Source organism: Cucurbita pepo, chromosome 1 (assembly GCF_057944985.1).
Source record: "Cucurbita pepo subsp. pepo isolate OVF chromosome 1, ASM5794498v1, whole genome shotgun sequence".
Taxonomy (NCBI): domain Eukaryota; kingdom Viridiplantae; phylum Streptophyta; class Magnoliopsida; order Cucurbitales; family Cucurbitaceae; genus Cucurbita; species Cucurbita pepo.
The window spans coordinates 13,251,573-13,323,661 of NC_141798.1; the positions used below are offsets into that span (position 1 = coordinate 13,251,573).

A 72,089-nucleotide genomic window follows, 5' to 3' on the forward strand; every position below is an offset into this window, starting at 1 on the left:
TTTCTCAGTCCAATACTCGACTCTTCCGTGTTGATGTTGTACAGAACGCCTTCGTATCTAATTTCACTCTTGGAAGTCAAAGTTATGAAGCTTCCAAGGTAGGAATCGGCAGCAGAAGTCGCCTTCGAACCAGCATCTGAAGCCATATCTATGAAACTCGAACATAAACTAACACAATGAGGAGCGAGACAGTAGAGTTCTAGGTTTTTAGAGGCGAGACCTTTGGCCTCAGATTCTCAATTCTTTTTTTGGAAGAGGGAAAGAACCCAATCTGTCGAGACTACTTTGTTTGGGTAATCGGTCAAAAATGCCCTAAAATTAGTTTTTAAAAATGTTTAGATTCACATTAACAGCCCAACTTAATTCGATTTGAACGGACTACTTGCTTATTGTTAGTAAACAAATCATAAGATAATGATATTGCACTAATCAAAAGGTATAATACGCGCGGATTTGTTCATTCCACCAACCACCCATGCCAATTAAACATGAAGTAGTTGCATGCGACTCAGGCGCAGGGTGGGTGTTGGTTGCATGCCATTTAAACGTTATTCTCATTTCTCCTATGTAACTTCTAATTGTTGTCAACCAACTCAATTGTGTTGAGAGCATCCTAATTAAGTCTTAATCTACCATACTTTAACATCTTCTTTACTTCTTCTTCGATCCTCGACTATTTTATTAGGTTCATCGGCTTTACTTGCACCCCTACAATAATAACCTACTTTTTTTCAAGAGATTTGTGCTATGAACTACCATGTACAAGCGTAAAGTGTTTAAAAGACTCGATAAAATATTTTTCATTTTTAAAGTAGAAAGAAAAGCAAGGATTTCATAATCCCAATTTTGCCTATGGTTGCTATGACATTCTCTACTTCCTCACGACACGATTTGGGTTCTAACATCCTACAAGGATATTTAGACCGACCATTCCATCAAAGTGAAGAAAATATATGATCACAATGTATCACATATCAAGAGGCAAAAATTGACTTAGGGCATAAGGAAGTCTGAATAGAGTGGTATCTAGTAGTCTGGGTGTCCTAATAGACAACTTAGGGCTTGGATGGTGCATTTATGGAAACCAACCTACTCAGCTTGGCTCTTTAACCTAGAGCATAGATCATGGTTCATAAGCTTATAGTTCTAGCTCTAAGGGTCCATTATAAAAATTTTAAAAGGCACACCCTCATCTCATCGACCCTTTATAAATTCATGCTAAAATCATACATAATGCCATTATTAATGGGTGTCATGCAAAGTTTCATGTCATTTGGATTTCATTAGAACCATAAATTCTCGTAAAATGTTCATTGAGGACATTTTTGTCATTTTCTACTTTAACGTTGATTTATGACTTAAACATGGTTTTATGATTGCACAATCATTTATATACTTAAAAATAGGTTTCATAAAATTTCAAGTCATTTAGGATCCATTTAAACCATGAAACATCGTAAAGACATAGTATAGATATTTGGGTCATTTTACCCCGATCATTGGTTTATGTCTTAAAGGTGCTATTATACTCTTTCAATTCATCACGTAACATTATTCCATGATATTAGGTGATAATTTAAAATTTCATGTAATGGGATGTCATTAAGAGGGTTATTTCTTAAATTACTCCGTATTGGGTCTTAATAGGTAAATCACAATTAAAACATCCATTTTAGGTTCTTTAAGTATGGTTCTTAGTCTAATCTCTTCCTATTCCCTTAACTATGAGAAATATTAACTCTCTAGGTAAATTTTAAGGGATTCCTTCCAGTAATTCTTATGAAAAGACCAAAGTGATTACTTACTTGTTCGGGTGTGCTAGGAGATCGGCTCAAGTCCTTCCCAAAGTTACTTTCCCTCAAATTCTCTTTGGGAGGTCCCTTAGTGAATCAACCCATTAAGAGGGTTAAATTTGAGAAGAATTAATTAAGATCGTGTCATATAAACCATGGTGTGGCTAGTTCAGTTGAAATCGCCCTCGTCATCATCTTCTTCATTTAACTAGAAGAAGTTGTTGTCGACGCTTACCTCTGCCACAACTTACAATCATCAACCTTCTATAGTGGTTCTTTAGGGTTGATTTCTTCATGAAACTTGTAGTCTTATCAATCATCGAGCATAGGAAATTGGTTCCACATAAAATGATGCATGATAGCTTGAGATATCGAGTGGGGAAGAAGGTTACCTACCTCGGTTCATTTTTCAAAATTTTCTTTCTTTGTCGATTTTCAATGTCGTGATGACTTTGTAAAAATTTAAACATAAAAGACAAATAATAAAGAACGATAAAAAATTTCGTGTTTAAAACAAAACAGAAACACATTTCATTTGCAAAGCCAAATTAAAGTTTGAGTACATTGGACCTCCGATTAACAAAGCAACTTAAAACATTAAAATAGTTGAAGCACAGTGTGGCTCTACATAACACCTACTCCAGATTTTCGTCCATTCTCGACCAACTTTTTCTTATCACCTAAAAATCATGAGAGAATAGAAATGAGCACAAAGATTCAGTAAATAGTCTACTTGTAGGCTATTAATCGTGTCCTTAAAGTGTGCTAGGGTGCTACACTTTTTCTTATCATGTGCTTGTTTTTATCTTGAAAATTTAAGGCCCTTAAATTCTTTTATTGAGTTCTATGTTCTTGTCATGATCTAGCCCAAGGACCTTGATCTTGGATTTTGAGTTCTTAAACTTGGTTTTGATCCAAGAACCTTAGTTTTGAGGTTATGGATTCTTAGTCTTGAGAACTTAGGTCTTGATCCATTTTCTTGATCTAACCAAGCTCTTGATTCTTAGCCTTAATTTTTGTTTTTGTTCTTCTTTTATTCCTTAAGACACTCACACGTGTGGGTCCATACTCACACATGTAGATCATATGTAGAACCGTAAATACAGATCCAATTAGCCCATTTAGGATAGCCGCCTAAGTAAAATAGACTATTATTACATGTTCCATTCATGAAATTGCATGCGTTTGCATTTAACCCAATAATTGGGTCAGTTACTAACTATCTCTTAAAATACTCAAGTCACGTACTACTTTTATTTCAAGTAAAGGCAAGACATTTTCACAATCTACTAAGCAAGTCTTGTAAAGGAACTCTATCGAAATTTCGACTCCAAAGGACGGTTTCGAGTAGATTTCAACTTTCTCCCTCTACAAAACTGAAAACCCCTCTCTTATTTTCTCTATTTTCCTTTTTCCTTTTTCTTTTTTCCTCTTTCTTTTCATTTCTTCCTCTCCAATGACTAGGGTTCTTTGAGACCCCTAATTAGGAAAGGTGAGTCAAAAAGACCAATTTACCTTTGACTGATTTTCCCCATTTTTCATTATTTTCTTTTATATTTTTCACTCCCGTTATTTTGAAATTCTCTTCAAAAGACGGGCTAATCATGAACTAAAATATAATTTTTAATCGTTGTTAAATTATAAAAACAAAACTGAGACAAAATTAAATCAACAAATGAATCAAATGAAATAAAGTTGATGTAAAAGGAAGATTTTAGAAAGAAAAGTGTAAAACATAGATCTATATTAATGAATAAATGAAAATTTAAAATTGGAGTTCCCACATGAGTATAAGGTTTGATTGCAATGAAAATTAAGTATCAGCCCTATGTCTCAGGGCTAAGATTTGAGTATTCTTTTCCCATTTTGTGCTGTTTCGCTGCAATTGAAGTAGAACGAACATACATCAAAGCCCAGACACCGCAAGCCATATGCTGCATCATACTTTTCAGATAAACTTTGAATTTAATAGAATACAACAGCTTTTGTACACAATTTGATGAACCAAAATGAAAGAAATCCACTTTAATTAAACAAGTGTTGGCTTATGATGATGATATGAAACAGATGGAAGAAGGTAGATCTGGATAATGATATCACACCCTTTGAATTAGGGTTATTTATTTAAGATTAGGGCAATTAGGGCAAGCAAGTGTTGAAGAAGAATCAGGGTTTTGCGATGGGGAATTATGATTACCTCACAAAATACCTTGGATTGATGCAAAATCCGAGATATCATCAGAAATGGCAACAACTGAGCTCACATCTTGGAGATTGGAAATGGGTTGTTCTGTTTTTTTCAACATTGTTCTTTGCCTTGCCCTAGCTCTTGCCCTATCCCTCGACTCTCTGCCCACCCTACGTAATGCCCTGCTCTGTTTGTGTTTAGGAGTGGCCATAAAAGCAGCTTCTTTTGCAGCTCCGCCACCACCATTATTACCCCTAATCATCTCTGACACGCCCTCGGTCGACCCACAACACACACTGTCACCATACCTATGCCCGCTGTTGTTGTTGCTGTTGTTGGCTAAGCTGTGTTGGAGATCCTTAATTGCGGAGGTTGAGTTAGAGAGAAGCCATTCGATGGTGTTGCTAGCTTTGTCAAAGCCTAGCATGTCTTGAAGGTCGAAGAATTTCCTCGCAATTTGAAGGGACAGCCTCATTCTACGGTCTCTTGGGCCCTGTGCTGTGTAGATCTTACTATGCCTGTCCTTCTTCCCTGTTTTCTTTCTGGAGCTTCCATTTTTTCTATTACCACTACATTTCTTCTTCTTCTGCTTCACTATTTCAATCCTTGGCTTCTCCGAATTTTGCTTGGTCTGATCATGGTCTTGGTCTTGGTCTTGGTCTTGGTCTTGTTCTTGTTCTTGTTCTCGTTCTCCCCAACAATCCGCACCAATGAAGAACGGTTGGGACGACAAAATGTGGGTTAAAAACAGGTCATCGTGGTCGAGAAAAGGATGTGGGAAATGTAGATACAAATTCTGCTCATTTTGTTCCTGATGTTGTAAAGCAATGTGATTAGTTTGGGTGGTGTTGTTAGAACCAAACATGTTTGGGTTCATGATGGGAGATGAGCCCTGAGAGGGTATTGGGAGATGGGGCAGGGGAGAGGGAGAGGAGACTGTGGGAGTGAGTGGATAGGAATGATAGGAAGGCATAGGGCGTGTGGGTGCAGCATTTGCAGTGACTGCGAGAGAGAAAGAAAGGGAAGTAAATTGGTGAGTGAATAGGGAAACAAAAGTAAGCATAAAAGTGCAGCAGCAGCAGCAGCAGCATCTGAGTGGTGACACTTCACGTGGGTTCAGGTCCGACAGGTTTCTCCCATTTTTTAACCTTTTTTAACCTATCACTACTACTACTACTACTGTTCTTTCTTTTTCAACACAATCATAGAGATAGGGATAGAGATAGAGATAGAGATAGAGACAGCGCTTTCTTTGACTGTAAGACCAACTCTCCCTACTGTTAATTCACTCTCTCTTATTTACACTTCCCTTCATTCTATATACTTCTTCTACAATTCATTCTCTACTTGTTGTACCCCAAATGTGACAACTTAGTGTTTTGATACCCAATTGTTGTAGCGGAAGTGGAAGTAACATCGATCGCACTCATACACCCACAAACAGAAAGTAAACAGAGAGATACAAAAATTTACGTGGTTTTGGAGAGAAGAAACTCATCTACATCCACGGGTGGTAGCCAATCACTGTAACTAAAGTGTTTACAAGTGTATCTCTTACAAAGTTTCTCTCAATTGAGTTTAGTCAAATACAAAATGAAAATGACTCTACACCTCAAACAATACTAGATAAGCCTTTGTACACGTACAACAGGAGAGTTAATAACCAAAATAAATGAGAACATGAAAAAAATGGTTATGAACTAGATGATGAGAGTTAGTAATCAAAATAAATGAAAATTTGAAGCACTATGAACTAAAGGAAAGTTATGACAATACATACTAACCCTCTAATCATAAATTTACTTATCATCAAATCCCATGCTTACAAGTTTGGTTTATTCAAAATTTTCCGAGAAGCCTATCAAGTTGCACATCCCCATGAAACCTGACGAAATAGGGAGAAAACTATAAATAATCAATAATCAATCAAGGGAATCAAGGGAAATCTGGACAGAAAAGGAAGTGAAGGCATTAATTTAGGAGAGAATGAAAAAGGAAGAGGCGTAGCTGACACTAATCTAAAGCAAAGAGTTAGGTTTGTTAATGGCGGAGGCCTTGAGCTGTGGAGGCCTTGTTTCTGAGCAATCAAAGAAGAATGGCACTGCAAACACAACCAAATTGAAGCCTCAGCTTTGCCTTTGCCTTTGTGGGGCACTTCAATCTACTGGAAAATCTTGGCCTCCCACCAACCTCCCTACTTATTTTCTACACTAAGTTTTGTTCAATTTTGTTTATAATTATTGGCTAACCTCCAAATAAAAAACCTAAATAAAATAATATCTGTATAATTTAGTAATAGTTTAGTTGTTGATATTTATTGGAGGGGTTTGCAAATGAGAGAGGAACACAAAAATGCAGTTGATAAGCACTCCAGAAAATGCATGTGCGGACCCCTCCCATGAAAACCATCTGATCAGAACGAGTGTGACAACTGATTAGCCAACAGTGGAAAGTTGGTTCTCTCTTTCTTCCTAGATTACTTTTTTTTTTTTTTTTCATATGATTTTTTAATGTCTAATGTCTAAATAATCAAATTGAGGTGGAAACATTAGAAAAAAAGCACGTTAATCTTTTAACTTAAATCGAATTTGGATTGTCTCATTCTATATTCTTCTATGCAATTATGAACTTAGCAAATTTGAACTTAAGAAGCTTCTTAGTTTGACTCATCGGAATGATTTTGGTTCTCCTAAGTTAAACAATTATGTAGGTGAGATTTGAATCGTGAATAGTAGGGATGTCCTTCTTCTCCCTGTGGAAGACATTTTGAAAGACAAATAACAACAATAAAAATCTTACCTTTCGGATTCTTATGGCCAACACTATTCAAGGATGCTACTAAATGAACAACTCTACCATCCACTAAATGAACAAAAATAATAATTAAAAAAAAAAAAAAAAAAAAAAAAAAAAAAAAAAAAAAAAAGTCTAAATTGGGGAAGAAAAAAGACGAGAAACGACATCTGGGTCTGGGTCGGACTCAAACCCACAACCCACTGCAATTCAGTGATTTGGCCCAACACCCACTCTCGGCCCAATCCTCTCGAACCCAGCCCCTCAGCTTCACGGCTCGGCTCCGCGCAGTCCTTCGCTGAAAAATGGCTTAGACAACTCAGTTTACCAATTTGGACACTGAACCCTACATTTCTTACCTTTTAATAAGGGTAATAGGGTCATTACCATGGCTTATTTCATAATTTTAAGTTAGAATTTTGTTACAATTGTGAAATACTAACGAAAGCGATCAACTACCTAACCGGAAGCGAACTTCAACGACAGCTAGAACAACTTTCGAGGAACGAAAGCTAACGTATATTAATTTAGAGGTGGTGATCATGGAGACCCTTACCCTCTTCTTATTTAGTTAAGTATGTTGCGGGTAAGTGATGCGGATGACATTTTTATTTATACAAATAATTGGCAATAACTCCTCTCATACTTTTATATATTCAATGTGTTTTCCTGCTTAAAATTACCTAATTTAATTTTCCACACCCTAATTTTTAATTAACCAAACTAAAGCCCTAAAGAATTTTAAGCACCAACCTCTAATTTTATTATTTCTCTAGTCGACCTCTCGTGAGCGTGTCCCTTGTCCATGTCATCCTTATCCAATTTAATCTCCTCATCTTTTGATCCGAATCAAAATAAAAGTAATGGAATCCCCCAAAAAAGTCATGTAAATACTTTATTCAAGTAGAAAGTGAGAATATTTGTTGAAACCACCCCATCTAAATGGTCGATAAAAGTTCTCTATTTGCTGCTGAGAAGTTGAAGAGCGATTTTGGAGAAGTTGAGAAATACTTTCATCATGTAAATACTTCATAACTGCAGAGAAGTTAAATAGCGATTTAAGAGAGAAAGGATCAGTAGAGTACGAGAGACAAGTCTATGGAACCATTTTTGGAGGAGAATAGCTCAGAAGCCTCGACCAAGAATCACGAATCCGCAAGTAAAAATGCAACTTTTGAGCTTGAATTTACTCCTTGGGATGAATCTAAACTTGTTGTTTTTGTTGCATCAGCTTTGTAGGAGTCAAAGATAGGTAAGATAGGTACGATTTCGTGTGTTCATCAAATCGATCCAAACTGTCCATTTCACGCATTTTGTCCATCTTGTAAGACCTATTTGAGCAGTTTGGCAAATTTTGAAATTTTTTAAGGAACCGAACTTGAACAAAAAGTATCATGCTTACCAAGTAAGTGGCACATCGAAACATCAGATTTGGCAATGTTTGTAGTATGTATGAAAGTATGATATATGAAGAATGTTATAGAAATTTGAGCCTGAACTAAGTTGATTGGATCTATGAAAAATATGTTGAATTTATATGATGCATGTTTCCCGAAAAATAAATTGTTGAGCTCTAATTTGAATGTGATTGAAAATACCTTTAGTATGATCAAAAGCATGTTATAGGAAGCTTATTATCAATATTTGAGCATGGGATGAGCGGAGTTGATGTATGTAAGAGCATGTTGAGCATTATTTGTGCACGTTTCCCAAGTAATGAACGAACTGAACTCTGAATTGAACTATGATTGTGTATCCATGTGTAGGTCGCTATGCTATGTCTCCATTGTATATGCATGCGATTTTATGTAGTCATACGATGGTGATTAAGGGCTCGCCAAATAGTTCTTAATTGTAAACTCGGCTCAAGTATCAGGGTTTGAATAACTATAACACTAGCATATGATGTATGGGTGTACTCTCTGGTAATTGTTCGGGAGATTTCCAATTAGTTTCCTTTTAGTCTAACTATCACAAGTAGTATGTGTCTACAGTTGTACCTTTCGAGTTGGTTGAATTTGAGACTTATGATGGTTTGTTTATGCATGTGACTTTATGCGGTTATACAGGGACGACTAAGAGTTTGTCAACTAGCCCCTATTTGTAAACCTAACTCGATCATCAGGGGTCCGAATAATTATAGAATTGGCTATGATTTATGACAGTGTTTTGTGAATTAGGGAGTTGGACACTTAGTGAACCTGTTAGGAGCAATAGGGGTCCAGAGTAGTACCTTGAGAGTTGGTTGAACCTTATAAGGCATGAAACTTATGACTTATAAGTATGATGATGATGAGAGACTAGCAAAAATGACAACTTAGGAAACCTAGAGAACTCAAGAGAATTTATGAGGTCTCGAGGTCCAGATATGACAAGGAATTAAGAATTTGAACTAGTTTCCGCTTAACTACTTTAAGTTGAATTACTAGGAAATTGCTTATGGATCATATTTTATATACTCACCCATAATAATTAAATCTTCTTTTAAATGAGGCATGACAATGTAATCAAAGTAAAGGTGTAGTCGATATAGTGTTATGAAGTTTTGGACTAGATCGGTATCTTTGTACCCTTATTGATATATTTTACATACCCTCACTTTTTGTATACTTTAGATTCTATGAATCCTGTGGGTTTAGATTTTCGGGTGGGAGTCATTTTGGTATGTCAGTTTGTATCTAAGCATTTTAAACGTGGTTCTTTTTTGTTCTTATTTATTATATTTTATTGTTAAATGACAATTGATTCCCATTGGGCATAATTCATAAGTCTGTTCATGTTGTAGAGTTTGGGCCCAGAAAGCGAGCCCAACAAATTGAAAGCACAACCACCTATTTCACCCTTTTACAGACAACAAAGCCTTAACCCTTCGCAGTTAGCTCATCTGTACCAAAATTAGAATGCCGTGTGTTCCCCAATTCCTCCATCTCACCTTCCTCCTCCTCCTCCTCCTCCTCCTCCTCCTCCTCCTCTCATCCCTCACGGATCCCTCCAATGCCATTCCCTCTCAATACCTGAAGTTCCCATTACTCCACAATAACCCCTTCTCCTCCCCTTCTCAAGCCCTCTCCTCCGACACCCACCGCCTCTCCCTCCTCTTCTCCGCCCACCGCCACAGCCCCACCCTCAAGTCCCCCCTCATCTCCGGCGCCTCCACCGGCTCTGGTCAGTACTTCGTCAATCTCCACCTCGGCACCCCTCCTCAAAGCCTCCTCCTCGTCGCCGATACCGGCAGCGACCTCGTCTGGGTCAAATGCTCCCCCTGCCGCAACTGCTCCCACCACCCTCCCTCCTCTGCCTTCTTCCCCCGCCACTCATCCTCCTTCTCCCCTTTCCACTGCTTCGACCCCCACTGCCGCCTCCTTCCCCACCCCCCTTCTCACCGCTGCAACCACACCCACCTCCACTCCCCCTGCCCCTTCCTCTACTCCTACGCCGACTCCTCCCTATCCTCCGGCTTCTTCTCCAAAGATGTCACCACCTTCAACACCTTCTCCGGGACCCACACCCAGACCCGTCTCAACGACCTTTCCTTTGGATGTGGCTTTCGGATCTCGGGTCCTAGCGTTTCGGGCGCCCGATTCAATGGAGCACGTGGAGTCATGGGATTGGGCAGAGGCCCGATCTCCTTCTCCTCCCAACTCGGCCGCCGATTTGGCAACACTTTTTCTTATTGTCTTATGGATTATACACTCTCTCCGCCTCCCACCAGCTACCTCATGATCGGCGGCGGCCTCCGTAGCCTACCGGTGACGAACGCCTCAAAAATCAGCTACACCCCGTTGCAGATTAACCCTCTGTCCCCGACATTCTACTACATTGTCGTGAAGAGCATCACCGTGGACGGCGTGAAATTGCCCATCAATCCCAGCGTGTGGGCCATCGACGAGCAAGGCAACGGCGGCACGGTGGTGGATTCCGGCACGACATTGACGTATCTAGCTGAGGCAGCATACGAGGAAGTGTTGAAGGCCATGAGACGGCGAGTGAAGCTGCCGAGAGCGCTCCAGTTGAGTCCAGGGTTCGATCTGTGCGTGAACGCATCGGGCGAGTCGCGGATGCGGAGTCTGCCGCAACTAAGATTCCGGGTAGGCGGCGGAGGTGTATTTGCGCCGCCGGCAAGGAACTATTTTGTGGAGACAGAGGAGGGGGTGATGTGCTTGGCGATCCGACCCGTGGATTCGGGAAATGGGTTTTCGGTGATTGGGAATCTGATGCAACAAGGATTCTTGTTGGAGTTCGATAGAGACAAGTCGAGGATGGGGTTCTCAAGGCGTGGCTGTGGGCTTCCTTGATGCATCTCAACTCCACTGCCCTTGGATCATTGATTTTTTGGAGATTGCGTTGATTTGTGTAGTTGTTGCCTCCCCTTCCCATTCCACTTTCTTTTTCCTTTTAATATTCATATTCTACCATTTTTCAATTAAATGTAAACCAAAATTAGCTCCATTAAAATAATGAATAATGAATGATTTTAAATATTTGTGAACCAATACTAATCATTCATTATTCAAAATACCCTTAGACCCTCTGACCACCATTCACCATTCTAAGATGCTTAGTCTACGAGAAGCGTCTTGACCTAGGTCATCGTATAGCCAACCTTGTTGAGTTATGGAGTCTGCTCCATGTATTTATAGCTTGGTCAATGTCTATATCCGGTAAAACTATATTTGGTAAAGCCATATATGGTACATAGCTATATATATAGTAGATGGTTAAATCTGGTAAAGCTATATTTAGTAGACTGAACCATATATATATCCCATCTAGTAAAGCTTTGAAATGTACTTTTCTATTCTCTGTACTCTCTTGTTTCTCTTGTTGTACATGACTGAAGTCATCAATAAAAAATCCTTTTAGCCAGAGTTCTCCTTGCAATTCTCTCTATCCTTCTCTTTGTGATCATCTAGATCGAGCGTGTGCGTTGTTGTGCGATCCTAACAACTGGTATCAGAGCAAGGCAAAATTCACCACGATCTGTGAAGATGGAAAGTTCAAAGATTGGAATTGAGAAGTTCGATGGATCCGATTTCGGTTTCTGGAAGATGCAGATTGAAGATTATCTGTACCAGAAAGATCTTCACGAACCTCTGTTGGGGGTGAAGCCGGATACCATGACCACAGAACAGTGGAAGCTCAAGGATCGACAAGCCTTAGGGATGATCCGGTTGACGCTATCCAGAAACGTGGCGTTTAACATCATCAAGGAGAAGACAACGTCAGATCTGATGAAGGCGCTGTCAAATATGTATGAAAAACCGTCGGCTATGAACAAGGTGTATTTGATGCGTAGATTGTTCAATCTACAGATGTCTGAAGGTCGACGTGTTGCGGATCATATAAATGAATTCAATATGATCATAAGTCAACTGGGTTCGGTGGAAATTAATTTCGAAGATGAAATTAAAGCGTTGATTTTGATGTCATCCTTACCCGAGTCATGGGATACTGTTGTTGCCGCAATCAGCAGTTCCCGAGGATCTGATAAACTGAAGTTTGATGAAATTCGAGATGTAGTTCTCAGCGAAAGTATTCGCAAACGGGAAACTGGAGATTCATCAGGCAATGCTCTCAGTGTTGATCGAAGGGGAAGAAGCAAATCAAAGAGCTCAAACAAACATGGGCGTTCAAAATCAAAGAACCGGGGAAAATCTCCAAACAAACCCAACGTAACGTGTTGGAGCTGTGGAGGAAAAGAACACTTTCGGACAGATTGTACAAAGCTAAAGAAGAAGCAGAATCATAAATCTAAAGATGATGATGATTCTATATACACAACAGAAGATGCTGAGGACGTTTTAATCCTTAGTGTGGATAGCCTAGCTGAATCCTGGATTTTGGATTCAGGTGCATCGTTCCATTCGTCTCCAAGTAAGGAATTATTTCGAAATTTCAAATCAGGAAATTTCGGGAAGGTGTATCTTGCCGACAATAAAACCTTGGAGATTGAAGGAAAGGGAGATGTCTCCATACAAACTCCAGCAGGAAATCAATGGACATTACAAGATGTCAGATACATTCCTGATCTCAAGAAGAACCTGATCTCTATTGGTCAGTTGGATAGCACAGGCTATGCAGCAGAGTTTGGAAAGAGTTCCTGGAAGATTGTGAAGGGCGCCATGGTTGTTGCGCGTGACACAAAATCCGGAACCTTATACACTACTGCAGAGTGTATAAACATGACTGCTGCTGCTGAGAGTGCTTCCAATTCAAGTCTATGGCACAATAGACTTGGACATATGAGCGTCAAAGGAATGAAGATGCTGACTGCGAAAGGAGCTTTAGAAGGCTTAAAATCTGTTGATATGGGTCTTTGTGAGAGCTGCGTTATGGAGAAACAGAAACGAGTTAGTTTCACAAAGGCTGCCAGAGAACCGAAGAAAGTGCGGTTGGAAATGGTCCATACAGACGTCTGGGGACCATCTCCAGTTTCATCACTTGGTGGATCAAGGTACTACGTCACCTTCATCGATGACTTCAGCAGGAAGGTATGAGTTTACTTTCTGAAACACAAGTCAGATGTGTTTACCACCTTCAAGAAGTGGAAAGCTGAAGTTGAAAATCAGACCGGCTTGAAGATCAAATGCCTGAGGTCTGACAATGGAGAAGAGTACAACAAATCAGAGTTTATAACATTTTGTGCAGCTGAGGGAATTAGATTAATAAGAACAATTCCCAGTAAGGCAAGACAAAATGGTATTGCAGAAAGGATGAACAGAACCTTGAATGAGCGAGCAAGAAGCATGAGGATTCATTCTGGATTGTCAAAGACATTCTGGGCTGATGCTGTGAACACAGCAGCATATTTGATTAATAGAGGGCCGTCAGTACCCTTGAAGTTCAAATTGCCCGAAGAAGTATGGACAGGAAAAGAACTCAAGTACTCTCACTTGAGAACCTTTGGCTGTACTGCGTATGTTCATGTTGATCCAGAGAAGAGAGATAAGCTTGATGCTAAGGCTGTGAAATGCTACTTCATAGGCTATGGCTCTGACATGTTCGGGTATAGGTTTTGGGATGAGAAAAATATGAAGATCTTAAGACACTGTGATGTGACCTTTGATGAAAATGTCATGTACAAGGACAGAGAGAAGATAAACTCTGAGACTATGAAGCAAGTGGGAGTTGAATTTGAGTGGCAAGAAAATTCACACAGTGATGGTACAACAGAAGCTCAAGAAACTCCTGATCCTATTGCTGAAGAACCAGACGTGGCTGATCCTATTGCTGAAGAACCAGACGTGGAGCAAGTTGCACCTGAACTAGTGTTGAGAAGATCATCCAGAACTACCAGAGCACCAGACAGATATTCAACCTCATTACACTATCTGTTGCTGACTGACGAAGGAGAACCAGAGTCCTTTGATGAGGCCCTACAAGTGGAAGATTCAACTAAGTGGGAGCAAGCCATGGATGATGAGATGAGCTCACTTGAAAGGAATAATACGTGGGTGCTGACTGAGTTGCCTACAGGAAAGAGAGCTCTGTTGAACAAATGGGTGTTCAAAATCAAGGTTGAACCAGATGGCAGAAGGAGGTTTAAGGCTCGGTTAGTAGTTAAAGGATATTCACAAAGAAAAGGCATTGATTATGCTGAGATCTTTTCTCCAGTTGTGAAATTAACTACTATCAGAATTCTACTGAGTATTGTTGCATCGGAGAATTTGCACCTTGAGCAAATGGATGTAAAAACGGCATTTTTACATGGAGATCTAGATGAGGAGATCTATATGCAACAACCCGAAGGATTTGCAGCTCCAAGCAAGGAGCACATGGTGTGTAAGCTCAATAAGAGCTTGTATGGACTGAAACAAGCACCGAGACAATGGTACAAGAAGTTTGACTCCTTCATGAGCAAGAGTGGTTTCCACAGAAGTGAAAAGGATCAGTGTTGCTACCTCAAGAAATACACTGATTCTTATGTGTTTCTACTCCTGTATGTGGATGATATACTAATTGCTGGATCAAGTATGAGGGAGATAAACCACCTGAAGGCAAGCTTGTCTTCAGTATTTGAGATGAAAGATTTAGGTGCAGCGAAGCAGATCCTTGGGATGAGAATTTCTCGAGATAGATCTGCTGGCACATTAAATCTATCCCAAGAGCAGTACATTGAGAAGGTGTTGTCCAAATTCAAGATGAATAACGCTAAACCCAGGACTACCCCCTTGGCAAATCATATTAAATTGTCAAAGGGGCAATCTCCCAAGACAGTTGAGGAACGTGAGCACATGGCATCAGTTTCGTACGCTTCTGCAGTTGGGAGTTTGATGTATGCTATGGTCTGCACTAGACCTGACATAACACATGCAGTGGGAGTTGTTAACAAGTACATGGCAAATCCAGGGAAGGAACATTGGGAAGCTGTGAAGTGGCTTCTGAGATATCTGAGAGGTACATCCAATACTACACTTTGTTATGGCAATGGCAAAGTAGTTCTGCAAGGTTTTGTGGATGCTGATCTGAGTGGAGATGTAGACTCCAGCAAGAGCACATCTGGGTATATCTACACTATAGATGGAACAGCAGTGAGTTGGATGTCCAAGCTTCAGAAATGCGTTGCTCTTTCATCTACTGAAGCTGAGTACGTGGCCATAGCTGAAGCTGGAAAGGAGATGATATGGATGACAGACTATCTAGAAGAATTAGGCCGGAAGCAGTGCAAGAAGATCCTTTATACAGATAGTCAGAGTGCCATACAGTTGGTGAAAAACCCAGTCTATCATTCAAGGACAAAACACATTAGAAGACGGTACCATTTCACTCGCAGGTTAGTGGAAGAAGGCGATATGTGTTTGGAGAAGATAGAGGGTGCAAAGAATCCAGCAGACATGTTGACAAAATGTGTTGATGTTGGAAAATTAAAGCTATGCAAAGCCCTAATTGGTATGGTGTAGGATCAGTCTCCAAGTGGGAGAATTGTTGAGTTATGGAGTCTGCTCCCTGTATTTATAGCTTGGTCAATGGCTATATCCGGTAAAGCTATATTTGGTAAAGCCATATATGGTACATAGCTATATATAGTAGATGGTTAAATCTGGTAAAGCTATATTTAGTAGACTGAACCATATATATATCCCGTCTAGTAAAGCTTTGAAATGTACTTTTCTATTCTCTGTACTCTCTTGTTGTACATGCCTGAAGTCATCAATAAAAAATCCTTTTAGCCAGAGTTCTCCTTGCAATTCTCTCTATCCTTCTCTTTGTGATCATCTAGATCGAGCGTGTGCGTTGTTGTGCGATCCTAACAAACCTGACTCTAGTGCCTTAGTCCTAGCTTTTTGTAGATAAATACACTATATAGGGAGAACACACAATGAATCCCCTTGGAGTTAAACATACTATATTATGTATTTATACAAGCTCAACGGAGAGTTAACATCCATCAATCTCCCAAAGCGCAGAACACAATATCCTATCTTCTATTCTAACAAAGCATAAAGCATTAAAATTAGGAAGCATTCTAAGGGTATTTTGATAATTTTCTATAACAATTTGTATGCTCGCACATTCTAGTGGTCCCTACAAGCATTATTTGAGAAAAGTTTGAATGGTTACTTACATGGACGATGCAAGCCTTCTGAAGCTAGCTTTTCACGTGTTAGGAGCTTCAATTTTTCTTTTCTTTTCTTTTTTTTTTTTTTTTTTTAAATTTCTTGGGTTCTAATTCATGTCATGGTAATGTTAGTATCAAAATGGAGGCAACAAAACAGTCAAAAGGGCAAAGAAAACTAACCTCAGACGCTGGTCACACACCTTCATGCATGCTAGAAGGAAGAATACGTGCAGTTTCACGCATGGGTAGCGACGTCCTAGGAGGGAGTATGCACGCTAATTGCGCGACACGTGGAGCACTAGCCTCAACCCACCTTCTCTTCTTTCTTTGTAATCTCGTAAGGGTTCTTGCAAGAAGTCAAAATTACCATTTTGTTCTTGAGGGTTGACTTCCATAGTTTTTACTAATTTTTCACTATTTTCTTTTATATTTTTCTTTTAAGTTTCTAGAATTTTTTTAAAGTATTTTTTTAAAAAATTATTCTACATTAAATTCGCTCTAAGACCTTCAATAAAATTGTAGAGTTTAGAACTTTAAAAAAGAAATCGTGTACTTATTTTTCGTCATAACTTAGATGTTACAATTCAGCGGAGCCTAAAAGACAATGTCTAAAGAAGACAAGATTAATAAAGTATACACCCAAATTGTATTCGGTATGTCTAGCCTACAACCAATAAGAAACTACAATTCATTCAAAAAATTATACGAACATAATCTTCAAAGTTTATCTTTTGTATACAAAATTTAGACTATTTTTGTTGGGTACACGTGTTTTAAATCAAGACGATAAGTAGCCACTAGTGTGAAGTTGTTCTACAAATATGTCCGGTTGAGACACTCCTTGTTTGAGCAAGTGTTTAAAGAGATTTCATTTTTAACGCTAAGACGCTCTTTTGGTGTAACACCATGAGTAAGTATATAAAATAAATAAATAAAAAAAAAAAGGGGGAAAGAAAGGGGAAGACGTGTGGCAGACGCTATAGTACACTGCCGTCGACTGTGCGTCAGAAGTTTGGCGGCGAAAGGACTCAGCTGCTGATTTTCGAGGCCACTTTACAAAAAAAAAAAAAAAAAAAAAAAACAAAAAAAGGGGGAATAGATAAGGATATAAGGAGGGGTCGAGCTGGGTGGAAGGACACCATTCAGCGGGAAGCCTTGCACCTGAGAACGCCGGAAACCTTGATCGTGTGTGAACGGAGAGAGACAGAAGATCGGAGTTTCTTCTAGATCTACGAGGTTCAAGGACGGTGATTGTCGGAAGAATCAAGAAGGGAGACGGAAAAAAAAAAAAAAAAACAGTCGGCGATCGTAGAGGTAAGAAGAAAAAAGAAAGGGGAAATCGGGGAAGAGGAAGGCTGCCTTTCCCCCGCGTAGCCCGGCTCGACATGGACGCATGGCCCGGCACGGACCCGCGGCCCATCAAGGGCGCGCAACCAGCTCGTGCCGCCTGGACGCGCGGCCTAGTAGGGGCCCAGCCTACAACGGCCGACCTAGTGCGGTCTGATTGGGCTGAGCTCTTTTTGTGTAATTCATCCGTTTTAACTCCGATTTTGGTACCGTTTTCACCTGTATTCCTGTTTTTTTTCTAACGTAGATATTATTCGAGGAGTTTGACAAATTTTGGAACTCCTGTCGAACAGAAAAAAAAAAAAAAAAGAATATCACGCTGCCCAGGTAAGTGGCACCTCGGAACCTTGGATTTAGCTATGGTCATAGTATGCATGAAATTATGGTATAAGAAGTATGTTTTAGAAGTTTGAGTATAGAATGAGTTGAGATGACACATGTTGAATGTGATTAGGTATGTTTGCTGAAACTTTAGTGAAACGCGTATTCAACTACCTTCTGAATTGAGATTCATGACTAGTTTCCCATGATTAGATCATTAAGTTATACCTCTGTCACGCATGTTACAGTATTAGTGGTTATCCAAGGACGATTAGGGGTTCGCCAACTAACCCTTAATCGTAAACCTGACTCGATTGTCAGGGGTCTGCGTAACCATAGAACTGGTTATTTTATTGTTGATGGTACCTTGGGGGGACTTATAGAAAGTTTGATAGTTAATTTTCTATTGGTCCATTAGAGAAAGTTTTCTATTGTTGATGGTAACGAGTGACAAGGGTCCACATTGGTCCATTAGAGTTGGTCAAGAGATATTGCTCATGCCTATGAGTTAGCGGTTATTTGGGGACGATTAGGGGTTCGCCAACTAACCTTTAATCGTAAACCTGACTCGATTGTCAGGGGTCCGCGTAACTGTAAAACTGACCATTTTATTCTTGAGGGTACCTTGTGGGGACTTGTGGGATGTTTGCGAGTTAATTTCCTATTAGTGAACATGTCACGAGTGACAGGGGTCCACATTGGTACATGAGAGTTGGTCGAGATTTATTGTTCATGCATATGAGTTAGCGGTTATCCGGGGACGATTAGGGGTTCGCCAACTAATCTCTAATCGTGAACTTGACTCGATTGTCAGGGGTCCGTGTAACTATAGAACTGGTCATTTTATTGTTGATGGTACTTTGTAGGGACTTATAGGAAGCTTGCCAGTTAGTTTCTTTTAAGTGAACTTGTCACGATTGACAGGGGTCTACAGTAGTACACTTGAGAGTTGGTCGGTTCCTAAAATGCATGAACCTTGACTATCGAGGTCGCACCTTGAGGTCCTTGAGATTTGATGATGAAGGAGAGGCTATTAGAGACAATTAGCCTAGAGGCCTAGAGAACCTAAGAGTATTCCGAGGGCTGGAGGTCCAGATAGGACCATGAACCAAGAGAAAACTAGAATGAGAAGAACCTAGGGGTACCCACGCTGGGGAATAAACCCCCACAGGAAATAAGATAACAAACACATAAGCAAGATCAATAAGACTTAAAAACCAAAAATGAACTATCAGCAAGCTGCTTACTGAGTATATCTTATATACTCATTCTTGCTACTTTGTCTTTCTTTAAGACGAGGCATGAGGGAGCGGTCGGGGAGGAGGCGCACACGAGCTGGGGGGGGGGGTATGGAGTTTTGGGCTGGTGTCTTGTGTCTCATTGATATGTTTTCTTACAAACCCTTTTCGTTTCGTTGGTATGGTTAGGTTTTATGAACTTCCTATGTTGTGTCCCTTTGTGTGCATGTAGTGTGGAGTGTCGGTCTTGTGGAGTGTTGTCAGAAGTTGATGTAGATGAACTAAATTTCCTTATATGTATGCATGTTCAAAATTTTTAAATTTTACGCACTTTTTCATTATTTCCTAAGGGGCTGAGAGTGAAACTCATAGAGCGAAACACACTTTTTCATTTAAATTTTACGCACTTTTTCATCATAGAGCGAAACTCATCATACACCGTTTTGTTGTGGCATACTAGGGGCTGAGAGTTGAGACGTTATTCCATGTTCAATCATATAGTCCTGGAATCTTAAGTCCATATACTCTCCACCTCCATCTGATCGAAGTGTTTTAATAGTTTTTCCTAATAGATTCTTAACCTCAGTCTTATACTCTCTAAACTTTTCAAGAGCTTCGAACTTGTGATGCATTAGGTAAATATAGCCATACCTTGAATAATCATCAATAAAACTAATGAAATATTCATACCCTCCTCGTGCTTTGATATTCATTGGACCACAAAGATCTGTATGCACGAGTTCTAAAATTTCTCTGGCTCTATAACCTTTTTCGGAAAAATGTCGTTTAGTCATTTTACCCTCAAGACAGAACTCACATGGAGGTAAAGAGTTGTCTTCTAACTAATTTAGAAGTCCCCTTTTAACCAATCTCTCAATCCTATTGAGATTAATGTGGCCTTGTCTTAAGTGCTAAAGATAGGTATTAGGAGAAACCTTTTGTCATTTATTTTGAGTTTCAGTTGTTTTAAACATCACGGTATTTAAATAGCTTTTGTTTCGCTCGGTTTTAACATATATAAGTTGTTTTCTAGTTTTGCAGAACAAATATGAATACCTTTTTTGCAAATGAACACTTCATTGATTTCAAAAGATACTTTATACAATTGTTCTAATAAACAAGAGATAGATATTAGATTTCTTTTTATTCTAGGAACAAAAAGTACATTATCTAATATAATGAATCTATCTCCAAAAAAACAACTTTAAATTTCCTACCGATCTTACTGAGACAACTTCTCCCGTTCCAATCCTGAGTGTTATCTCGCCTTCCGCAAGCATTCTCCAGGAACTAGTTTCCTGAAAAAAAGAACAAATATGATTAGTGGCCCCTGAATCAAGTATACAGGTTGAGTGATCATACTCTACTAAACATAATTCTACAACTAGTAAATCATATTTACTATGTTGTGCCCACTTTTCTTGCAATGGAAACATCTTCCATTATTTGCATTTTGAACCTTGCATTTGCAGTCAATAGGAATCTTATCTTTCCCCTTACCCTTTTTGTCATATGCATCCCAAACTGTTCAGTTTGCATTTGAGTCGGGGTTTAGGGGACATTCCTCAGCTAAAACAAACCTCAAATCATCATTTGCAAGTATTGTGTTTAGGTTTGATTTCCTTGTTGCGTAATTGTTGCCGTTTAATTTCTCAGAAGCGAGTAATTGTACTATTGAGCTTGACATGCTAAGATTTAAAACAAATTCTATTAGTGATTTGACTTAATCCTGTTTAATCCAATCAGGTTTAGCAAATGTAATAATGTACCAAAAAATTATTGATTTGCAACGATACTTTAGTGAGTTAAAGCAACTGCTTCCGAGGGGTAGTCAATCACTCATTCACTAAACTAAGACATTCTTGACTTAAACACTAATCCCAGAATAACTCTTATTCCTATAGTGTTTTAGTTATCGCCGCTTTGGTCAAGAATATACTAACTCTTAGTAATTCTTCGTAAGTGTGACCCGCCATTTTCAGACCTCAGAGATCGGCCCCAACAATCCTATCGAATGAAAAAAGCCAAAGTTGGGAATGGACCTAAGAAATCCTATCCATTTCTGGAGTTTGCGTTGTTTCGACTCCCATGTTACGATCCCCCGAATGGGTAGTTGCTCTAGGGCAACATGCAGACGGAACATGGGAATCTCACGGTGCAACCTAGTGGTGGAGACCATAGGACATGTTGATATACTTCCTTCTCCCACTTACTATAAATACTTTCTCTATTTACCTTGTTATTGACTCATGCAAATACCTTCCGAATGGAGGCCGCACCCAAGGCGACACAAGGCCGAGCATGAATCTCACGGTATGAATTTTTCAGAGAGCGTAAAAAGAAAACGATGTATCTCATATACCTTTTCCCACCAACTAAGTATTTTAGACGGCTGGGTATACTCATTACTTAGGTATATTCCGGCTAATTAAATATAACTTAAGTCTAGGTGATTTTTCTAAAACTTACATCACTCACGCATACTCATAAAACTGGGCTAACTAAGCTCAAGTACTGGTCCGATCTCTAGGTAATAGGTGTTCCGTAAACTGTCAACTTAAGTACCTCTAGCCTTAGACAAGATCATGCCAGGTGAGCTTTCTTGTAACTGCAATTTTATAAGATAACGACCTATTTTAACTATTAAAATTGATTGTGCTTGGTTGTTAACCTTAAGTGAGCATGCATTTATCTTTGTTATAGATTTTAAGGTCTATCTCATTTTATGACGTTGAAAATAACCTATAATATGTATCTAACATGCTTTATATAACAATTATATAATCATCAATTCCCTGCAATAATATAACAATTTATATCTATCACTCATGGAACCCTAAACATGCATACTATACATTATAACACTTATAACATACTTGTAATGCATGAAACATGCTTAGCCTATGGTGGGATTTTAAATCTATATGACATACTTTATGCATATACATTTTCTATTTAATTAAAACATACATTCACAATGCATAATTAATTAAACACACTAAAGTGGACTGATTTTGACATTTTAAAGCAAGCAATTAACTAAATTATTACATTAATAATTTGAAATTAACGTGAACCACTCCCGAGGATCACGAACTGGCCTAACCAACCCTTAAAAACATTGAACTGGACTCCAACTAGCAAAAAAACACCTAAACCGCCTCTTCCATCTTCTTCTTTGGTTCAGCTTACTTTTGTTTCCATTATCGATCAATTACAATCTAAAATGGACTCTAATGACTTCATAAAAATTAGAGACCTTTCTTCACTCATTAAAGCCCATACACATTAGGCCAATTACAATAATTGTATCAAAAGGAAACATAAAAAAAAATGTCAAAACCATAAACATCCACTTTAGCAACCACAAAATTTCATTCATGAAATGATACCCACCATGCTCAAATTAATGTAAATAAAGTGCCTAAAGCTTGCTCCGATACCAATTGATGGTGTTATTATAACACGTGCGGAAGCAATTTAGATCTTAGACACTCCAAGTACATCCATTATAGTAAATTAGCTAGCATGTTCAAAAGCATTAAAACTCAATGAGTTTGAATACTAACCTTTTGTAGTTCAAATTCCTTTTTCCTCACGAACCGATTTTGAACCACCCCTAGTGTCTTCCCTACTATGCTCCGGCTTTAGAACGGAATTGTGGAATCCGATGAGTGACTAAACTTCATAGGAATTTAGTATATGTAAAGAGAGAGTTTGCGAGAGTTTTTCTCAAGGTTTTTCCAAGGAAGAAGTTCCATGTACCTTGATCACTCTATTCATAGAGTCATATTTGCATGTTTATGCAATTTTGAAATCACCAAATGGGTGGGATTATGTGGCAAGCATGCAAGTTTGAGTTAACCAAATTTTGACACTCAAAATTTCAATCAAATTTGTGAGGTTTACTTGACAAGTATGCAAGTTTGGTTAAACCAAATTTGGACACCTCAAAATTCCGTAACTCAAACCTGAATTTTTCCATTAAGTGAAGTCAACATTTTGACTTTCTTTGTTTTAATTCAACAGTTAATTTGAATAATTAATTTCAAATTAAGGTAATCTTAAATCATTAATTAACCTATTTAATTAATATTTAAGATTAATTCAAATGTCAATCCCAATCAATCTGACACTTATTTGATTAAAATATTTAAATCTTATTTAAATATCTCTAATTCTCTCTTTTTGTTTAATTCGTAAATAAAACAAAAATGCGGTTAAATATTTCGCATATATGTAGCGCATATTCCCTAATTTAGATTCGAATACTTCGAACTCACTCGTCACACTGTTCTATGGTTTAGTCCGATGTGAGCTAGCAGGGGGACTTAATGGACCTATAGATCATGGGTTCCAACGATCCAAGATTAACCGGTTAAACTCATTAACCTTGTTAACCAACATTCGTTAACTACTAGGACACTCCACTATAGCCTAGTAGTTGCACTCCCCTCACTATAGATATATTTTTGTTCATTTGATATAACCATGATTAGTACGCTGATCCTTCATAGGTTGTTCGTAACTAGAGCTGGGTCAATTTACCGCTTTACCCCTGAAGTTACTTATTGTTCCTTATGTCCCACTAATCCTCTAATGAACAATTGGTTTGTGGTCCAACCAGTAAACCGAATTTCTCTCAGGCCAATGAGAGGGTGGGGCCCCTTGTTCAAGACCTGGAGTCAGTACTTAAGGGAACTATCTCTCTTCTATGCCTAAAAGTGGGTAGGTGATATGAATAACGACCAAGGAATTTCCATACCTCAAGGTCCAATTACAAGGACGAGAGCCAAGAAGCTACAACAAACCTTATACAGTTATATTCAAGCTATGGTGAGCTCATCAAAGGAAATTCTAGAAGACGTTGGTGACCTCCCTTATATGTTATGCAAAGTTAGCTTCAAGACAGAGAAGAATTAAATGCACTTTAAGTTGCATTTAATGAACTCCGCTGAATATCAAATAGTCCAAGGATGACTAATAAACACATTTTATTATTTGCATTATTTAATTATAGTTTAACTATTTGTTTTCATATTTAAGCTAGTTTTAAATATAGGAGTTAAGGTTATATTGTAACCCACATAGGTTACTATATTCCACCATTAACTACCCATTTTAATATGGAGGTTATGGGTATTTCTCGTTTAGTAGCCCATTTAATTTTGGAGTTATGTATCACATAGGTTAAGGTTTGTAAAGGCTATATAAAGCCTTATTTTCTTTGATTAGACATCAGATTTTGGAATTTAGAATAGAATTTCTATTTTAGCTTTGTTGAGAGCTAAACTTTCTTTGCAAATTCTTGTGTTTAGAACTTGCATGTAGAGTCATTCAAGTGGTATTGATCAAACCTCTTGTGGAGTGATTCGAATCACGAGTTTAGAAACAAGTTTTCTTTACTCTTGATCTTGATCATCAAGGTAATCCGTTCCATACTTTCCCTTGGGTTGATTTCCATATCATTTTGGTATCAGAGCTTTAGGCTCAAGATCGGATTTATGTTTCATTGCTCTTATCTCTTTTAATTCTCTTATTATTATTTTTTTTCTCAGTTTGTGTAGAATGTTCATATTCTATCACAAAAATATATAACAAAAAAAAAAAAAAAATACATTTTTTTTCTGTTCTTTAAAGTGTTAGATCTGGATCTTATCAACACTTTATTCTTCTTTAAGATCTTCTAAATCAATTTTCTTGTTGGTAAATTGATTAGATTTTGCCAATAAGAAGAAGAAAAAAAAAAAACCATTGAAAGAAAGAAAGCATATTGATGTTAAATGTCTTTCTTTTTTCCTCTTGATTATTATATGTAATTCTCATATGTTCCTACGTCTCAATTAGTCCTTAATCATTTTCTTTCTTTAATTCGTTTCTTTGTCGTTATTCGGATTGCTCCTTCAATACCCTTGTTTATGTATTGAGTGTGCTGTCTATTCACATTGAATTGCACTTAGCTCTATAACATAGCTTGTCTCACATCCCAATTTGTTTTTTGGAGTGTGATTTGTGTGTGCTCAATTGTGAGGGTGAGTTTTTTGGAGTGTGATTTGTGTGTGCTCAATTGTGAGGGTGAGTTTGTAAGGGAGTGACACATTGATTCGAGTGTTGAGTGCTAAACACGAGTGAACTACATTTACGAGTGAATACACGTGAGGGAGCGCTTGTGAGGTCCTTTTTTTTCTTTTACCTTTCTTTTGTAGCATAGAAAATCCAGACGACAATACTAACATTACTGATGCACGATTGAGAGAAGCACAACAACGAACCATGGAAAGACTAATTCGAGGAATAGAAGAGTTGACTGATCGAATAGGAAGATTGGAGATTCAAAATCAAGCACGACAGAGGATTCCACAACCTACGCCCTCAACCGATACATATGAGGGCGACAATTCTGATCACCACGAGGATAATCCACATGCGGTTGGTCATGGCTTGATGCGAGGGCGAGACCATGGAAGAAGGTATCATAATTTACAACAACGAGTTCCTTGTGATGATAGAATTGATCGTAACGTGGGGAGCATCAAATTAAAACTTCCCAAGTTTTATGGCAAAACCGATTCAGAGGAGTACCTTCAATGGGAGAAAACGGTGGAGTCGGTATGCAACTGTCATAATTTTAGTGATAAAAAGAAGGTACTGTTATGCATTGCTCAATTCAAACAATATGCTCAAATTTGGTGGGATAAATTGATGTCAAGTAGGAGAAGAAACCTTGAAGCACCAATTGATTCATGGTACGAGTTCAAAGAGTCCATGAGGAAGCGTTTTGTTCCACAATATTTTCAACGGGACATGGCGCAAAAGCTTCAAGCATTGAAACAAGGACGCAAGTCTGTGGAAGATTATTACAAGGAGATGGATACATTGATGGATCGACTTGATCTCGATGAGGACATGGAGGCTCTCATGGCGCGGTTTCTTAATGGGTTAAACACAGAGATTGCAGACAAGACTGATTTACAGCCTTATTCTAATATTGAGGAGTTGTTGCACATTGCAATTAAGATCGAGAGGCAAATCCAAAGAAGATCTCAACGGTATTCTTCTAAAACTTTTCCCAATTCTACTTCTACATGGAAAAAGGATAGTAAGAATATTGATTATAAGCATAGAAATCCAGAGATTAATGAGAAGCCTCAAGCTAAATTTGAGAAAGGGGAGAGTTCTAGAATAGGGAAAGAAGAAGTAGAAAAGTCTAATGTTCGAAATAGGGATTTAAAGTGTTGGAGATGTCAAGGGGTAGGACACTATAGTAGAGATTGCCCAAATGCAAGAATTATGACCATCAAGGAGGGAGAAATTGTTACGGATGACGAGGCACATGACGACATAAATGAGGAAACTGATGAGAGTGAGGAGTTTAGCGAAGAGGACCCTACACATATATCTTTGGTTACTCGACGAGCTCTAAACACCCACATTAAGGAGGACGGCCTAGACCAAAGAGAGAACTTGTTTCAAACTCGTTGTCTTGTTCAATCTGTACCTTGTAGTGTTGTCATTGATAGCGGTAGTTGCACCAATGTTGTGAGTTCCATTCTGGTCAAAAGACTTAATTTAAAGACACAACCACATCCAAGACCCTACAAGCTTCAATGGTTGAATGATTGTGGGGAAGTACGGGTAACTCAACAAACTCTTGTTTCATTTACTATTGGAAAATATGTTGATGATGTTTTATGTGATGTTGTATCCATGCATGTTGGAGATTTACTACTGGGGAGGCCATGGCAATTTGATCGTCGGGTAATGTATGATGGGTATGCAAATCGATACTCTTTTACTCACAATGGTAGAAAAACTACTCTTGTTCCATTGTCTCCAAAAGATGTATTTATTGATCATTGCAAACTTGAAAAGAAAAGGCAAGAGGCTGATGCAAAAGCAGATATTGAAAAAGAATCAAGTGAAAAAATGAGCTTGAGTGAAAAGCAAGAGAGTAACACTCCGTCTAGAGAAAAAAAAAGAGAGAAAAGCCAAATTAGTAAGCTTGTATGTTAGATCAAGTGAGGCTAGGAATGTTTTGCTCTCTAACCAGACTATTCTTGTACTTATGTGCAAGGGGTCTTGTTACTTTACTAACATGCTTAACCCTTCTTTGCCTAGTGATTTTGTTGTGCTTTTGCAAGAGTTTGAAGATTTATTTTCTGAGGAGATGCCTAGTAGTTTGCCACCACTTAGAGGGATTGAACACAAGATTGACTTCATTCCTGGCGCGCCCATTCCAAACCGACCAGCGTATAGGACTAATCCAAAGGAGACTGAAAAGATACAAAGGCAAGTAAGTGAACTCCTTGCTAAAGGGTATGTACGTGAAAGTTTGAGTCCTTGTTCTGTTCCAGTTCAAGAATGAAGTTTGATTGTTATTAATTTTGGGTGGATTACAATTTATTGTATTTTAGGACTTGGGAGGATTGTTTGCCATTTATAGAATTTGCATATAATAGGATTGTTCATAGCACTACTAAATGCACACCTTTTGAAATTGTTTATGGCTTTACCCTTTAACCCCCATTGACTTGTTACCTATACCGTCAAAAGAATTTGTGAATTTTGATGCAAATGCCAAGGTTGAGTTTGTTCATAAATTGCACAAGCAAGTAAAAGAACAAATTGAGAAACAAAATTCCAAGGTTGCCACCCGAATTAATAAAGGACGTAAGATTGTCATCTTCAAGTCAGGAGATTGAGTTTGGGTGCATTTTCGAAAAGAAAGATTTCCTACTCAAAGAAAATCTAAGCTTTTACCACGAGGAGATGGACCTTTTCAAGTTCTTGAGTGCATCAATGACAATGCTTATAAAATTGATTTACCAGGTAAGTACGGTGTTAGTGCAACTTTTAATGTTGCTGATTTGAGTCCTTTTGATATAGGTGATGGCTTGGATTCGAGGACGAATCCTTCTCAAGAGGGGGAGAATGATATGAACAACGACCAAGGAATTTCCATACCTCAAGGTCCAATTACAAGGACGAGAGCCAAGAAGCTACAACAAACCTTATACAGTTATATTCAAGCTATGGTGAGCTCATCAAAGGAAATTCTAGAAGACGTTGGTGACCTCCCTTATATGTTATGCAAAGTTGAGCTTCAAGACAGAGATGAATTAAATGCACTTTAAGTTGCATTTAATGAACTCCGCTGAATATCAAATAGTCCAAGGATGACTAATAAGCACATTTTATTATTTGCATTATTTAATTATAGTTTAACTATTTGTTTTCATATTTAAGCTAGTTTTAAATATAGGAGTTAAGGTTATATTGTAACCCACATAGGTTACTATATTCCACCATTAACTAGCCATTTTAATATAGAGGTTATGGGTATTTCTCATTTAGTAGCCCATTTAATTTTGGAGTTATGTATCACATAGGTTAAGGTTTGTAAAGGCTATATAAAGCCTTCTTTTCTTTGATTAGACATCAGATTTTGGAATTGAGAATAGAATTTCTATTTTAGCTTTGTTGAGAGCTAAACTTTCTTTGCAAATTCTTGTGTTTAGAACTTGCATGTAGAGTCATTCAAGTGGTATTGATCAAACCTCTTGTGGAGTGATTCGAATCACGAGTTTAGAAACGAGTTTTCTTTACGCTTGATCTTGATCATCAAGGTAATCCGTTTCATACTTTCCCTTGGGTTGATTTCCATATCAGTAGGAGTGAATTCCATCTTGCACCCCTCATCCCCAGCCATTCACCCAGTCTTACCTCTGAAATGGGAGGCCTATTAAGTCGGTGAACTCGAGCCACTCTCACCCATGCAAATCTAAGGATAATTTCGAATAAACAGGAATTCATGGTTAGCTCAGGATTAAGATCGAGTTACCTTGGTCATCAAATGAAAAGAAATCAGTCTCAACAGTAAACGACATTATAAAGTGACAGTGGTTTTCTTCATGGTCCGATCTTATGCAATACTCATTGCATAGGACGCCCCCACTCACATGTCTCCACATGTACAATTTAGTGATCACATTGTTTATATCATATACAAAAGTGGGTCACATCCATAGTGTCCCCAGAATAAGGTACTCAGTCTTATTCCTGTACTATAGATCATTTTGACTATATACTTGAACTTGATCCACTCTTATATCTCTAATATATAGTTCAAGTAATCATACTATAGCCAGAGTGTTCTTAGTTTATTGGATTTAGATTAATGATCGTAATATTCACTTTATTCAATAAAAATCTTTACTGAATAAACATCAATAATCACTTTATTGAAAACCAAATATGTTTTTGTTTACAAACTATGAGTTTTAGGACACAAAACTCAACACATAGGTAGCACATTTGAGGTAATATCACATTGATCCATGGCTAGAGTATCCTTACCTTGGCTTCTTTTATTCAGTTATTGTCAATATTGTTCATCATCTTGCTCATTCTTAAATTTTATAGGTCGATTTTGTAAGCAAATTTTTTTTTCTTCACGAATGGTCTCAATTTCATTGCTAAAATCAAGACAGGAATAATACATCTTAGTTTCACGTGACATCAATGGTAAACTCATTTGATTGAGGGAAGAACATAGCATGCACACAGTGTGGTGCGATACTACAAAACTTAAACTAGTTAGGAAATTTTAAGTATACCGAAAATAACGTATGAGTTTACTTTTTGTATATTTCGAGTAATAACTGAACCTAAGAAAGTCTCTAGAGGTTAAGAGCTGCATGATGCCTTTCCTTTTGGAAGGTCGACCCTAAACTCGATCTCTTGCCAACGCAAAGGAAGGGAATTTTGGTAAAGCCAACCATGGGTAGGTGCTGGTTTCAAATTTTGAATATCCTTAAATGGTAGGGAAGTGGCACCGAAAACATGTTGAGAAAAGAGTCAAATGGACCCATAAAATTTCGTGGCAGTCGCATTTATTGTTGAAGCCAACAAGAAAAAGGAAGGACTGGTGTTATCATTATGTACCCAAACACACACACATGATAAGTAAATAAATAACCAAAAGAGGATGAAAACCCATATCCCACTTGCTATATTGTTTTTAAATCTTTTGTAGCTGTCACCTTTTCTGGTTACTACAAATCATGTGACTTATATTATGTACCATAAATATTATCCAATAAATATTGAAAATTTTTAATTCAATTTTTTATTTTTTCTCTAAGTTCAATAATTAGGAACATGTTGATTATTTTACCACCTTGATTCGAGTCTAAGACAGATCCAATGCTTTTAAAACTTTTACATGATCCATGGACATCATTTAGGATCTCTTAAAAGTTCATGACATTTTTGGGGTCGTTTGAGTCATGATCCGAAGGTAAGTTCTTATTGGGACATTATGGTCATTTTACGTCATTACTTGGTTTAGCCTATTATCCTTATCTAACCACCAAAAAATTTCATATATAGCCTTAATATGGCATATTATTCTTAGCATTAAAATTTCAGAAAAGTTTATTAGTGAGTTATTTTAATATTACTTGATTCTAGAGTAAAACACTATGTTTAGGTCCTTAACTCACAATTCTTGACTTAATTGTTCAATTAACTTAAGATTCATATTGGAATCCAAGCAACTCCATCAGGTATAACTTAAGAAAATTTCAAATTTGCTATTTATCTCATCATTGATGCTCGGGTCCTTGGTTCTTGAGCTTCCAGTATCTAAATTGTTCCAAATTTTATTTGGTAGGTCCATTTTTTGGTTAGAGACATTTTTGTAATTATTTTGAACTTAGGTATTTTTTTTGTAATCTTTATTGTTTAATATTTTATTCTTAAAAATCCACTTGTTTTTTTTTCCTTCTCTATAAAAAATTAAATATCTGAAAAAATTTCTTAAATTAAGAAAATTACATTTTTACCCTTTAGTGTTACACTTGGGTCACTAGTCTAAGGACCTTAGTCCTTTGTCTTTCTTAGTGGATTAGAGCTTGTGTTGTACTTATTTATTATTTTGTTCTTATCCTCGGAGCATTTTCTGAGTTGTCATGGGTTCTTGGTTTCTTGTTCAAAGGGTTATTCCTAAGGCACAATTATGTCGTATGTCTTATCATAAATTTTTAAAACCTAATAATAACTCATAAGCGATGAACATTAGATTCTACATAGTTTCATAAGGTCATAGGTAAGTCATAACATTAGAGGTTCTCTAGGGACTTTGAAAACACATTAGAGTCTTTATAGGAGTATTTAAGTCATTTACTATACTAATCGTGGTTTAGGTTCTAAACTTAATCCAAATATCTTGAAATCTTGGGTAAACCTTCATGTTCTTATATATGATCTTCGGTCATTTGGACTTCATTTGGCCTATGAATTAATATTTAGGTGTGTAGGACCATTTTGATCATAAAATTTTATATATTTTATCTTTTAACATATCATAGGATCATTTTGATCCTAAAATTCATATATATCCTTAACATATCATATTAAGCTTTCTATATAAAAATTTATGAGCAACAAACTCCCATTAGTGAGTTATTTTAATGTTATTCGATTCTTAAGCAAAAAGCTCGGTTTAGGTCCTTAACTCAAAGTTCTTTACTTAATTCTTCCATATTCCTTAAATCTTAGTTAACTTAAGATTAATTTTGAAACCGAGTGATTCTTACTAGTATAACTTGAGAAAATTTTAGTTTGATTATTTACCTCTTTTATGATGTTTGAGACTTCGTTTCTCAAGCTTTTGGTTCATGAATTGCTCCAAATTTTCTTGGTAGGTTCTCAAAGAAATTTTAGTTTTTGGAACCATAAAAAAATTCAACCGAATCGATTTGTAAGGGGACTAAATTAAAGAAAACCTAAGTGAGGGTCATGGTTTTGGTTGAGTCTGCCATTGGTACCCCTAAAATTGACATCCTACAGCCTTAATTAATGATGGAGTTGTAATGAGGAATTTGGGACCGAGTTTTTTTTATCTTGTCGTGAATTATAGCCAAAGTTATAAGACTTTGAGACTTATTGAGCAGCTCAATAAAAGCCTCTTCAACTCACAATTTCTTCATGAAACCCACAAAGTGAATGGTATTCTTTAATTTGAGTTTAAAGAATCGTATATGAAGAACTTGGAGTTTCCCCCCAAATTTATCAAAAACAAACATGATAAGGAAGTTTTCATGAAAAATGTTCCGTCATATCCTAGAAGGTGAATGGGATGGGTTGGATTCGATTGCATTGTTGAGTTTTGAAAGCTCAACCATCAATGGTGGTGGAATTGATGGAATACATTTGGGATACTTTCAACACACAAATTGTTCCTAAAATTTGTTGAAACCTCATTTAGAACCTACGAATTTGTTAGGGATAAATTGATGGACTGTAGCTCCTGAAAAACTAAATTGATGGACTATAGCTCCTGAAAAACTCGAGAGTTAAAAACCTAACAACTAAAAGCAAATGATTTGGTGTTTAGGAGTTCTCTTTTTCAAACTTTCTTAAGAGGATTTGTATCTTTGTAAAACCTTGCAAAGCATCGAGAATTCCTTCCTTGAGTTCTTAATCTTACTTACTCGAGTATAGGGTCTTAAAAAAAAACTTTATCACATATTTTTATTCTCGAGTTTTACACGAATGTCAGTGGTTCAAGGCAAGTCATTACAAAATTAGAGCAAACAAACTTCAAAATCAATATTAGGTTCAAAAATTGAGTCAAACAGGTCAATTGACCAAAATTTATTACCGAGGAGCGGACCATTGATCGAGCCGACTACCGTTGACCAAGCTGATTGGAATTGCACATGAGCCGCACGCATTCGATAGCTGCAATGAGCTGATGATGGGCCACACGCATGAACTGAACTAGTGAGCTACTATGCTAGAATTATGTCCGACAGGGATGAGCCTAAAGGAGTGTTGGGCTTGTGGGCTGGGTTGTTGGATGTCGGCCGAAGGATGAATTGGGTTGGGTTGACTTTCTGGATAATGGATTGAATCGAACCAAGCTGCACGAACCAAACCAGACAGAGATGGACTACTTCTTCAACCTCATGCGAGCCAGTCGCCTACTGCATTTCTAGTTTGATTATTAGGACAACTTTAATAGCAAAGTAGAAGATGAGTGATGAGTATATATTGTAACCAACATAAATTTGTACCATGAATCATTTCATGAATATTTAACGTGGAATTAACTCTATTGATACTTTGTAATGAAATCAACCTTAAACTTGCATGTTTCATCTATTACCTTTGAATAAAACTAGTACAAAGAAAAATTAAAACGAAAAACAATGCAAAATGAAATGCTTTATACTAATGTACATACTACTGAATGGAAATGCAATTAACCTGTACTAAACTATAGTCTACTAAAATCGAATCAATCCTATGCATATGTCACAGTTTCGGGGTTTGTGATGCCACCGTTAACCTTGCAGGAGCGCCTTGCCTTTACCTGAAAAATATAGTAGCACATGGCTGTTAAAATATCATCACTAGCCCAATAGGGTTAAGCCCAACCATTATATGAGTAATTATATTTATGATTTAGGATTTTAGGAATAAATGTAGGAAAATGATTTAGGGATTTTAGGGATAAAGTTAGGAAAATGATTTAGTTATTTTGGGAAAACATGGAGAAACTTTAGGAATAGATTGACTATCATTTAGTATAAATACCCCTCCACTCTACTTAGTTTATCATCCCAAGAAATACCAAGCAATACAAAGTAGTAGTTTCTACAGGTGTTTTGTAAATCCCTTCTTGATTGGTCTTAATAAAGTGTGCGAGTGTTTCCCACAGAGAGTTGTGTTCTACAATCTGGTATCAGAGCGAGGTTAGTGTAGGTTATCTAATCTCTTGGAATTCTTAGTATGCTCTGTGGTTGCAGCTCTGTCTCATCTTCCACATCATAAACGATTTCTTGAGATTAGTAGTGAGTAAGTTTCTTTTGTGTCGTGAGTAGTCTGTGACTCTGCAAGTCTTGTGTCGAAAGAGCTTGTTTGGTATTACTGAGGTATAGCCAACACGATGGGTGATTTCCAAATCGTTGGAGGAATCAAGAAACTCAACAACAACAACTACAACACGTGGGCAACATGCATGATGTCCTATATACAAGGACATGATCTTTGGGAGATCATCGGCGGGTGCGAAACTACACCGCCAGAGGATGATTCTAACGGCACCTTGCGCAAATGGAGAATCAAAGCAGGCAAAGCAATGTTTGCCCTGAAGACCACAATCGAAGAAGGGATGTTAGAACATATTTGAGATGACAAGACACCGAAAGAAGCATGGGACACGTTCGCGGTGTTGTTCTCAAAGAATAACGATACGAGGCTACAACTTCTGGAGAATGAGTTGTCAATTTCACAACGTGACATGACGATTACTCAGTACTTCCACAAGGTCAAGTCGATCTGTCGGGAGATTACTGAACTAGATACGAAGTCCGCAATTGTAGAATCTCGAATGAAGAGAATTATAATCCATGGATTGCGACCATAATATAAAAGCTTTATTATTGCTGTACAAGGATGGCCCACTCAACAACCATCACTTGTAGAGTTCGAAAATTTGTTAGCCAGCCAAGAAGCCATGGCTAAACAAATAGGAGGCATCACATTGAAGGATGAAGAAGAAGCACTCTACACAAGTGAAAGACGGAGCAATAATAGGTCGTCTACCAAAGGTGGATACAATGGTGACAAAAGAAGAAGTCACCAAGGAACTGTACAACCAGGAAGAGCTCAGAAGAACGATTACAATAACTCTCAAGGGAAGAGATTTGAAGGCATTTGCTACAATTGCGGGAGGAAGGGCCACATGTCCAGAGATTGTTGGTCCAAGAAAAAATCTGTCGAGAGCAATGTGGCAACCTCTAACATGGAGATGGAGGAGGAATGAGATGCAGAGGTATTGTATGCCATAGAAGAAGATGAGCAAGCACTCATGGCAATGATGGGAGACCATATCGATTATGAGAATGATTGGATCGTTGATTCAGGATGCTCAAACCACATGACTGGCTGTTAAGGATATTTAGTAATAAATTATAGTTTACCATATATATTATATTTGATATTTTATTATAAGGCAAATATTAGATATTTGCCTTATTACCATAGGTATCTTTCCATTTATCATTATTTCCATTTATTACTATTTCCATATCCTTGTAATTTGTTTGATTATAAATAAGATAACTTTCACACCATTTAGGTGTGGTGGATTAATCAAACATTCTCACTGGCGATCAAAGGAAATTGCATGACAAGAAAGAGTACAAAGGAAGTCGTATGGTACGCACAACAAATAACACACAGTTGTCAATTGCTCAGATCGTCAATACAACAATCATGCATGGCAATAAATCTGATGTAGTGTCACTACATAATGTCTATCATGTACCAAGAATAAAGAAGAATTTGTTGTCAGTATCACAACTAACAACATCAGGAAACTATGTCTTGTTTGGGCCAGAAGATGTAAAAGTCTATGAAGATAATAAGATAACAAGAAAGCTGACAATAGAAGAACGAAGAGTGGATTCCGTTTACGTTCTATATGCAGAGTCTGCCTATGTTGACAAGACACAGAAGAATGAGACAACAGATCTATGGCATGCAAGATTGGGACATGTTGGCTACCACAAGTTGAAGCTGATTATGGAAAAATTCATGCTCAAAGGTCTACCTCAACTTGAAGTCAAAACAGATGTTGTGTGTACTGGATGCCAGTATGGTAAAACTCATCGATTACCATATAAAGAGTCAAGTTTCAAAGAAAAGAAACCATTAGAGTTAATTCACTCTGATTTGTTTGGTCCAGCCAAGCAAGCATCGATATGCGGAATGCATATATGGTGACGTTCATTGACGATTACTCAAGATATGTGTGAATTTTCTTTATGAACGAAAAGTCTGACACGTTTTTAAAATTTCAAGAATTCAAGATGATGATCGAAGGAGAAATAGGAGAGAAGATCTATTGTCTACGTTCAGACAATGGTGGAGAATACACGTCAAATGAGTTCGATCAATATTTACACGAGTGTGGGATACGACGTCAGTTTACATGTGCCAACACGCCACAACAAAATGGTGTAGCAGAAAGAAAGAATCGACATCTTGCAGAAATCTGTCGAAGCATGTTACATGCAAAGAATGTTCCAGGAAGATTTTGGGCTGAAGTTATGCGAACGGCTGCCCATGTGATCAACAAGCTTCCCCAGCCAAGGCTAGGGTTTGTCTCATCATTTGAGATACTATGGGACATGAAACATACAGTTAGCTACTTCCGAGTATTTGGTTGTGTTTGCTATGTATTTGTGCCTAACCATCTACGTAGCAAGTTTGACAAGAAAGCAGCCAAGTGCATATTTGTCGGATATGACAATCAAAGGGAAAGGGTGGAAGTGCTATGATCCAACAAGTGGAAAATGCTATACATCAAGAGATGCAATTTTCGATGAAGCATCTACATGGTGGTCCCCGGAGAAGAAAGTTTTACCAGATCCAAATAACATCGAAGAAATTCTACAATAGAAGATGGGGGAGCAAATTACACACACTTAGCCAATTTTTGATGTATCTGAAAACTCTAGTGACATTGATGTTGATGAGGAAGAAATGACTCAATCAAGCGAATCTGTTGAAAAGGAAACGTCACATCAACAACTTAGGCGATCAAAAAGAATCCAAAAGCCAAATCTTAAGTATGCTAATGCAGCTATTGTAGAAGACAGAGTTAATGAGCCGGAGACATATGAAGAAGCATCACAAAACTCAGCTTGGCAGAAAGCAATGGAGGAAGAAATTATAGCCCTGGAACATAATCAAACTTGGGAACTAGTACCAAGACTAGGAGATGTCAAACCCATCTCTTGCAAGTGGGTCTACAAAATAAAGCGTCGACTGGATGGATCAATCGAGAGGTACAAGGCTTGACTTGTAGCTCGAGGGTTTTCTCAACAATATTGACTAGACTATAATGAAACATTCAGTCCAGTGGCAAAGATCACTACCGTACGAGTTCTGCTAGCACTCGCAGCAAGTAAAGATTGGAAACTGTGGCAGTTGGACGTGAAGAATGCTTTCTTGCACGGAGAGTTAGACAGGGAGATTTACATGAACCAACCAAAGGGATTTGAGAGTGCAACTAATCCTAATCACGTATGCAAGCTTAGAAAAGCTCTTTATGGGTTGAAGCAAGCACCAAGAGCTTGGTATGGTAAGATTACTGAATTTCTTACCCAAAGTGGCTATTCAATTGCACATGCAGACTCAAGCTTGTTTATCAAAGAAAGAGAAGGAAAATTGGCAATTGTGTTGGTCTATGTGGACGATTTGATTATCACCGGAGATGAAGAAAGAGAAATTCATCAAATAAGAGAAAATTTATCAGTACGTTTTCAAATGAAAGAGCTAGGAGAGCTTAAACACTTTTTGGGCCTAGAAGTTGATCTCACAGATGAAGGATTGTTTCTCTACCAACAAAAGTATACAAGAAATATGCTTCAGAAGTTCAACATATTAGAATGCAAACAAGCCTCAACACCGATAGAGACAAATGCCAAGATTTGTGCACATGAAGGCAAAAAGTTGAACGATGAAACGACATACCGACAACTGGTAGGTAGTCTTATCTACCTAACTTTAACTCGGCCTAGTATTTCTTATGCAGTTTGAGTCATGAGTCGGTACATGCAAAATCCAAAGAAGCCTCATCTGGATGCGGCTCGACGGATCTTGAGATATGTCAAAGGTACAATCAACTATGGTCTTCTGTACAAAAGAAGCAAAGACTCCAAGCTAGTTGGATACTGTGATACTGATTATGCAGGAGACCACGATACTCGAAGATCAACCACTGGGTATGTGTTCAAGTTGGGTTCGGGAATAATTTCTTAGTGTAGCAAAAGACAACGAACAGTATCGTTGTCAACTACAGAAGCAGAGTATAGAGCAGCAGTTGGAACAGCTCAGGAAAGTACGTGGTTGAAACTCTTGATGGAAGATTTACACCAGAGAATTGACTATCCAATATCACTTCATTGCGACAACCAATCTGTGATTCGCCTAGCAGAAAATCTAGTGTTTCATGCTAGAACAAAGCATGTGGAGGTACACTACCGTTTCATTAGAGAGAAAGTCCTGAAGGAAGAAATCGAGATGCAACAGATCAAGACAGATGATCAAGTGGCAGACTTGTTTAAGGGCTGAATACTGGCAAACATGAGAGTTTTCGTTGTCAGCTCAACATGGTGCAGTGAATGAGGACTAGTGTTGAGCAGAAGTGTTAAAATATAAGCCCAACCATTTTTTGAGTAATTATATTTATGATTTAGGATTTTAGGAATAAAGGTAGGAAAATGATTTAGGGATTTTATAAAGTTAGGAAAATGATTTAGATATTTTAGGAAAACATGGAGAAATTTTAGGAATAGATTGACTGCCATCTAGTATAAATACCCCCACTCTACTTAGTTTTGTCATCCCAAGCAATACAAAGTAGTAGTTTCTAGAGGTGTTTTGTAAATCCCTTATCGATTGGTCTTAATATAGTGTGCGAGTGTTTCCCACAGAGAGTTGTGTTCAACAGTGGCTTGAGTATTTTAAAAATACTTAGTAAGCGATCCCCTGTCGAGGTTATGATGCAAAGACATACAAATGCATACATGGGACCTATTATAAGAGTTTGTTTTCATCCTGTGGTCATCCTAAGGGGCAACTTGGATGTGTAATTAACTTCCTACACACGGCCCACACATGTGAGTCTAGATCCACCAGTCGGTTCGCATACCTCCTGGACCCCTTTTTGGTCGAGCGAGCATACTCTAGGAGCTGTTGATACCAGACACCTGTTAGGAGTAGCGACCGTCACGACAACACTATGTCAAACATAATGATCGTCATAGAATAGGAGTATCCTCCAATGCATGAGCACACAATAATGCATGAGGTCCCTAAATCTTTCCATTTTAATTATCTTTAATACAACCCCGCTAGCATACTTTTCATATCATAACGTTTTTCATACCATTTCTCATGATATTTATCATATCATATATCACAACTTTCATGTGTATGTGAGGATTGTATTTCATCTATTTTTCGTTTTTCATGTCAATCATATCATACCATTTATGCAATTTACAAGTCATAACAGAACGTTTTCATGCTTTCCGACATAACAGTTCATATCGTGCATATATCATAGCATATATTGTAACAGTCACATAATAAATTCTGAATACGTCAACAATACATCACATCACAACATATCATAACGTAAAGCATAGCAATTCATCAAAATACGGCATAACAATCACATCGAATAACATTTACATGTTATTTCATAACAATCTACATACACGATCTATGTCACATACAAAACCACATGCATGTGTCATCATACAACATTCAATTTATAACCTAGCGACATTACTTGGTTGGCCTTAGCTGGTGCTCCCTAATTAATTTATGTAAGCTTCCGCTCCTCGAAAGCGTTCCAAGTTAACGTTGGTTGTCATTTTCTATTGGACCGTTCGTCACCTTTCGTTAGTATTTCATAATTTAATAATAATTCCAATTGAAACTTGTGAAATACAACATTAAAACGACCTCCAATCACCTTAATTAGGATTGAAAATAGATTCGGGAGGGTTGGACCAAAAATGGAATCCCGAGCCGTTAAGCCAAGAACCGAGTTGTAGAGCCACCGAGCCGTTTGAGTCGAGGGACGTGTCGCACTGCAGGTGTGCCACGTGAAACAATGGGAAGCCACCGTGTGTGTAGGTCCTTTCGGGTCGAGGCATGGGTTGCGGGTTGGGGTCACAGGCGGTTGGGTCGTCTGCGTGTTAGATCAAGATGTGGGGCACGGTGACACAGGGTGGCTGCAAGCATCTTGGTCGGGCCGAGATGTGGGTTTAGGCGGTCATGTCTACAAGCGCATTTTCGGTTTGGATTTGACCCGACCCGAAGTCCACGGACTTCGTCTTCTCCACCTGACTCAGGCGATAATTTTTTACGATTTTTCCCTCTCTTCTATACGTCGTTTTCTGTCCCTTTTCCTCCATTTCCTCTTTGTCAGCCCCTCTCCTTCCTTTCCATGAAGTTTTCGTGATGTTTTGGTGCCTATAACCACAGATCCAAGAGACTCAATAGCACATTAGCATGACGTACTTCTCCTGTTTGAACCGGGGTTTGAAACCAAACTTCTCCTCAAGAGGATAGATGGGTCGATTCATGTGAGATGTCCGAGGGGACCACCTTGGCTCCTCTCTTCTCGAGAATCCATACATCCCTTATCAGTATATGGACAGCTATCTCTCGAGCACAGGTTTTAGTTTGAAATTCGACGAAGTGCAGCGGTATTAGGGCATGTGAGGCTTACCTCTCGTAGTTGTATGAACAGACTGTCATTTTCGTAAGGTAGGAGGGTTGTTTCGGTGTTGGGATTCCGACAGATTGTTGTTTTTCGACAATCAGCAAGTGAAATCCTTTTCGGTGAGAGGAAATTATTTTTGGACGAAGTGCAATGATGGTGTCACTGCATACCGAGCTCGTCGTAGTACTTACCAAAGCTCACCGAGGTGAATTCTCTGCCTCGGTCCGTGCGTAGTGACACAATCGCGCTTTCGAAGGCAGCGAACTAGCGAATGTGCGGCACTCACTTTCCAGCGACAAGTGAGCTTAAGCCAATTTGTTCTTGCGTTGCCTACGGCCAAGTGACGTACGATCGAGCCTCTAGCCTCGGTTTTAAAAGAAGGTTTTAGAAAACGAGGAGAGAGAGAGATTTTAGAAAGAGAGATTTTGGAAAGAGATTTTGGAAAGAGACGTTATATAAGCAAGCAAGAGAAAGATAACAACCGCTTAGCATATATAACCTTGGGTAGGGAGAAGTTGACAACTAGTCATATCCCCCTATAGTACATTCTGAGCCATTTTAAGTCTGGCAAGCCTAGACATGATATTTTTGAGGCGTCATACGCCCTAGAATTACAAAAGGAAAAACACTAGAATGAAAAGACATGACAAGGGTTGGCTTGTCATGGGCATGCGGCCATGGGCAACATGCCCTAGACGAGCATGACCGTGACATCCTCCCCCACCTAATTGGTTGAAGACCCCATCAACCGACTACTTTCAAACCTTGCAATGTGGGTGGCGGCGGAGTTCAGATCTTCGGCGCGTTCCCAGCTTGTTTTCTCTGTAGGGAGATTCTTCCATTTGACAAGGAATTCACGAATCGTCCGTACAGGTCTTCCTATCTTCCTAACCCTGTCGGCTAGGATCTCTTCTACTTCTTTCGTTTCTTTCTGCTTCAGATCGATGCTCGGTCTTGTGGTTGCATTCCGTTGGTCGTCGTCTGGGTTCGGGTGATAGGGCTTCAAGTTGCTCACATGAATTACTGGGTGGATTTTCATCCATGCGGGTAGTGCAACTCGGTAGGAGGTAGCCCCGATCTTTTTAAGGACTTCAACCGGGCCTTCATATTTTTGAACTAGTCTCTGGTCCTTTCGGCTGCGAAATCTGATCTGTTCTGGTCTCAGCTTGATAAGGACTTGATCTCCTGCTCGGAATTGAAGGGGGCGACGCTTCTTGTCCGCCCATTTTTTCATATGCTTGGAAGCCTTCTCTAAATATGCCCGGGCTATATCTGTCGTCTGCTTCCATTCTCTTGTAAAGTTGTGAGCTTGAAGATTTTTTCCTGCATAAGGATGATCAATAATATGGGGTAAGGCCGGTTGTCGTCCACTTACAATTTCGAAGGGACTCTTCCCTGTAGACGAGCTTGTTTGGCAATTGAAGCAAAATTGGGCGACTTCTAACAGTTGTATCCAGTTCTTCTGGCGAGCGTCGACGAAGTGACGTAAGTATTCTTCGAGCAAGCAGTTGAACCGTTCTATCTGTCCATCGGTTTGAGGGTGATAACTCGAGGAGATGTTTAAGGTTGTTCCCAAGAAGGCGAATAACTCAGTCCAGAATGTCCCAATGAATCTGCCATCTCTATCACTGATGATGCTTGACAGAATACCCCATAGCTTTACAACGTGTTTGAAAAACAGTTGGGCTGTGAGTTCTACCGAGCATAATTTTAGAGTGGGGATGAATGTTGCATATTTCGAGAATCGGTCTACAATAACCAAGATGGCGTCATATTCCCCGACTTTTGGGAGGTGTGTTATGAAGTCCAGAGATACACTTTCCCAAGGTCTTGTCGGCACAGGTAGAGGTTCCAAGAGTCCAGAGACTTTGGCTTTCTCGACTTTGTCTTGTTGACAGATGAGGCACGTCTTGGTGTATTGCATGATGTCGTCTCGCATGTTTGGCCAGAAGTACCCCTTCTTTATTAGGGCGTACGTTCTTTGCCACCCAGGGTGTCCGGCCCATAAGGTATCGTGACATTCCTGAATGAGCTTCTTCCTCAGTTCCCCCGTTCTTGGGACATACAATCTGTTTCCTTTGGTCAACAGGAGGTCTCCCTCAACCCAAAACTGTCGTGTTTTTCCAGCTTTAGCTAGTTCGACGACGGCTTTGGCCGATGGGTCTTTTGTAAATGTTCCTTGATGATGTCGTGCATCGATCCATCGATCTTACTTGAATGAATATGGGCTAACATGCACAGGGCCACATGTTCGCCCTTCCGACTCAGTGCGTCGGCTGCTTGATTACTCTGTTCGAACTTGAAGTCGAATTCGGCCAACGACTCCTGCCACCGGGCTTGTTTTGCTGTTAATTTTGGTTGATAAAAAAAGTGGCAAGTGGCGCTGTTATCCATCTTCACTACGAACTGTGATCCCAAGAGATACTGTCTCCAGACTCGAAGGCAATGGACTACAGCCAGCATTTCTTTCTCGGAGACAGTGTATCTTCGTTCGGCATCGTTGAGCTTTCGACTTTCGTAAGCGATGGGGTGGCCTTCTTGAATAAGGACCCCACCTAGAGCAAAGTCGGAAGCATCGGTTTCTATTTCAAATGGCTTTGTGACATCTACCAACCCGAGGACAGAACCCCTCGTCATGGTTGATTTTAGATTTTCAAAGGCCATTTGACAATCATTCGACCAAGACCAAGGGTGGTCTTTCTTCAGCAGCTCTGTCAATGGGGCGGCTCGTCGTGAAAACCCTCCAACGAACCACCTATAGTAGTTGGCTAATCCTAAGAAGGACCGCAACTCAGATACGGAAGTAGGAACCTTCCAGTCTTGGATAGCTTTTATCTTGTCTCTATCCATACTAATTTGTCCACATCTGACGACATGACAAAGGAAGTTGATGCATGTTTGTGCGAAGGCACATTTCTCTTTCTTCACATACAGTTGGTTCTGCCGTAGCTTGTCAAACACCAGCTTCAAGTGCACTTTGTGTTCCTCGAGGGTTGTGCTGTAAAGAACGATGTCGTCGAGGTATACTATGACGAACTGATCCAGGTATTCGTAGAAAACCTGGTTCATCAACGTGCAGAAAGTAGCTGGGGCGTTCGTCAAGCCAAAGGGCATTACCAGGAATTCAAAGGCCCCATATCTTGTCACGCACGTCGTCTTGGGTTCGTCCCCTTCGGCAATACGTACTTGATAATACCCTGATCGTAAGTCCAACTTCGTGAAGTACTTGGCCCCGTGAAGTTGGTCGAACAAGTCGGATATTATTGGCAGAGGATATTTGTTGCGTACAGTCATCTTGTTTAAAGCTCTATAGTCTATGCACAGACGCAACGTCCCATCCTTCTTCTTCTGGAACAGTACGGGGGCTCCATAAGGTGCCTTTGCCAGGCGAATGAATCCCACCTTCAGCAACTCATCCAGTTGTTTCTTCAATTCGGCTAGCTCGAGCGGAGCCATCCGGTATGCGTTCTTTGCTGGCGGTTTAACCCCGGGGAGAAGTTCGATTTCATGGTCAATGCCTCGACGAGGTGGTAGTGTTTGGGGTAGACTCTCTTGCATTATGTCGGTATAGCTGTTTAGTACTTCCTTGATTTCCTCTGGGACAGTCTCTTCGGTGGTTGCTTCTTCCATCACTGGTATGGCCATGAATGTAGGTTCCTCTCGCGCGAGTCCCCTTTTCAGCTGTATGGCCGAGATCATTCGAAGATTACCCGGTTGCTTAATGCTTGCAGGTATTACTGTGGGGTTGCGGTCGGTGATCACCAAGCATTTGGCCAGTGGCATTGGGATGACCTTGTGTTATAGGAGGAACTCCATCCCAAGTACCACGTCGAAGTCGTCCATGCGAACCACGACAAGGTCTAGCTCTCCAGTCCAATCCCCTATTTTGAAGGGGACTCCTTTGGAAACTCCCACAATAGGCAAGGCCTCGGAGTTGACAGCTTTCATCTTCCCCGGGTCCTTTCCTATGGTGAGTTCTAATCTTCGGGCTTCTTGATCGGCAATGAAGTTGTGGGTTGCTCCAGAGTCTATCAGAGTGCTCTTGCTCGGTCGAGAATTTATTGTTGCATCTACGAACATGAGCCCTTTCGATATTATCTCCTTCGGTTCGACTTTCCGTTGGAGGGCTGACAAGAATTTGAGTGCGCCCATTCGGGGGTTGTCGTGATCTTCTTTCTTGTCTAGCATAGTCTCGACCCTTGCCTCATTGCTTTCTTGAATGGACACTTGGAGCGCAGTGAGAGAGGCCCGATGAGGGCAGTAGGATATCTTGTGGGGGCCTTTACACAATATGCATTGCAAAGGCGTCGTCGGGTGGTTCTTTTGATGGTAAGACCCTCGAGATGTCCCCGCTTGGTTGTTCTGAGGAGGTCTATCCGTCCATCCGTTCGGTCTGTTGGGGCTTCCATTTCGATGACCTGGTGGCCTGTATGTTTTGCCCCCATTGTTTGGGGCTGGTGTCATTCTTCTTTGGGATCCTGCTTCATTCCCACAGTCTACGAGTCTCTCGGCGCAGGCCATTGCGGCAGCTAGGGTTTGGACCCTGTTCTCATGTATCTTTGTTTTGGCCCATGGCTGTAGCCCATTTATAAAGAAGAACACTTTGTCCTTCTCTGCTGTGCCCCTGATATCTAGCATCAGGGTTGAGAACTGTCTGACGTAGTCCCGTATGTTTCCAGTGTGTTTTAGGGCTACTATTTTCTCCATTGCTATATGTCCTGCGTTTTCGGGGAGGAATTGTTCCCTCAACTCTCTCTTGAGGTCCTCCCATGAGTCGATGGTGCACAATCCATCCTCGATGTCTTGCACTTTCGTACGCCACCACAGTTTGGCATCGTCTATGAGATACATCGCGGCTACGGTCACCTTCTTGTCGTCGGTACAAGCCGTCGTGGCTTTGAAGTACTGTTCGACATCAAAGATGAAGTTTTCCAACTCTTTGGCGTCCCGATTCCCTTTGAAGGCTCTAGGGTCTGGGAACCTTAGTTTGTTGGATCCTACATTAGTTTGCCCAGCCGTGACGCCCTCCACAGCTTTCATGGTCACTTCAATTCGAGTGCTCATGGCGGCCATCCTGTGTTGGAGGTCGTCGATTGTTGTTCTGAATTCATCAGCTAATCCATTGAACAAACTCATCATTGTATTTTGTAGTACGTCGAACTCTTCGCCACGTCCCTCTTTGTGCGCGACAGAGCTATCCGGACTACCAAACGATTTTAGGCTGCTCGTAGGAGCAACTCTTTCTTCGAGCGAGGTCACTCGAAACATCAGTTCTGCGATTGGCAACCCATCCAGGCGGTTGCCCATTGCATCGACTTCTACGACTTTCTCGCTCAGTTCGATCACCCGCTTTTCCAGGAACCGGAGCGTGTCAGGGACTTCTTTGAGGAACAGCATTTCCTCCTCTATTAGCGTAAGCCGGTTTGCTTGTGCTTTGGGTGTCGACTTTGACATCGACATGATCTCGGTCTTTATGACATTACGGAGCTAACAAAGCTCTGATACCACTTGACACAATCGCGCTTTTGAAGGCAGCGGACTAGCGATTGTGCGGCACTCACTTTCCAGCGACAAGTGAGCTTAAGCCAATTGTTTCTTGTGTCGCCTACGGCCAAGCGACGTACGATCGAGCCTCTAGCCTCGGTTTTAAAAGAAGGTTTTGGAAAGAGACGTTATATAAGCAAGCAAGAGAAAGATAACAACCGCTTAGCATATATAACCTTGGGTAGGGAGAAGTTGACAACTAGTCATATCCCCCTATAGTACATTCTGAGCCATTTTAAGTGGCCTAGACATGATATTTTTGAGGCGTCATACGCCCTAGAATTACAAAAGGAAAAACATTAGAATGAAAAGACATGACAAGGGTTGGTCATACGCCCTAGAATTACAAAAGGAAAAACACTAGAATGAAAGACATGACAAGATGCCCATGGGCAACATGCCCTGGACGAGCATCTGGTTGGTCATACGACTTTTGTCATCGACCAGGAGGAAGAGGGTCTCTTGGGGTCGCCGGCTTGATGGGCCCGCAGATATCGTCGTGCACAAGCTCCAATGGCTCACGACACGGTAGGGGGTGTTTGCCGGCGAGGCACCCGTCGCACAGCTTGTTCACGCATTTGATCGCCGACAAACCGTGCACCAAATGTATGTATTTTCGCACTTTACATTTTCTTTGACTCGAACCTAAGACCTATGCGTTGTTAGATCAACGCTCTAACCACTTGAGCTATTCATCTTGACTATTGATAAGATTGGCTCCTTTGCAATGATATACCACCGATGGCTTCAACCTGGCTCTGATACCACTTGTTGTTTTTCGACAATCGGCAAGGATAATCGGCAAGTGAAATCCTTTTCGGTGTGAGGAAATCGTTTGACGGGAAGTTGTTGGAAGAAAATAAAAATGCGAAAAATAACAGAGAGAGAGAGAGAGAATTGCTGAAGACTTTTGCTTAAAATGAGGTGATAATTTCTCCTCAACACATTCACCTATTTAAATAATTAACTATCCTAAAAATGGTCGGAGAGTGGCCAACATTAAGAATGACCACCTACAAAATTGGTAATCCATTCGACGTGTATGTCAAACGGTCAAAAGAAGATATTTAATTAACTAATTAAAACGTATAAATCTAAATAAGGAAACCTCAGGCTTTTATCTAACACAGATAACTTGGTGGCGAAGGTTTTCATTTTTTCTTTTCCCTTCCCTCTCTCTCATTTTTTCACTGTGCAGGGTACTCTGGGGCGTGGGCTGAAGGTTGGGATGGAGTGTAGAGATCCGTGGGCATTGGGGAGGCGCGTCTTGGGGTGTTGGAGATCTGTCGTGAGAGGGGACGTAGGACTATGGGGGTAATCTTACTAGTTGGCAAGCACAAGGGGTCGCTCCCCCAACCTTAAGTGACTAGATGGTCCTGTGGGCGGGGTTCGCCAGCTAACCTCCCATGGATGACGAGGGCAGACTAGCACACACTATGTTGTCCCCACTAGAGAGAGACAGTTACGAGGTAGTGCCTCGACACAAGACACCGGTATACTCTACTTAGCAATACAAGCTACCTAAATATAAAAACAAAAAAGTAGCTCACCTAAAGATGAGATTTGTCGCCAGAAAACTTGCGATGCCAGAAATGGATGAACAACTCCTTTAGTACCCAGAGTTGATCCGTGAGTAGCTAAAATACCGCTCGAAACTTTGAGGAACCTCATATGCTCAGATTGTAGTAGAGACTAGGCCCGAACTTCCAAGCCCGTAGATACTACTTCTTGTAACGCCAGAAATTTGTGAACCACTCCCTCAGTACCGAGAGTGGACATGTGAGTAGCTAAAGTACGGCTCGAAATTTTAAAGCACCTCAGATGCTCAAATTGTAACAGCCCAAAAATAAATAAATAAACAAATAAAAATTATTATTATGTATAAAAAAAAAATAATAATAAATTAATAAATAAGTAAATAGAAATAAAAAAAAAAAAACCATTATTCCCTCTTTTCTCTCCCGTAAGTCACTTCCCCACTAATGTTTCCTCAACCCACTTCACAATCCTGGCAAATGAAACAGAAATGAAAAATCTCAGATTTGAGAAAACAGACATGCCATGCATCAAATTTATAAGAGATGGGTTGACAGATGGGTTGACAGAGATGATCAAGATTTACCTGGGAGAGGGGAGAGAGATTTGAGATTTATCGGTAAGTTATATCTCAGATCTCCTTTTCTTTTATCCAATTATTTAGTTTTATTTAGCACTTTAATTAGAAAGATACGTCATGATCAATAGCAGAAACAAAATAGAATCGATTAAATTGGCCAGGAGGAATTGCCAACCTAATTGAAAAAGTAACAAACAAAAATAAAAAGAAAGGATTAAACAGATTTAACTAATCACAATTTCTTCTCTCCTGCAAAAACAAGCACAAGAAGGGTTCAGATTCAGTTTTGTTTTGGTAGAAAGAGATATTTTGCTAAAAAGATATTGCATTTGAAGAGGTCAGTAGTTTTTCTTTTATTTTATTTAATGATATTAAGAGTCATTCTCAAATAGAGGGAGATAATTAAAAGAGAGAAAACACAGTGAGAGACGGAGAGGGAAGACTGTGAATATAATTGAAAATTATCTGGAAAATGTTAAAAGGGTATTAAACACCATGAGAGAAAATAGAATATCTGGTAAATTTTGATAGTATTAAATGGTTTGTATGAAAATAATACTATAACAAACATATATAAATATTTCAACACCTAACTCAAGCAAAGACCCTAACGTTCAAGACTCTAACGTTCGCATGAAGTATAACACATGGGTCAACATAAATTAGAGAAATAATTTTATAGAGTTCAAACTTGAAACTGATGTCATGGGCTCACATAGGTTGACTTGGAGTTCAATGGACTTTCATCAAGGATAACGACGGAATCGAACTTTCATTAAGGATATATTCGTGACAACGACTTAAGCTAACCAGGTAAGTGACCTTACTATCGGCAAGGTTATATTTGATGTTGACACGTGCCCTGTGGTTCTGCACGTGTCATATATATTGATATGTGTGAATTGTCTGAGGATCGATATGCTTCCTATATGTTATGTTATGTTATGTTATTATATGTGGATTGTATGATAATAATTATGGTACGATGTGCTCTAGGAGATGTTTGAGATAGGGTACGAGAAGGATGCACAAAACGAAATGTAACGATAGGAGTAAGATACGTTCATGAAATGTTAGAGTTAGGTTACATACCGGAGTGCTATGGATAGGAGAGATTGATGAAAGAATACGGTCAGGTTATGGGTAGAGAGGGATAGGTTTGTGATAGATTGATAGAACGATATCGTTAGGGTACGTTCTTGTGACGATATGACCAAGGTACATCACGTAATGATATGTCTGTGATAGGTATAGGAACGTTAAGGCTATGGTAAGTTAGAGAACGATATGACTATGAAGTGTTTACGTTATGACTTGTTTATGATATGATATATTGTATGCTAGATTATTGTGCTTAAGTACGAAATCATGTGAACGTGAATGTATGTTATTTATGTTGCTTAGTTGATGTGATATGAATGCATGTGACGATGTGTGACCCTTGTACGATTATGGCTTGTTGTATGAGTATTGGAATGTAACTGAATGAATTGTATGACATGAAATACGGTAAATTGCATGATACATAACCCCGCTAGGAATATGTATGATATGTAACAGAATGAGAATGAGAATAACATGTAAGCATGAAAACGTGACAAGGGGTTATGTTCATTAAATGATGACTGTAGGACTAGTGGGACCTCATTCATATTGTGTGATCATGCATTTGGGGGATACCCCTATCCCATCACGAGGGTACGGACGCGTACATCCAAATGGCAGGACAACAATCGTTATGCCCTGCATAGCACTGCTGTGACGGTTTTAGTTTTAACGGGTCCCAGTGGGCCCCCAGAGCATGCCCACCGGCTAGGGACAGTGGCCCAGCGGTGTGCGAACTTGCTGGTAAGCTCATACTCACACGTATGGGCTGTGTGTAGAGTATATGGTACACGTCCACGATTACCTGTTAGGATTACACCGTACGGAAAATGAAACGAAACGAAACGAAACGAAACTTGTGAAAATTAATTTTTATAATTTTCATATTTTTAAGGCTGTATTTCACAAATTTCAAGTTGAAAATTAATTATGTTTGTGAAATACTGACAAAGGTGTCGAACAATCCAATAGGAACCAACCACCAATGAAAGTGTATGACGCATACGAGTAGCTAGGAGCTTACATATATATTTTATAGAGTACTTCGACTAAGACCTCCCAAGTAAGTGACCCTACCATCATAGTTTACACAATTGTATGTTGTATATTGGCACGTGCCCGTGAATCCGCACGTGTCATTAAATTGTATGTTAGAATGTTACGCTTTAATACGTAAACTTGTGAAATGTGTACATGTGCTGTTTTTGCATTGATTTGACGTGCAGTATAGTGTGACGTGATGTGTTGTGTTTAGAATGTTTATGTAATCTCGAGGTGATTTCTGTATGAATCACACATAATAATATGTTATAATGAAAGCATGAAATGTGATGTTATGTTTCCTAAATTGTACGTAAACAACATGATATGTATGACATGAAATATAACCCCATTAGAATTATGTTTGATATGAAGACTGAAAAATGAAAAATGATATAACATGAACGTAAAAAGATAGTGGGGTCATATTTAATAATGTTGAAAATGGAAAAAGATTGGGATCTCATGCATTATGTGTGCATGCATTGGGGGATACCCCTATTCCATCACGAAAGTACGGACGCTTACATCCATTAGGTAGGCAAAGTATCATTATGTTTTACATAATGCTGTCGTAACAGTTACTAATTCTAACTGGTGTCTGACATAAGAGCTACTAGAGTAGGCTCGCCCAACAAGAAAAGGGGTCCAGCAGTGTGCGAACTGACGGGTGAGACCATAACCGCACGTATGGACTATGTGTAGAGTATATGATACACATCCAAGCTGTCCATTAGGATAGTTCCTAGGACATATAGACTCATATAATAGGTCCCAGAGTTGCATTTGCATGTTCATGTTGCATAACCCTGATAGGGGGTCTCTTACTGAGTATTCTAGAAATATTCAAGCCTCGTGCTACTATATTTTCAGATACAGACAAGGTACCCATGTGAGACCGACGGAAGCATCGCAAATCTCGTGACCGTGGCCTAAACATTGGAGATATCGAATGGGTTGGAGATCAAAACTTTTAACTATTACAGTACTTAAGTTTATATTAGGCTTACAAGAAGACGGGATAAGTGATATTTCATCAAACATGTTTATCCCTTGCCTACAAACATACCACTTCTTCATGAGTTGCATCTACACAACTTGCAATTTCAATGTCTTTTTATCAAGAACATTTTCCAATAGCTGCTTTTCACAATGATGTCCATGCCACTCAAACAACATGTAAGGATGTATTAATTTTTGTTTCCTTTGGATAAGGATGCTGAGGAGGAGACAGCATGGAGGTGTGGGTATGGATGTCAAAATAAAGTGTGATGTTTTGTGTTCCTCTTTTGTTTCCTTGAGAAGAGTAAAGCTAAAAGGCAAGAGTGTCCTTTCCCTTTTTACTTTCCTTTCCAACTCCAAAATCCAAGCAATGCCAGGTAATGTTCACATTCACATGCTTTTCTTCTCCATTACAGTTGGTATCTACCCAATATACCCAACACAAGTGGGGGATAACATTTTGTGGTAACAAATTCGGCTCTCTCAATTTTGTGTCTCTTGATGTGACGGACACAGCTGTTCTTCTCAAACACTTAAATGCTTCATAAAATATTTTCTTTAAATTAGGATATGTACGAACAATTATGAAAAAAAAAAAAGAAAATTAAATGATTTTGACTATTCAAAGGATAAAAATAAAAAATTCGTCCAAATATTCGACATCCAATACTATTTCAAAATTCCTATCAAGTTGACATAAATCTGTTTTAGTTTTTAGATCAAATAATATCAAATTGAATTAAGATTACTAAAGAAGGGAATTCCTTCTATTCATACTCTAATTGTTTTATTAAAATTGAAATTAGAGAAAGAGGTGGCACAACGTCTTGGTTCAATTTATAATAATCTCAATACGTCTATCTTGCACTCTCTCAATCATAAAGGGCTTATTTGTATGTACGACCCATGTGGCCTCTGTGGCCCACGAGGCAATATGAACTCGGGTGGAATCCTCATTCGACCTATAATGAATGGTATAATTGGAAAATGATAAAATAACTTTGTAATACCCATAATTTTTCATATTTAATTTGGACCCATAGCTAGAACTTCTAAAGATCTGTCCTAAATAGATGGATTGATTGAAGGTGAGTGATGTTGGGCGACAATGAAGTTGTGTGGGGTAGGGGTGACAATCGCTCAGTTATGAACATGTGACGTTTGAGTTAAAACACAGCTCAAACTCCCATGTATTTATCGTCTGTACCCATATGCTTACTTCTCTTATGCTTTCAACAAAATAAAAGGCAGCTGCTATTCAAAGTGAACCAATTTAATGCCAACCCTAACATTTATAGTTCTCCACTACTCGAATATCAACACACCATTTTCTTTCATGAATATCAACACACCTTTTTCATCTATGTAGATAATAGCTCACCCACTACTCGAATTGATAAGCTTCAATTCTTGTCCTCTCGTCGTTCAACCAACGATCCAATTCGAATTAAAGAATACTTCATTTGTTATTAACAAGATAGTCCATGATTGGAGGATTTTATATTCATATGGTCGGATCAAGAATAACTCCAGCATCATAGGTCCCCAATCTTATCTAGCTTTCACTTTTAGATTTAACATGTCAAAACAACTAGATGAATTTAGTCAATTTGTTTGTGGAGGACCTCTTAAAGATAGATCAACTATCTTATTTTTATAGTGCAATGGTTAGAATATGCATGAAAGAAAGTAAAGGAATATGGTAGATATCGGTTTTGTGCGAAGAGGCTAGCGCTAGTAAGCTCACGTAAGTATGAGCCCTTATCGGTTGCTATAACTAAGCTCTGCCCCAACTAAAAAGATTTTTTTTACTTAGCTTCGTTATCCTACCATATGTGGGGAGTCAACTACTGGCCATTGGCTGATCATTTATGCTATGATTCTACTAGTCAATTACACTCACAACAATTTATGCGCCAACAAAACTTACTTCATTGGAAATTAGACTTACTTATCATAATCGCAAAGAAAGAAGTGTTTAAGGTGTGGTGGAAGGAGTTGACTTATTTATTGTAGCGCCAGAGCTTTGACGAGAATTAATTTTTTTGGACTTTTTCATTAAAATTATAAATGGTGAGGTTCCACTTATTTATTTATTTTTTTTTTAACTTTTTAATTAAAACAATATACGGTGAGATTCCATTTAAAATTCTTTCACAAAACTTGTTCATAAGTTTGTGGAGACTTAGTATGGACTCATGAATCATCCAAATTCATCAAGAAAAGAGGAAGAACGAGAGATAAAAGTTTCAAGATTTTATATTTCATTTTTCTTTAGATTCGAGATTATTCTATGAAATTAGTCTAAAATACTTTAGAAACATTTTTCGCTCACGAGCATAAATCACTTGATGCTAGAGTTTCAATTGATCTTAAAAAATAATGAGTTATGATTTTTTAGCGTTTATTTCTTTCCATAATAAATGAAACATAATGAAATTAATTTAGTTGGAAAGTTAAGTAGAAAAGATACCAAATTTAGAAGAAAATAGAAGAACTAGAACAAAATCTAGAAAATAATTAAGGAAATTTGTTTGGTAGATACTCGGAATAGGTTCGAACGCAAGCACTCGTGTGATGAAAAAGGACATGTGTCATGCTCTAGTAATTTAGAGAAAATCGTAATGCTTGAGAGATTCGAACTTGTGTCGTGGGGCTCGAAGAGACCAATCTGTAGGCGCCACCTTTCAAGCGGCAGGTGTGAGTTCCCCTCGGTAGGCTCATGACCTACTCGTGCATGGTTGACCTTGCAGTTGCGGGTGAGTTGTGTGAGGACACGTGAGGATGAATTTTTGCCCATTTCGACTCTCAATTGTCCATTTTTGCCCTTCTTTTAATATTAACCTTAATTAAGATTTGAGAAAATTCAAAGCTTCTTTAAAATTAAAAAAAAATAATAATAATAATAAAAAAAAAAAACTTGAAATATACACATCACCCAAGCAAGCAGACCATTCGATTTTTGTTTAAGTAATATTTGTAGGTATTGCTAAGACATGTTAACATGTAATCATAACTTGTCTTACATGTTTAGAACATACATGAATAGGACTAGAAGGACAATTTTGGATGAGAACGTAATGTATCTTATGAAAAATTACTAAAATGCCCCTAGTATGAGATTTTTAGAGGCATGTTATTTTAAAAGCTTTTCGTTTTGATAAAAGGAGGATGAAATATTTTGATTAGTGCTCTAGATGATTAAGAGTCATTATCTCTTGAGCTTGCATGGATGATTAGTTAATGTATTCCTGCTTTTGGTGACTAATAGGCTTATCTTCCTAATAAAGCATGCATGAATATACTAAATTAAGAATAGGGCGTTAGAACTATGTCAATTTCACGTTGACTGTCAAAAAGTTTTCAATAGATTGAGTACCCTAGGATCGTAAGTGGTGAAAAGTGGTTAAGACCATAGTACTCCTAGAAATTTTATTAGTCCGAGGAGCTAGCCTCGAGCATCTTAGAAATGTGAGTTGAGATTTTAAGCGCCTAGATTCCCTATAAATCTAACAAACCTCCACAACATTTAAGGATGACTAACAAAGTTTACCAAGCTTATAATTAATCTGAATGGTATCCTTAGAGCCAATATTACTCCCTATTTTCTCTAGTACACAATCAGTGCAATCAGTGACCTAGATTGCTGCTAGTAGTGCCCATGTCAGATATACCGTAGAGCTTGACCTAGATTGATCAAATTGGATAATGTGAAGGCTACTAAGTTACTATTGCAGGTAAAAATTGGTCCAAGGGCGAAGTCGTGATTCCATAAACTGGTTTTGAGAGAAGACTAGACACTACCTGGATAACTAGCTTAAGATGAGTGTCCCTAACACTTGTGGAAATAGCCTCAGACCTCTTATATTAACTTTTCACGGATAATATTCTTAATAATAAATGTCATACTATCTTATCAACTTTTATGAGGTAGCGTCTCTGGGATTTCATTCACATAGTGGATGTGTTGGAATTGGAATAGAATTATACTAATAAAAGTTAAACATACTCACATAGAAAAAAAATATGAAGAAAGTTTTGGTAATCTCCTTGCTCCAGCTCTTCTAACAGATGAATTTTTTTCTTAAAGTCTTCCTCGTTATGACTTGAACACAAGATCGTCATAAACACAAGATCAAAGCGAGTGAATATGAAGAAAGTTTTGGGTAATCTCCTTGCTCCAGCTCTTCTAACAGATGAATTTTCTTCTTAAAGTCTTCTTCGTTATGACTTAAATACAAGATCAAAGCGAATAGAAGTCTCTTAAAAAAAGTTCTCAAAATGATTGAAGGAGAGTTTTAGAGTGAATTCTCCAGGAGAGAAAGTGTGGAACTCTTTTCTTTTCTTTCTTTTCTTTTTTTTTTTTTTTTTTTTCAACTCAATAGTTGTGTTTATAGGTATTTTGTTAGATTTTTTATCCAATAATATATTTGAATATCTAATATATTAAGATATAGTATCTTGTTTAAATTTTATTTATATCCTAATCTATATTTAATTCATTTAAATTTCAAATATATAGTTTTATTTAATGAAATATACCTGAATTATTTTAATATTTAATCTATCAAATATAATAAATATACTTTTTCCTTTTGTTTTTAATATATCTAATATTAATTTCAAATTTTCAAAATTTTATTTCAACTAAATTGATTCTTTTATTGTTTGGGGAGAAGGGGATCTTATGAACCTATAGATTATAAGCTCAAATGATACAAACATTACAAGCCCTTCACCCGTAGTTCATAATTATAGCTAGTCAAAAGTCTATTTTAGCTCTGTAATTAAATCATCCTTAAGCACCATTGATTCTTTAACGAACAATTTGTTTATGATTCATCCATAAATGAAGTCTTTTTCGGGTCAGTAGAGGGCGGGCTCCATTGTTTAAGTTTCGAAATCAACACTTAAATGAACTACTCATCTATTAACTCTATGTGGGAAGGAGTGAATCCCATCTCATGAAATTATGTTTCGCGCGCCTATTTGGTCAATTCTCCACAATAGTAGACAAATTAAATCGACTACAAAAGAATCCTAGATCTGGTCGTAGGTACTCAAACTATGTCACATATTCATGCTTCACAAATACTTGACGGACTTAGATATACGTTCTACCCTACAAAACTCTACAGATAGACAAAGACCCACGTTATGATATGAGGACAAAAGTTTTTTTAGAGGTATATGATGTAACAATCATAAAAAAAATAAAATAAAGAAAAAAAAAAAACTGACCACCCCTCTTTTAATTTCTCCACCCTTCCCTAAAATATCTCTCTCATCCCTTATCAATAATTCACTCCGTAAACAAAACAAAAATAGAAAGAAAAGATTTTATGGGAAGAAAAGGTTAGAGAGACAATGGAATAGAGATGTTTTGAAAAGGTTAGTAGTCAAATTTTCTTTTTTTCATTGATTGAATGATATTAATCTGTTGCAATTATTTAGATTTGAGTTAGAAATTATTAGGTCTAGCAAAAATAAAAGTCTATTAAAATTGGCCAGAATATTCTAACCCGAGTAAAATGAGAAAAAAAGAATATATAGAAGAAAGAGAGGAGATTTGGAAAACCGATAAAAGAAAAAAAAAAAAAAAAAAAGAAATATCAAGATTTGAAAAAAAGAATCGAAAAGAGAGGAAAAAAAAAGGAAATACACAGATTTCCAAATCAAAAGAGAGAGAAAAAAAATATAGAGAAGATTTGGAAGTAACAAGCCAATAGAAAATCTAGAATAGAATTAAACTACCAAATATAATAAGAACTAAGAGAAAAAAAATATTTGGGGATAAAGATTAACAGAATTCGGTTCCATTTTGACTAATTCAATCCAAAATTGCATCAAAGTGAAAACTGGATATAGAAAGAAGCCAAAAGCCTACAAAACTCTAACAGGATAGGGAGGAGTATAACGGGATAGGGAGGAGGAGTATAACACTGAAGATTAGAGTTATTTACATCTGAAAGGTTAAATGGCTGTAAATACTGATTAACTAAATGATCGACTGTCTTTTCCGTAAACTATTATGGTAAATACTGATTAACTAAATGATCGACTGTCTTTTCCGTAAACTATTATGAGTTCGAGCTTGAGGACGAAGAAAAGAGATAGAATGAAATTTTGCTTTTTAATATCACCTTCCGTGCCTCTCTAACAACTATTCATCTGCAAAAATAAAGGAAGAGAGAAAGATTTTAAGAAAGAGAAAAAAAAGGAATACATAGATAAAAAGAGAAATAAATACATAGATATAAAAAAAAATATAGATAAGAAAGAGGGAAGATTTTAGGAAAAAAAGAAAATTAAAATTGATTGGAAATGATTTCTGTTCATAGATTTTAAGAAAGAAAAGAAAATTAGAACGATTGAAAATGTGGTCCGTTAATCATTTTTAAGGAAAAAAAAAATAGATTTAATTGAAAATATGGTGTAATTGAAAATATGGTGATTCATTCCTGATATTCATAAACATAATAAATAAAAAATGATGATTCATTCCGATACTTTTTTAGAAAATAAATAAAATGAGAATCAATTAAATTGGGCAAAGTGACACTGAAGCAAAGTATAAGAGAGGAGAGAAACAGAATATGAGAAATTATTATAATTTGTACCCGCAAATATAATATTATAACAAACAATATTTGGTTTGAATGATCCCAACAACATAAAATAATATTCATATTTTTAATTTAAGTTTTATTACCTAAGAAACAATAAAAATATGGAATTCGATTTTTAGTGAGGACGTTTTAGAACCGTATTTCACATTGTTAGTTGGATTATTAATAAAAATATGAAATATTAACAAAAGATGACGAACGACGCGATAGAAAGCGAACCTCGACAACTTTTGGAGTAGCTCTCGATGAACGAGAGCTTACCTTAATTAAATTAGGGAGTACTCCGACTAAGGCCAACCAAGTAAGTGGCCTTACTCTAGGTTAGGCTAAAATTGTATGAGTTATGATGATGTATGAGCTATATCATATGATGTCGTATACTAGTATATGATGATGTGTGAGTTATGATACTTGATGATGTGCGTAGTATATATATTTCGATAAATGACGTACTTGATATGCTTGATGCACTTTATGGCAATATAATGAGTGTGATGATTGCATGACATTTCACTTAACATGATGATGTTTTCCATATTGAGCATGTTATATGATGATGAGTGTCCTATTGCATCATGCCGTTAGATCGACATAGGACACAATTCTAAGAGCATGAAAATGATATTAACATACATATCCATGAACATGTGTTACCTAGAGTAATAAAGAGATGAGACTAGAGTGTTGTGTTAGAAGAGACATTCTGATGGATTTAGAGGGACCTCATGCATATTGTATGTTCATAAGCATAGGGCTATTTCTACGGGAGATGATGAGTGCGAATGTGCATAGTATGATGATGAGTGTGAATGCGCACAGTATGATGATGAGTGAATGCGCACGGTATGATGATGAGGGTGTTCATGAGGTGCTTTTCACTATGGGGTTCTGCTGACCTCCGGACGTCGCTACAGATTAGCTTGACTAGAGGGTCTAGGGGGTGCGCGAGCGCCCTGGAGATTCACACTCGCACGTGTGAGTCGTGTGTAGGGAAGTACTACACATCCAATTTGTCCGAGACTGGAGGCCACCCTTATGATGTTAGAGATGTGAGTCGTGTGTAGGGAAGTACTACACATCCAATTTGTCCGAGACTGGAGGCCACCCTTATGATGTTAGAGATAGATCCCTAAATAATGATTGCATGTGTTTGTATTTGCATGACCCCTATAGTGGGGCCACTTATTGAGTATTCTTCGAAATACTCAGGTCGTGTGCCACATCATTTTTCAGGTAAAGACAATGCGCACTTGTACGGAGGACAACGACGCGAGCAGAGACTTTGGCATGTGCATAGGGTACATTCATATTTGAATTTCTAGTTTTAGGTTAGAATAGGTTGTTATGTATTTCATTCCTTTCAATTATTGCTTTTATTCAGTATTTCATATTTAAATACGTAAGACCATGACTGTGTTTTTCAAGTATGTTTTAAATGTTTTCGACATTTATACTATAGATGAAGATTTCTTTTAAGAGTTATATTTACCATTAGAGATGAGCATGAGATAGTTAGTGGCGATTCTAGATCCTTACTCCGTTCTCTAGATCTTTAATCCGTGCAAGAACTCTCTCTTTCTTAATCAGTATCTTCTGTGCAACTCCAATCTTTTCCGGCAATTCTTCTTTCAAATTCCTATCAAAATCATTTTCTCGGATATCTCTTAGTTTTTTCTGTTTTCCAATTCGGTTTCGTAAGCTTTCTAGTTCCAAAGGCAGTGAATCAACCTTAGTCAAGGCTTCCTCTTTTGTTCAATTTGTTTTTCTTGTTCATCTGCTTGAATTTGAGCATGCAAGGTGCTCGATTCTTCATTATGTAAATACTGGAAACTACTATTGTTCATTTCCACTGATGAAAAGTATTCCGATTCAGGGTCGGAGCTGGAGCTTGAAGATGAAGAAGAGACATCTTCGTTATCTTTCGCTTCTTTTCCATTCTGGATTTAACGGTTCTCTGAGCTTCATCTCGAAGATGACCATGTTGTTCATAAATCATATGGTAATTTTTATATAGACTTCAACGAGACCCAGAACTTTTGTTTCCTTATTCGTAAAAATAATCTATTTATCGTCAGAAAATGTAATTATTAAAATAAATTAATTGTATAGTTTTACTATTCATTGAGCTTTTGCATTGCAGAGTTTTGCTCGGGAATCTTCATCCCCTCCATTTCAAACTGAGTCACGACACATCTTGTGTCTGGACCATGTCTCAATTCTTTATCAAAATCTTACAAAGAATCCATTTTTGGTCCGAAGATTGAATTATTTCTCTAAATTAATTATATAGTTTTATTAATTACTGAATTTTCGTATTGGAGAGTTTTATTCTATAGTCTTCATCCCCTCCATTTCAGAGTTTTATTCTATAGTCTTCATCCCCTCCATTTCAAACTGAGTCACGCTCATCTTAAATCTGACCCATGTCTTAATTCTTTATCAAAAAGGTACCAACAATTCATTTCTGGTCAGAATATGTAATTATTAATATAGATTAATTATATAGTTTTATTAATTATTGAGTTTTTGCATTGCGGACCTTTGTTATGCAGTCTTCATGCCCTTCATTTCAAACTTAGTCACGCCCCACCTTGAGTCTAACCCACGTCTTAATTATTTATCAGAATCCTATGAATAATTCATTTCTAGTAAAAAAATTTAATAATTAAATATAAATTAATTATATAGTTTTATTAATCATTGACTTTTGCTTTGTTCCCCCGTCTTCGTCCCCTCCATTTTAAACTTAGTCACGGCCATCTCAATTCTTTATAAGAATCGTAAAAATGATCCATCTATCCTCAGAAAATGTAATTATTAGTATAAATTAATTATATAATTTTACTATTCATTGAGTTTTTGCATTGCAGAGTTTTGCTCGGGAGTCTTCATCCCCTCCATTTCAAATTGAGCCACGCTCCACATCGATTCTGACCCATCTCTCATTCTTTATTAGAATCGTACAAACGATCCATTTCTCGTCAGTGAATGTAATAATTAAATATAAATTAATTATATAATTTTATTAATCATTGGGCTTTTGTATTGCAAACTTGTGATATCGAGTATTTCATCCCCTTCATTTCAAACTAAGTCACACCCTACTTCAAACTTAGTCACACCCCACTTCAAACTTAGTCACACCCCTCTCTAAGTTTGACCCAGATCTCAATTCTTTATCAAAATCATACAAATAATTTATTTATTGTCAAAAATGTAATTATTAATATAAATTAATTATATAATTTCTATTCATTGAGTTTTGCTTGGGAGTCTTCATCCCCTTCATATCAAACTGAGTCACACCCCACATCGTGTCTGGACCACATCACAATTCTTTATCAAAATCTTACCAACAATCCATTTCTCGTCAGAAGATTTAATTATTCATATAAATTAATTATATAGTACTATTAATCATTGGGTTTTTGCATTGGAGTTTTGATATATAGTCTTCATCCTATCCATTTCAAACTAAGTCACGCCTCACCTTGAGTTTGACCCACATCATAATTCTTTATGAGAATAATACAAACAATCCATTTCTCGTTAATAAATGTAATTATTAATATAAATTAATTATATAATTTTCTTAATTATTGAGTTTTTGCATTTGAGAGTTTTGCTCTGCCTCTTCGTACTTTCCATTTCAAACTTAGTCATGTTCCTCTTTGAGTTTGACTCTGGTCTCAATTCTTTATCAAAATAGTACAAATAATTCCTTTATGGTTCGAAAATGTAATTATTAATATAAATTAATTATATAGTTTTACTATTCATTGAGTTTTGCTCGGGAGTCTTCCATCCCCTCCATTTCAAACTGAGTCACATCCCACCTCGTGTCCGGACCACGTCTTAATTCTTTATCAAAATCTTACAAACAATCTATTTCTCAATAGAAGATTTAATTATTCATATAAATTAATTATATAGTTTTATTAATCCTTGAGTTTTTCTATTGCAGAGTTTTGATCTATAGTATTCATCCCCTCTATTTCAAACTGAGTCACGCCCCACCTTGAGTTTGACCCACGTCTTAATTCTTTATCAGAATAGTACAAGCAATCAATTTCTCGTTATAAGATATAATTATTAATATAAATTAATTATATAATTTTATTAACCATTGAGTTTGAGTTTTTGCATGGCAGACCTTTGTTATGCAGTCTTCATCCCTTCATTTCAAAGGGCGCCTTGAGTCTGACACACGCCTTAATTCTTTATCAGAATCGTACAAACAATCTATTTCTCGTTAGAATTAGAAGATGTAATTATTAATATAAATTAATTATATAGTTTTATTAATAATTGAGTTTTTGCATTACATACATTTGTTTTGTCGTCTTCATCTACTCCATTTGAAATATAGTCACGCTCACCTCGCGTTTGACCCACGTCTTAATTTTTATTAGAATCGTACAAATAATCCATTCCTCTTCAGAAGATTTAATTATTAATATAAACTAATTATATAGTTTTATTAATCATTGAATTTTTACATTCAGACTTTTGTTATGCAGAGGTAAGAGGCCGATTTCAAAAAATATGGATAAATGGAGAACGAAGATCTTAAGAATATTCCTATTTCGACCATCTGATCCACGCCCCACCTCCAATTTAAAGAAGTTGGCGTTGTTTGCCCAAAAATCTCAGGAAATGGAGAACGAAGATCTTGAGAATTTTTCTATTTTGACCGTAGATCTACACCCCACTTCTAGTCTGAAGAGGTACTGATAAGATAAGGAATCAATACAAGGGGAATAAGATTCGGATTACCTTGTTGATCGAATATCTCAAGGCAAAAACATTGTTTGAGATTCGAATCACTCCACAAGCAAGATCGATCATGTCTAGCTTGAATGATTCTTGTTGATCAAATATCTCAACGCAAGAACACTTGATTGAGATTCGAATCACTCCACAAGCAAGATTGATCATGTCGAGCTTGAATGATTCTACATGCAATCTAAACTACATAGAATTGCAAAGAAACTTAGCCATTGGCTAAAGAAAAGCACAAATGCTTCTTTTAATATATTTTCCAAGTCTCCTTACAAATACAACATACATAGCTTTATATAGCCTCAAAATGAAACTATTAAAGGCATACCAAAAGTTGTAACATTCATACTTAATGACCATAATTAGCCATTATGTAAATGTAACCTAAATTAAATAAAAAGTCTTAAAATACAATAACTCTAAATTACTCTAAATTATAACCCACCCAAAATTTACAACAATCAAACTTTATTCTTCTTCAATGTAGCATGAATTGAAACATATTTTGATAATTTTGACAACCTTTTCTTCACATCTTCATTGAAGTATATTGTATGATTGATGTCTCTCAGTTCATATCAGGTACAGGCGTCGATTGCCAAAAATTTTGAGAAATGGAGAATAAAGGTATGAAGAATCTTCCTATGTCGTCTGTTTGATCCATGACCCACCTCCAATTTAAAGAAGTATAGGCGCCGTTTGCCAAAGATTTGTGAAAATTGAGAATGAAGATCTTGAGCAGTTCGGCTGTTTGATCCATGCCCCACCTCCAGTCTAAAGAGTTACAGGCCCATATTGCCAAAAATCTGTGGGAGGGAATACTGTGTCTAATTCTAAACTTAAGCTTATTTAGAATTTGCTTAATGAAAAAGAAGAGGGAAACACAAGAAACTCTTCTGATTGTGTTGTTCTAAAGGTTCCTTCACCCATACCCATTGAATGTATGAATTGGCTTTCCTCCCCTTGCAACCTTGCAACAAGGAGGATGATGCTCACAAACAGAAGTCTGAAAATGCTTCACCTCATTCTCAGAATCTTGCTGAATAACAATTTGTTTCCTTGAATTGCCATCATCCATCAATGCACTTTCTCCTCACATATACAGTCCTCCATAGTTTCAAGGTGTCTTGAGCCATTATCCTTTGAGGATATCTCTCCCTCGTGTGCTCCTGATTACTTGGATGTGATTGTAAAGGAGAAAAAAAATAATAATAATAAAAAAAAAAAAAAAAAAAAAAAAAACAAAAACAAAGGTAGGTATGAACTCAACGGTGAGAATTCCCCATTCTCGATTGATAGTGAAAATATCATCCAAACGCCACAATTAGACGTGTTCATCTCAAAAAGTTTTCCCTTCATGGTCAACGGCTGACATACATGAGAAAGGTGATCAGAATTTAGTGTCGGAATAGTTTTCACTAGCAAATTTATCACGAGATAGCCTTAAAGAAATAAAGAGTATAACAGATTTGGGTTTAGAGTTTAGGGTTTGATCCCATTTCAAACTGAGTCACGCCCCACCTCGAGTTTGATCCACGTATCAATTCTTTGTCAGAATCGTACAAGCGATCCATTTCTCGTCAAAAAATTTAATTATTAATATAAATTAATTATATAGTTTTATTAATTATTTAGTTTTTGCATTTAATTATTAATATAAATTAATTATATAGTTTTATTAATTATCTAGTTTTTGCATTTGAGAGTTTTGCTCTGGAGTTTTCGTTCCCTCCATTTCAAACTTAGTCACGCCCTTCTTCGAGTTTGACCCAGGTCTCATTATTTATCAAAATCGTACAAATAATTCATTTATGGTTAGAAAATATAATTATTAATATAAATTAATATAGTTTTACTATTCATTGAATTTTTACATTGCAAAGTTTTGCTCGGGAGTCTTCATCCCCTCCATTTCAAACTGAGTCACACCCCACCTCGAGTCTCGACCACATCTCAGTTCTCTATCAAAATCTTACAAATAATTCATTTCTTTTCCGAAGATTTAATTATTAATATAAATTAATTATATAGTTTTATTAATCATTTGATTTTCATATGGTAGAATTTTGATGTATAGTCTTCGTTGTCAGGAGTGAATAGTCTAGTTTTTTGTTTCAAATATAGTTCTAGTCTTTAGGGAGTCATATTCGTTAGGACTTAGGATTTTTCTGCTGATATTTTTATGTACGTTACTTTTTTGTGGTTTCTATCTTTTTGTAAAGGCTATATAATGTCATGCTTAGAATTAATAAAACCGCACTTGAGATCCAATTGTTTATGTTCTCTACCCTAACAATCTGCTGCTAAACTTATCAATTGGTATCAAAGCCAGTTGGAAAGAAGTTGCAATCTTTAAGTGATTGAACACAGAGAGAATGAGTGACGACAAAACATTAACGAAAATTTGTCACTTCGATGGTCACTATAATTATGGAGTGAATTGATGAGAACTTGCTTAAAGCAAAAGGCTTATGGAGCTTGGTGGAGAATGGTTTTTTGGAATATAAGGGATAGAATTGACTACTGCACAACAAGAACATCTTGATAATGTTAGAGTCAAGGATCATCAGGTAAAGGATTACCTGTACCAGGCGATTGATCGAACCGTCTTTGAAACAATCTTGGACCGTCGCACATCCAAGATTGTTTGGGACTCAATGAAGAGAAAGTTTGGTGGAAACCAAAGAGGGAAGAAATCACTTCTTAATGCATTAAGAAGAGAGTTTGAGGTTCTGGAGATGAGAAAGGATGAATCCATCACTGAGTATTTTGCAAGAGTGATGCAGGTTGCTATTAAGATGAGAAGCAATGGAGAGAAAATGCCAGAAAAGGAAATTGTAGAAAAAATCGTTCGCACCCTAATTGACAAATTTACATACATTGTAGTATCCATTGAAAAATCAAAAGATACTTATATTATGTCCATTGATGAGTTACAAAGTTTGTTAGTGGTGCATGAACAGAAATTTCAACGTCCTAGCAACAATGATGAAGAACAGGTGCTGAATGTTGTAGGTCGATCAGTATGATTGTCCAAAGTGGATGAATGAAGCAAATTATGCTGAGCATGACGAAGAAGATGAGATGTTGCTGATGACCTATGTAGAACTCCATGGATCAAAGAGAAGTGACGCCTGATTCTTAGATTCGGGTTGCTCAAATCACATGTGTGGTAATGAAAACATGTTTTCAAGCTTAGATAAAACTTTTACTCACAATGTCAAGCTTGGAAATAATATCAGAATGAAAGTGTTTGGAATAGGTATTGTAAAATTGTTTTTGCAAGAAAATAGTTATACCATTGGAAAAGTATATTGGGCATCTCAACTAAAAAATAATCTTTTGAGGTTGGACAACTTCAAGAAAAGTGAGTAGATGTACTATTCAAAAATGGAGTATGCAGTATTTATCATCCACAAAAGGAGAAAATAGTAGAATCAATTATGAGTGGAAACTGAATGTTCATTTTGCTTGGAGAGTCATCAATCACAACAACTGAAGGGAGCTGCCTCCAAGTCTCTAATACAGATCAATCAACACTTTGGCACTATCGTTATGGTCATCTAAGCTATAAAGGCCTTCGTATTTTGAAACATAAAAACATGGTGGAAGGTTTGCCGCAAATTGTTGATCTAAGTATCACTTGCGAAGCATGTATAAAGGGCAAACAACATCAGACTCCGATTCCAAAATGCAGTCAGTAGGGAGTAACTGAAAAATTGGGACTTGTTTATGCTAATTTGTGTGGTTCGATTACTCTACCTTCAAGCAGCAGAAGAAGGTATGTGTTGTGTTTTATAGAAAAAAAAAAATCAGAAATATTTTAGCATTTTATATGTTTCAAAATTCTGGTGGAAAAAGAAGTTGGAATGCCCATAAAATGTGTGAGAACAGACAGAGGAGGAGAATTCAATTCGACGAATTTAGTGACTTTTGCAATCAGCATGGAGTGAAGAGACAAATGACAACAGCTTACACTCCACAACAAAATGGAGTAGCTGAACGCAAAAATCGTATTGTGATGAACCTCATAAGAGCTGTGTTAACAGAAAAGAAAGTACCAAAGAGATTCTGGCCTGAAGCTGTTATGTGGGTAAGTCATGTCTTAAATCGAATACCAATTCTTGCTGTAAAAGATGTGACACCAGAAGAGGCTTGGAGGGGAGTAAAACCATCAGCAACTATTTTCAAATTTTCGTATGTGTGGGATATGTTCATATTCTAGATGCTAAGAGGAAAAAACTTGAATATAAAAGTGTAAGTTGTGTTTCATTTGGAATCAGTGGTGAATCCAAAGGGTATATAGAATGTTGGGTTCTGTTGCAAACAAAATCATAGTTAGCTGTGATGTAATTTTTTATGAGGATCGTGAATGAGATGAGAAAAATTCTAAAAAAGAAACTGATTTAGATTGGAGAGAAACCATTGAAATTTGAACGGCAACTGAAGAAGACATAGAACAACACATAGGTTCAACTTCATCAATTAACTCATATGGTAAAATTGAACCTGCTGTTGCACCGCTTTGAACCTATTGCTGCACCTGCTACTGAAATTGAACCAGGTTTGGCTATAAGGGAGGGTAGAAGTCGACGCCCACTTATATGGTCAACTGATTATGTTTTCGGTGAAGGTTGTCCGAAGAAGATGATGTTAACATGCCATTTTTTACAAATTCAGATCCTGTAAAGCATGAGAAAGCAGTAAAAAACTCAAAGTGGAGTAAAGTATGAGGAAGCAGTAAAAAACTCAAAGTGGAGGATTGCCATGGATGAAGAGATTAAATCCATTGAAAAAAAATCAGTCTCGGCATTTAGTAGCTCTACATGCTGTGCTAAGAAAATTGGGTTTAAATGGATTTATAAAACTAAGCTAAATGAGCTTGGAGAGGTTGACAAATACAAGGCAAGATTGGTGGTAAAAAGATACACACAAGAGCATAAAATTGATTACACTGAAGTTTTTGCGCCGGTAGCTAGAATGGATACTGTGAGGATGATCATAGCTTTTGTTGCTCAGAAAGGCTGGAAACTTTATCAGTTAAATGTAAAATCAACTTTTCTACTTTTGCTGCTCAAAAAGGCTGGAAACTTTATCAGTTAAATGTAAAATCAACTTTTCTACTGGGAGAATTGAAAGAAGATATCTTTGTAGAACAACTAAGAGGCTAAGAAAAAAGGGGAGTGAACATATGGTGTATAAGCTTAACAACGCACTCTACGGGTTAAAACAGGCACCTACAGCATGATTCAGTCGAATCGAGTCCTACTTCATCAAAGAAGGTTTTGAAAGAAGTTCTAGTGAGCATACACTCTTTGTTAAAAGGAAAAAAGGTAACATTTTGATTGTAAACCTACTGTAACTCGTCCTGATCTTATGTTTGTTGTCAGTCTAATAAGTCGTTTTATGGCTTGTCCAACGCAACAACATTTTGCAGTAGCAAAAAGAGCTTTGAGGTACTTTAAAGGTACAGTTAATTATGGTGTATTCTATAAAAGGGGAGAAGTGAGTGAGCTGATCAGTTTTACTGATAGTGACTATGTAGGCGACATAAAAGACAGCAAAAACACTTTAGGCTATGTGTTTATGATGAGTGAAGGAGCAGTGACTTGGTCATCTAGAAAGCAACCTATAGTCACTCTATCAACCACAGAGGCAGAGTTTGCTGCTGCTACATGTGCATGTCAAGCTGTTTGGATGAGAAGAATACTCAAGGAGATCGGTTCTTTACCGACAGAAGGAACAAAACTTATGTGTGATAATGCTTCAACTATTAAGCTGTCAAAACATCTAGTTCTACATGGTCGTTTTAAGCACATAAGCGTGAGATTTTATTTTCTTAGAGATCTTACAAAAGAAGCAACTGTCAACTTAGTGTTCTGTGGTACTCGAGATCAACTTGCTGATTTGTTGACAGTCTCTCAAGTTGGAAGCATTTCAGAAACTAGTTAAAGAGGTTGGTGTATGTGATATTTCCGACTTAAACTAATTATAGTAAAAAAAACTGGAATAAGTTTAAGGGAGAGAATGTTCGGAGTCACTTGTCAGTTTTCGAATTCAAATATAGTTCTAGTCTTTAGACAATCTTATTATTTGGGACTCTTAGGATTTTTCTGCAAATATTTTTATGTTCAACTACTTTACCGTTATTTGTGGTTTTATTTTTTAGTAAAAGTTATACAATGTCTAAAACTGAACTTGAGATCCAATTGTTTATGTTCTCTGCTCTAATCTTATCATTCATCCCATCTATTTCAAACGGAGTCATGCCCCACCTTAAGTCTGACCCACGTCTTAATTCTTTATCAGAATCGTACAAACAATCCATTTCTCGTCAGAAGATGTAATTATTAATATAAATGAATTATATAGTTTTATTAATCATTGAGTTTTTGCGGTATGCAGTGTTCATCTACTCCATTTCAAACTAAGTCATGCCCAGCTCGAGTCTGACCCACGTTTTAATTCTTTATTAGAATCGCAAATAATTCATTATTGTCAAAAGATTTAATTATTAATATAAATTTCTCGTCATATTTTTGTTCTGCAGTCTTGATCCCCTCCATTACAAACTTAGTCACTCCCACATACCCACGTCTCAATCCTCCAAACAATCTATTCCTCATTAGAAAATGTAATTATTAATATAAATTAATTATAAAATGTTATTAATCAATGAGGTTTGCATGCTGACTTTTGCTATGCAATCTTCATCACCTCCTATTTTAGACCGAGTAATGCCCCACTTCGAGTCTGACCCACGTCTCAATTTTTATTAGAATCGTACAAATAATTCATTTCTCATCAAAGATGTAATTATTAATACAAATTAATTATATAGTTTTTGCATTCATCTCCTCCATTTCAAACTGGGTCATGCCTCACCTCGAGTCTGACCCACGTCTCAATTCTTTATCAGAATCGTACAAATAATTCATTTCTCATCAAAGATGTAATTATTAATATAAATTAATTATATAGTTTTATTAATCATTGAGTTTTTGCATTCATCTCCTCCATTTTAAACTGGGTCATGCCTCACCTCGAGTTTGACCCACGTCTCAATTCTTTATCAGAATCGTACAAATAATTCATTTCTCATCAAAGATGTAATTATTAATATAAATTAATTATATAGTTTTATTAATCATTGAGTTTTTGCATTCATCTCCTCCATTTTAAACTGGGTCATGCCTCACCTCGAGTCTGACCCACGTCTCAATTCTTTATCAGAATCGTACAAATAATTCATTTCTCATCAAAGATGTAATTATTAATATAAATTAATTATATAGTTTTATTAATCATTGAATTTTTGCATTGCACACTTTTGTTCATCATCTCCTCCATTTCAAATTGAGTCACGCCCCACCTCGAGTCTGACTCACCGTCTTAATTATTTATTAGAATCATACAAACAATCCATTTGTTGTCAAAAGATTTAATTATTAATATAAATTAATTATATAATTTTATTAAACATTGATTTTTTACATTTTTGTTGTGCATAGGTACAGGTGCCAATTGCCAAAATATTGGGAAATGGAGAATGAAAATTTGGAGAATCTTCCTAATTCGGAAGCCTGATCCTCGCCCCACATCTAATTTAAGGAAGTATAGGCGTTGTTTGCCAAAAATCCGAGGAAATGGAGAACGAAGATCTTGAGAATCTTCCAATTTCGGCCTTCTGATCCACGCCCCACCTCCAGTTTGAAGAGGTACAGGCATCGATCGCCATAAATTTGTGGAAATTAAGAACGAAGATATGGAGAATCTTCCTATTTCGGCCTTTTGATCCACGTCCCACCTCCCGTCTGAAAAGGTATAGGCACCAATTGCCAAAATTTCGGGACAATGGAGAACGAAGATCTTGAAAATCTTCCTATTTTGGTTGTTTGATCCACGCCCCACCTCCATTTTGAAGAGGTACATACGCCAATTGCAAAAAATCTAGAGAAATGGAGAACGAAGATATGAAGAATCTACCTTTGTCGGTCATCTGATCTAAGCTCCACCTCCAGTCTGAAGAGGTACAGGCGCCAATTGCAAAAAATCGGTGGAATTGTAGAACGAAGATCTAGAGAATCTTTCTATTTCGGTTATGTCTAATCCACGCCCCACCTCTCTCAATTCTTTATCAGAATCATGCTGGCAGACGGATCCTTTTCTTTTCTCAATTCTTTTATCATAATCGTACCAATAATCCATTTATATAATTATTAATATAAATTAATTACGATATATAGTTTTATTTGTCAGAAAACACTCATACAACTAAGAGAAGAACCAACTTACTCATATTATTCAACTTGTTACACAGTACATATAGACAGAATAGCCACACATTAATAACTGCTACTAACTTCCCTTAACCGCTAATAACTTCTTTTAACTGCTAAACTTCTCTTAACTGACATAATTTGAAATACAAACAGTAAATACAAATGAATTACGGTTAATACAAGATAAAATAAACTAACATTATTAACCTTTGGATTGTTGCATAATGGGGAGTCTTTATCCCCTCCATTCAAATGGTAGCTACCTACTATTTTTCGTCTCTCATTTCTTCAAACTGTTTGAGCTGGTGTTTGTCGTCTCCCATTTTCGTCTTCATCCCCTCCAACGATTTGCTTCCTCCTTAGACGACTCTCAGTCGTGTTTGCACTGGTAAGGGACTCTGTTTTTGAGGTTAGTCCTTTTTTTGTTAGCTTAGTGCAAATCGGTATTCATTGTTCTGGATATATATTACGTTAAATTCGGTTCACGCTAGAACTAATTGATACAGAACAGAAGAAGATCTTTCATTTTATTACGGGTCTAAGGGAGGACATTCAAGGGCCTATGGCAATCCGTACATTCGGCGACTATGCTACTGCCCTAAAGGCAGTCACCTTATTGGACATGCACCATCAGAAGATAAAAAAAAGAAAAAAATGGAGTAGGCCCTCTCGGGACAAAAGTGAGTTTAGATAGAAATTCCTCTAAATCTAACAAGCAACCACAAAAGAAATTAGATAACAGAAGGCCGCCACAAAAGGAGAAACCCGTATGCCCTAAAAGTAAGAAGAAGCACGATGGGTACTTCTTAGTAGTGATGAACACATACCTAGTGTGGCATAGAGGGTCACATGATCGCAAATTGCACATACAAGAGGGATTAGGGTAATAGACTTGCGAGTCAAAATTAAAACTAGCCGCAACAAAAGAACCAAAGCCAATGACGCAGAGGAACACCATAACAAGGACAAGCTGTTGTACATGCTACTACGACCATGTGGGGAGAATTTATACGTCGGTTGTAGCAAAAGGC

General features: G+C 37.6%; 4 protein-coding genes across 6 annotated transcripts in view; 2 read left to right on the plus strand and 2 right to left on the minus strand.

Moving 5' to 3' along the window:
- LOC111811383 (protein decapping 5) overlaps positions 1–300 on the minus strand; it is a 6,089-nt gene extending 5,789 nt beyond the window's left edge. Inside the window, exon 1 of one of the 3 annotated variants that reach the window (XM_087118816.1) lies at positions 1–300. This exon is cut by the window's left edge and continues 2 nt beyond it. In XM_087118816.1, coding sequence (XP_086974942.1) covers positions 1–146 — 146 coding nt within the window. In that variant the 5' untranslated portion in view covers positions 147–300. The other 2 variants (XM_023698236.2, XM_023698317.2) reach the window with 2 other exon arrangements.
- Positions 301–2,417: 2,117 nt separating this feature from the next.
- LOC111796012 (uncharacterized) lies at positions 2,418–4,858 on the minus strand. Its single transcript, XM_023678732.2, has 2 exons — positions 4,003–4,858; positions 2,418–2,473 (listed from the first exon to the last, which is right to left on the minus strand). The coding sequence occupies exons 1-2, from the start codon at positions 4,856–4,858 to the stop codon at positions 2,418–2,420; spliced, it is 912 nt and encodes a 303-aa protein (XP_023534500.2).
- A 4,756-nt stretch (positions 4,859–9,614) lies between these two features.
- On the plus strand, positions 9,615–11,267 carry LOC111808145 (aspartic proteinase nepenthesin-2-like). Its single transcript, XM_023693963.2, has one exon. The coding sequence runs from the start codon at positions 9,675–9,677 to the stop codon at positions 11,067–11,069; it is 1,395 nt and encodes a 464-aa protein (XP_023549731.2). The 5' UTR covers positions 9,615–9,674; the 3' UTR covers positions 11,070–11,267.
- Positions 11,268–68,182: 56,915 nt separating this feature from the next.
- Positions 68,183–68,728, plus strand: LOC147794804 (secreted RxLR effector protein 161-like). Its single transcript, XM_087124543.1, has one exon. The coding sequence runs from the start codon at positions 68,183–68,185 to the stop codon at positions 68,726–68,728; it is 546 nt and encodes a 181-aa protein (XP_086980669.1).
- The last annotated feature ends 3,361 nt before the right edge of the window (positions 68,729–72,089 follow it).

What these genes read in the sequence shown, in the direction of transcription:
- LOC111796012 (XM_023678732.2), bottom strand. Translation starts at nt 4,858, where the DNA reads ATGAACCCAAACATGTTTGGTTCTAACAACACCACCCAAACTAATCAC. An exon ending in GGATTTTGCATCAATCCAAG is followed by an intron (nt 2,474 to 4,002) that starts GTATTTTGTGAG and finishes CATGATTTTTAG; the next exon opens with GTGATAAGAAAAAGTTGGTC.
- LOC111808145 (XM_023693963.2), top strand. Translation starts at nt 9,675, where the DNA reads ATGCCGTGTGTTCCCCAATTCCTCCATCTCACCTTCCTCCTCCTCCTC.
- LOC147794804 (XM_087124543.1), top strand. Translation starts at nt 68,183, where the DNA reads ATGGCTTGTCCAACGCAACAACATTTTGCAGTAGCAAAAAGAGCTTTG.